Source organism: Eumetopias jubatus, unplaced genomic scaffold (genome assembly GCF_037043125.1).
Source record: "Eumetopias jubatus isolate StellerSeaLion01/CBP00866 unplaced genomic scaffold, mEumJub1_p1.0 scaffold_3, whole genome shotgun sequence".
NCBI classification, from domain to species: Eukaryota; Metazoa; Chordata; class Mammalia; order Carnivora; family Otariidae; genus Eumetopias; species Eumetopias jubatus.
Window position 1 is genome coordinate 191420110 of NW_028274809.1, and position 72089 is coordinate 191492198.

The window sequence follows — 72089 nt, forward strand, 5'->3', positions numbered from 1 at the left end:
GAGATGCCCTGTAAAAAAAAAAAAAAAAAAAAAAAAAAAACAGCCGGAGAGAGGGCACTTTCTGAAAACTTTATCTTTGCTTCTTTTAGCAGGACACGCCCATCTCCATTCCTCAGCATGGCAGTGAATACTCCTCACCCTGTGAGAACAGGTGAGATCATGGCAATGTTTTGTGCTTTGCTTTCTTTGGACAGCATGGACATTTTTAACAGATGTCACTGATGATGATAATACATAAGATCCAATAATGTGCTAATAGTAATTGCATCAGTGGATAAAGAAACTATACAGCCTGGTAATTTTTGACAACGCTGACTCATGAAATTAACCCTCTGGAACAAGGGGTGATGGACACAGCAGATCGGGACCCCACTGGCATGGGGGCCACCTCATTTCCGCTCTGGACCTCACCAGAAGCCCGCTGGGTGACCGGCCAGTGATGACGTGGCACAGTGCTGTCCAGCAGCAGAGATCAGCCCCGCTGCTCGGGCTGCAGACAGCAGCTCATCTGTATGTGCCCAGGTGTGGTGAGCGTGCTCGTCAGCCCCAGCAGCCTCAGCTCCCACACGTTGCCCTTGGCCGTGTGGGTGAGAAGGGTATCACTGCCCCCCGACGCCTCACTCCCAGCCCTTCTGGTGCTTCTGCAGGCTTAGCCCCCACTAGGAGACATACTGTTTCTGCTAATGTCCAGCCTGCCTCTGTCCTTCCCTTTCTCCTGGAATATATACTCGCCCCAAATGAACAGCCCTTCAAAGCCAAGGGAAGTTTCTGTTGTTTTCGTAAAGCCGTTCGTTTTCCTATTCCGCCCATTCTCTGTATTAAGCAGTAAAGCAAAGCTCTTAACAACCATAATAAACCTTGATAGATTATTTGCATAACTGATTCTCATTTAAACAAGAGGATTAAATAGTTCACTGACAACCTGAAATGGTAGAGCAGGAACTGAGACTTCGGCCTCCTTGTTTCTCCAGTATGTCAAGTGTGTTTCAGCCCCAGGGCCTTTGCACATGCTGGTCCCGTGGACTTTGATGCTCTTTCTCTGAGTCTCCACCCAGAGGGCCTCCTCGGGGCTCTTTTCCAGGGTCACCTTCTAGGAGAGGCTTTTTCTAGCCACCATAGAAGATAATGCTCCCACCATTTTCCCCCAGCTAGCCCTCTTTATACTATTTCTTGTCCTGTTTGTCTTCATCTCATGTTTAGTGACTTGTTTGGCACTAGTTCTGTGAGTGCTAGGATGCAGGTTTCCTCCCCACACTACCTCCAGTGGCTGGAAGAGAGCCCGACACGGAGGAGACACACAAACATTGTTGAAGAAACAAATGGTGGAGAAAGGAAAGGTTCTCAGTGACACGTTTCAAATATGCAGGCGCATATAGTGACCTGGCTTCTCAATTACTTGAAGGCAAACACCTTCACAGCTGGACGGGGACGGTCGTGCCTTTCTACATCCTCCGAGTGGGAAAAACGGAGTGAATTTTCTGGTCTAGTGATTCTCATCATGAATTAGTGTCGAATGAATTTCCCCATTGCCTCCAGGTAACTGAGTGAGGGACCAGAGCTAAGGATGTCCGACCAGAATCGAAGTTCACATGTCATCTTAGTCATTTTTAAATGTGTGCGTTTTTCCCTGAGAAAGCGGAGGTGTTCTCATGACATAAGATTACACAGTTGTTAACAGACATATCCCTGTGTATATTTTCTTTCCAGCACTGCATAGGTCACAGTAAACACATGTTAGTTAAACCATCACTCTGCTATGGGTGATGCTTTCAGCACTCATCCATGAGCACCACGAGCCTTTGGACTAAGTCCTTCATTCAGTTCAGGGTCATGCAATTTCAAAAATCCTTGAGAGAAAAGGAAACCTAATAAAAGGTATATATTTTAAAAATCAAACGACATGATCAAGTTAATACAAAGGAAGCAGGTGTTTTTGAAGTAAGATCTACATACATGATGTGTCTCCCCCTTTTCCGTAGACTGAGAGCCCTATTACATTTTGGGGTGCAATGTTCCCAGTTCAAAGTCTGTTCTTCAGCTTCTCCTGCAGCTTCTACATTTGTCTAAAGTCCAGCCTGTGAGACTCAAGCAGAAGGTCCACTTATAAAGCAGCTGACTTTTTTGTGTGTGGCCCCTTCATCATTCTTGTTGGAAAAGCACATGTTTTGGCTGGAGCTGCAGAAGCCACATTGGGCCATGAAGAAAACCTGAAGATGGAAAATATGCACTGGAGATGGCAAAGCTTAATGACAGAAGGAGCTGGGATCCTGGGAAACTTCATGAAAACACCATACCAGCCTTGAAATGTCCACATTTGGTCTCATTTTACCTGAGAGAATAAACCCTTCTTTGTTTGAACCATGTCGTCTTTGGCCTTCCTGTTCTAGGGAGCTACATGTAACTCCCACACATGCTAGGTACTGAGGGAACACTAGGGTTGAATATCAGTCACTTACTATAATTCGGAAGATGTATTTTAATTGCCCAAGTAATGTTATACATTCATAAAGCCAATAAACAAGGCAAATTTTGAGAAATAATGCAAGTACACAGTATAATCGTTCAAGACCAATGAGCTCACTTAGACTGGTACTGTTTTAGTAGTACAGAAGACAAAGGCATTCATTCAAAATATTCACCAGACACTCGTGGAGCCTACTACGTACCGTGTGCTGCATTAGCCCTGCTGAAGCACAGGGGGAAAGACCTGGCACTTGGAATGAGTGCTTTGAATTCTGACTCACTGTTTATTAGCTGTGTGACCCTGAGCAAGTTGTGCAATCCCTCTGAGCGTCAGTGCTCTGCATCCTACTTAGCCCTTGGGGGCTTGTGCATCCAGAGGAGTGAGTAACCAGCTCTGCTTAGGTGAGTTGAAAATAGGTTGTGTTGTCATTAAGACTGCTCCCCCAATATTTATGGATTTCCTCCTTCTGATACATGGTGGTGCTGCTTCCTATCCCCTTTGAAGATGTGGCCATAGCATGCGCTTTGGTCAATGAAAAATGAGCAGAAGTGACATGTCTCACTTCTGACTGTAAGTTTTCAGAAGCGGTGGACAATTTGCATTGTTTTCTACTGTGCAGTGATCCTGGGAGCAAATCCGTGTGCCTCCATCTGCCCTGGTCTCCGGTGACTACCGTAAGCTAGACCATGCTCCTCCCTCCACACGCTCACCCTGGAGATGTTATTATGAGAAATAAGCCTCTGAGATTTGGGGCTCGCTTATCACCGTAGCATCACCTAGCTTATCCTAACGGATCCAGGTGATGATATCTGTCTTGAAGCCTGAGTACCAGTTTCCAGGTAAAGAAGGAGCCCTCAACACTCTAGGGCAAAGGGAACAGAGTCTTGAAAGGGTTCATGTTGGTAATGAGTTCATTGTAACTGTTAGCAGCCCTGGGAGCGTGGGGCAGATGAGTCTAGTTGGGTGGAGGGGGGCAGAGTGTATAGTCGGAGGAACCCTTCACAAGGCCAAGTCCCCAAAAGTGATTCAAACTCAGAAACCATTCAGCCAAATCTCTGGATTCAATAAATTAAGAGCTCAAAAATGAATCTGTAAACGAAAGTCAGAATAAGATCAAAAGGGGAATGAAGTCCTCAAGCAACGTATTAGGACCAAGCAGCACCGAAGCAGCACTAATGTATTAGAAACGTAAGGAGTGGGTTAGACACGGCTGAGACAGAATCACTGACACGGAGAAAACTCTAACTAACCGTAGTGAATACAGACAGACAATAAAGGAGCCCGGCATTAAGACATTTACAGAGAAGCTAATGAGTGGAAACGAAGATGCATCGGAGATAAAACCCACCAATAATCATTGCCCCTAAAGTAGAAAACTCAATACATATTCAAAATCAGAAGCTTTCAAAGGTATAATACAGGAAGTCCAGCAATTCTTTTCAGCGTCATTCTGTCTCCATCCGTGTGTGAGCTGGGTGTAGCTCCGGGACTTTGGCAAGTCTCGGGCACGGACAAGCAGAAGGGGGGGCCTGCGATGGGGGCCATGATGGGCCCATCGAAGGCCGCGGAAGCCACACCGTGAAGCGCTGTGTCTACCAGGCTCAGGAAGTTTGACTTTTCCTGCAATATAATGGGCTGGGGGAGGGGGGCCAGAGGATCTTTAACCAAGATGGAGAGATGGTCATGCGTGGATTTTGTGAGGATCATTCTGTCACTTTGGCTGCACCTCGTGTTGTCTGGAGGTGCTCTAGCATGTAGGTGATGGTCAGGATTGGCCTAAGATCCTGATCTTCGCCTCAGGTTTTTAGATCTTTACTCCAGATTCTCAAACACTGTTTGCTACATACTTGCACTACAAAGTGAACTGGGCATAATCATTCTCTTGTTCCTGCTCAAACCCAGTGCTAAGTAGAGTCCTAGTCTTCAGAGATGCCAGGACCAGAAACAGGAGCGGGCCCCGTGGGTTTCCAGGCTGTGCTGTTGGCAGGCGCATCCAGGACAGCCGCCCCTGGCTCCCGGAGCTGAGAAAGGCAGGAAGGGCTGTGGGGTGTGTTTGGCCCACCTGCTGCCCTCCCTTCCCTTCAAAGAAAGTCCTATTTCTTCAGGTTTCTGAGATTGTCATCTAAAATTCTTCTGACGTCAATATTGGCATTGAATAATCCTCATTATTATCAAGTTATTCCTTGCGGAAAATGAACGTGTCTTTCCCACTGTCTTTCACCCTTTCTCTTGTTACATCTTCTTCCAAGAAGGTCGGTGACAAATCTCTTTTCTTATCATAGCCTCTAACATCACCGATGGGGATAAATCACCACGGCTTTCTCTCTTCCAACCTAAAAAAATCCTTGTTTTAATGTTCCTGCAAAGGTCTGATTTTCCATCCTTTGTATCTTTTTTTTTAAAGATTTTATTTATTTTTGACAGAGAGAGAGACAGACACAGCGAGAGAGGGAACACAGCAGGAGGAGTGGAAGAGGGAGAAGCAGGCTTCCCGCCGAGCAGGGAGCCCGATGCGGGGCTCGATCCCAGGACCCTGGGACCACGACCTGAGCCGAAGGCAGACGCTTAATGACTGAGCCCCCCAGGCGCCCCCGTCCTTTGTATCTTGATCTTTCATAAAATAGCTTCCGATGTTATACAGAATAATGAAAACAAACCTACAAAAGAACACTGTGCTGGAATTATGTTCAGAGTCTGGAAAACAACAATTCTGTACATGGAGGTCGGCATCATTACTATGTTTTTGATCAAGCTAAACTTATCACTTTATTCCAATTAGGAACCCCCTTTTCAAAGTCCCCGGAGATTGGGAGTGTGTGCACCGTGCACGTTAGAGGGCCCATTTGAGGTCTACTTGCACTTGAAAGGGTTCCCATCACAGGTCCATTTTCTGCTGCCGCTGCCAGCCCCGCCCTGCGAGACACGACCCCATCTCCCAGAGTGTCACCAGCATCCAGCTCCGTTCACTGCCCGGCAGCCTGGTGCGTCCCTGGATGCTGATGGCTCCCAGGCTCAGGGGGCGAGTCTCGTTCAGTGCAAACCAACCACAAGAATCTCCCTCCCCAGGGACCAGGATCACAATGGTCAGGGACCTGGTTCTGGTCCGTGGGGGTGAGGCCCAGCTGGCTGGGGGTAGGTGGCTCTGGGACCGTTTGCATCCCTTCAAAAAGTACCCAAGGGTGAGAGACTGTCTTTATTGGACATTATTATGGGAGGATATGCCTTATGGGGCCGCTACAACCATCTTATAAACATGAGGGGACAGGTCTGAGAGAGAAAAGCCAAGATGCTGAGGGTTGCTGAGTAGAAGGTGAGAAGGTCCCGGGCCCCTGATGAGGCCAGGTAGCTGCCTAAACAACGCAGCCCTGGACCCTTGTTACAGGAGATAATAAATCCCTTTACTGTTCAGTGGTTCTCAAAATGCGGTCCCAGACCGGCAGCCTCAGCATCCCCTGGGACGTTCCTAGAAACGCGAATCCTTGAGCCCCCTACCCCCCCCACACCCCCCTGCCCCCGGTGACTGAAAAGAAAGTCTGGGGATCGATCGTCCCATGATCTGGCCTCATAAGCATTTGATTTGATTCCAATCAGCCCAAGTGCTGGAGAACTGGCATCAGCCATTGCCCTGGGTTTTCTATCATCTGCGGTAAACTCTATCCTCGTGAATACTTGTACGGTATTGCACACCTTTTTCCTGGGAAATGCAATCAATTTGATATTTTTGTTTTATGTGGGGGTCACCAGGGAATCTGACATCTCAGATGCGGAGGCTGAAGAGAGGGGGCTGGGGCCGCTCAGGTAGGGTTCTTGAAGTGTAAGGAATTCTGTGACAATTTAGAGCTTTTAGCATTCTCGTCCTAGATGAAAGGAGTGGACTCTGAAAAAGAGGAAAAGAAAACCCAGGAAGCACAGCTCAGGTCAGAAGAGCCCAGAACTCTCTCTACATGTCGTGGCAAAGGCCATGAGTCACTCGAGGGATGAGGAAGATTCAAGGACACCGTTTTAGCACGTAATCAGGGAGGTACTAAGGACAAGCAGGCACGAAACTGCCCAACAGCTCAACAGCGTCCTTTGGAGAGGCGAGAGCTAGCTGAAGAGCAGAACAGAGCCGGCCGGGCTGGAGGAGGAAACCCCGGCCAGATCCTGGAGGGGTGGTCACATTGCTCAGCTGCGAGAGGCCACACAGCCCTGTCTCACGGATCACTGCCAAAGCAAAAATCGGAAACTGCAAGTTCCACAGAGTCCTATCAATCAGGCAAACGCGGGAGAGCCGCGAAGGGGGGCAGTGATGGAAGAGACACGCCGCACATTTCAAAGGAGCAATTATCCCCTTTGTCCTTCAAGCAGGGCAACACGGCGTCGCTATTAAGTCATGCTGGCTTCACTCAAATGCTAGCACACCTCATCTCTTCAGACCTCCGTGCGCCCGCGACTGAACAGCCTGCCCCGTAATGTCTGACCTGGGGCCCGGGGTCCTGCAGGTCAGCTCGGATCCTGGACTCTTTCGGAGGATGCCAGGCCAGGAGACCGTGAGCGAGGCGCCTCCTGCAAGCTCACTACTGAGACCATCCGCGGGTCGGAATCACTCTTCCCAAAATCAGTGGAGCGGGATCTCAATCCCTCACATCATTCTGTTCTATGAAGCTTAGCCTTCTCCTCAAAGTTTCTAGATCGGTTTTGAGGGAACGTTTCTGGCAATTTGTGGATCTTGGCAACGATTCCTCACTTCATTTGTAATCAGCTCTTTTGAGTAAATCCATTTGCCGATTCCTGCTCTATGCGACTCTCTGAGAATGGCAGCTATGACCCGCTCTTTCACTAAAATAGGTTTCAGAGGCATCAAACCTGGGAGACCATCTTCTCCTCTGTGGCTAACGGGAGCCCCCCACGTAAGACGTCCAGCTGTGAACGGGCTGCCCTGCCACCTCCAAGTCCCCAAACACCCCACACAGTGTCCACCAGCCTTGTGACCTAAAAGCCAACATTTTTAAAATAGTCTTCCAAACTGCGCTGGTTCTCTTTGCTCAAAAGAGGTGACACTCATCTTATTGCACTCCTGTAATGTTAGGGTAAAGTGGAGGGGCAGAAAAAATGATTTCCAACAAGGAGGTAAAGTTGTTCTCGATAAAAATCAAGTCATAATTTTTATATTTTCTGCCTCCTAAAGGGCACCTGCCGGCCGACGCAGTGACCCTGCCTGGATGCATCGGTCCACCCCTCCCACGCGTGCATCCCCGGGAGGAGGCAGGGCCAGGAGCACCTGTGCGCCGATCGGCCTTGACCCCGGCTCCTGGGCTCAGAGCTATGGTCCCTGCACTCCGATCGCGTCATCTGTACAACGAGGATGGGGACTCCTAGCACCTCGGTTATTACAGACTCTGAAGGAGTGAGTGTTGGTAGAGCACTCAGAACAGCATCGAGCCGGCCCACCGTAAGCAGTCTGTGTTTTGCGAAGTCAGTAACATCTTTGTTTGCTTAATACACTTCCTTCTCATAAATTCTGTCATTTGGGGAATATTATCGGGTTTCCAGGATTAAAACATTTAAATTAAGAGGCATCAAAGCAATTTTAAGAGCTTTGTGTTTACTTTTTTACTCTCAAACAGCAGGAGTAGAGTGGCTTTATGTGAAACTCAGAATCCACAAAGAAGAAAATATCCTCAAGGCTTTATTCGTTTCATAAATAATGTATTTTATTTTATTGCATATGGCTGTTAAGGAGAGCATCCATGATCAATACAGACTAAATACAATGCACTATTCTAGATCCATTTATTGTTGTCTCCAGCAGCGTCACATTGACCCTTATATACAGCGTGTACAGTGGAAGACAGAGCAAGATAAGGTAAGTCTTTTGTCATATCACAATAGCAAGAAATATATTTAACATCTCGATATCCAGAAACAATACGTACCCAAAAAGAAAACACTGTTTAATAACTGTTAAAGTTTATATAGCAAAAAATATTTTAAATTTAAGGTAAGTCAGGCAAAATGTACAAAGACCCAATATACATTGTGAAGTTTTAGCAAACATAACATTTATACATTTTGGTTCCATTCTGTAAACTAAATTAAAAATGTAAATATTGCATATGCCTTTTTTTTTTGAAATGTACAGGATAGAGGAAAATTTAGTATATTATCAACTTTTTATTCTGCTTGTTGTAAGCTGCAGTATGAACGGGAGCCACGCGTATGGTGCCAAGACTACTCTAAGTATAGAGCGCTACTTACATATGCCATACATACACCGTATCCAGCAAGGCCCGCACTCAGTCCTACTGAACCGGGGGGACTACGTAGCAAATACCACCCATCGATTCCGAGTCCCAAAACTAAATCTGAACTTCAAGACATTTTATACATTTTCATAAAGTATACGTATCATACACTGAAACTGACCTTCAAACTAACATCATATGGTCTATACACTGTTGCAATGTGTGATTTTAGAAAAGTAAAACTTTAAAAATGTTCTGGGGGATCACTTTACATTCAACTTTGTCTCGCAATACAATCCTCTGTTCTAAAAGTTCAGCATGGAAGCAGGAAGACTTTTGCATTGCCATTAAATATATTTTTAAGACATTGAATTTTTTGGTCTTCCTCTAAAAAAGCCTCATTTTATTAATGCATTATTCTATAGTGATATATATCTATATATTTATATATATTTTTCTCCCAAAAAAAAAAAAAAAGCTCACATCTCCAATGAATTAGTGTAACCTCTACAGGACTATCCGAGCAGACAGGCACTGCAAACGTGCCCGTGGGAGGGGGGTCTGCAGCCCTCCACCACTTGTCAAGGGGGCAGCGAGGTGACATGACATTCTGCTGGTCAAGGTTAGCAGTTCTGGGTGACACCTGCACTAATCACGACAACACTGGTATCTTCAGAACACTGGAAACGTAAAAGGAGGGTAGTTTCGCCAGGAACTGTTTCGACAAGTCAGATGTACTGTGAGGTTTTTTTTTTTTTTGTCTCCTTTTTCTTCTTCCCTTAACACAGGGGCCGGAATAGCTCTTACACCGAGTTCTTTGCTTCCCTTGTCTTTTTTGGAGTTTTTGTGTTTTTTTATTGTTGCTCAGGGCAGCCCATTGACCCACATGATAGCATCGAGAGAAGAGAATACATTTTTTTTTTAAATCTGCCAAAGCCGTGACCACCCTTGGATCGCTAGCATGCCTACATGAATTTTTGGTTAAAGAAATGCAAGCTCAAGATTAAGGATAGCAGAGACATTTGAGCTTGTAAATAGGATCAAAGGCTTTTGCAATTTGAAGTACCCACATAAACATCTACATAGAGAAGATTAAACAAGTCTGTTAAAGGTAAAAAGAGATATTCACCCCCTGCCCCAACTCCCCCTCCCACCCCCATGACCCAATGTAATTGATGATTTTTCAAAAGTAGGTTGCTTCAGTTATACATAATTATTATTATTTATTAATCCATCTTCGAAGTCCAATCCCAAATTGCATTTCCGTTGAGAAATGTCAGTCCCACACTGGGCTCTGTCTGAGTAAACACGCAGGTACCTGGACTGGAGTCCACGGAGCAGCTGTGTCCTGGGACCAGTTAATAAGGCTGAAAGGCCGCACTCGAGACGCACTCAGCAGAGATGCGCAGGAGGTCCTGCCAGCCCCCGGCCACCCAAATCCGGCTTTACCTGGAACTGAGGTAGGACTGTGGTAGTTTTGAGTGCATGCCAGTAAATGCCAGATTTTACCACTTTCATGGGTATTGGTAGAATCTCCTAGCATGCTGAGGGATAAATTTGCTTTGCTAAAATGAAAGTAAGAAGAAATTAAGACACTGGCCACGATTTAAACGGCCAATGGGAACATCCAATTTTCTTGAGAATAACTTCTTCGGTGACTTTTGTCAACAAACAAACAAAACACAGCACAAACAGCAGAATGATGAATGCCCCCCACCGCGGGAACCAGGAGAGGGGCAGGTGTCCTTGCCTTGTTGGTTCAGACTCTAATACGGTCGCAGATGTTCCAAATCCTAGTCATTGCTCAGATCCAAAAGAAAACTGTAAGCAGCTTCAGATTAAAAAATAAAATAAAAAAGCAACCACGCTGAGCATCTTCTTCTCATATCATTCTCTGATGTGTGACGTCATGTTGATAAAGCCAGACAGATCCTCACTCTGGAAAAGAAAGGGAAGAAGTCAGTGGTGACCGGGGTCGCAGGAACAGAGCGATCTCGAGGGAGAGAGGAAGTCGCTTCACGACCTGTGTCACTTCCAAGCATGAGGCGAACGCTCTGGTGAGGCCCCGGCTGGCCTGGACACAGAGGCGGGATGCGGCCCTTGCCCTCGGGGACAGAAGCCGTGGAGCTAGCAGCCGGCCTGCCGCCCGGGGCCCGGCCCTCGGTGGGGGCTGTGGGGGAGAAATCTCAAGAGGGGACAGACACCAGGGCACAGGGGTGCGTCCTGGAAACCGTGCCACCGGGGGTTGGCGGGAACACGGGACAGGCAGTGAGTCTGAATTTTGCCTCGGAAAACCCTCCCAGTGGATCGTGTATCCCCTTCCCAAAGCGACCAGGCCCACACACTGGCTCCTGCGGCGACACGCTTGTCGTCCCAGACCCTCCTCATCTGCCCTGCTGCCCCGGGGCCAGGTTAGGTCACCTACTCCCGCGAGCCTGGTGGTGACAGGCCGTTAGGACCCCAACACACTCTAATGGCTTCCTGCTTTCCAGGCCCAAGGATCAACCTTCTTCAACGTGTTCCCAATCTCCATTGTTTCCAGCATGTTTTTACTTCATTAACCGTCCGTTAAAGAACATAATGACAGACCGAGTCGGGAGACTGACATTTCATAGCAAACTGCCTTTCTTCTTAAGCTTCTTGGGCTTTTTTTTTTTTTTTTAGATTTTATTTATTTTTGGGAGAGAGAGGGAGTGATAATGCGCACTAGCAGGGGATGGGGGGTGGCAGAGGGAGAAACAAACTCCCCGCTGAGCAGGGAACCCGACGCGGGGCTCAATGCCAGGACCCTGACATCATGACCTGAGCCGAAAGGAGACGCTTAACCAACTGAACCACCTAGGTGCCCAGAGTTTCTTGGCTTTTTAATCAAAACCCCGACTGGTTCGTCTGCACCCCCCCTGGAATGGCGGTGGCTGGGCCACCCTGCTGGCCACGCCCTGCCCTACACAGGTAGGCGTTCTTCCCTGGCACTTGCGTGCACACCACCTGCACTTCCGAATACTGCTCTCCAATCATTACAATCTCTCCTCGACCCTCCCCACACTCCCTGGTTTACTTCGTTGCGAAGCCAATTCTCTTCTGTCCACCTGGAGTTCAGGGGCCTGCTCCCAGCAAGAGAGAATTTCCAGAGGACCCTGCAGCCAAGAATGAGCAGCTGGATGCCCTAGTTCCAGCTCTGAGGGCTGCATCCTGTGTGCGGCCAGAAAGACAAACTCCTGGACAGACAAGCGGCTGTCAATGGTCAACATGCAAAATAAACATCATACCTTTTCATGACTGGTTATAAGTTCCCCATAATGTGGTATTTTGAAGCAGTGCTACCAGATTTTATTATTTTTAAAAAGCCTTATGTCCTTTAAAAATTTTAATCCCTGAACAGTTCCCCAAAGCAGAAACAGGGGCCAAGTTTTGTCCTGGGGAGAGATGGGCCCCCCAGCTATTTCAGCATTGTCCCCCCGAGAGCCCATGTGAGGGCCCCAACCCAGACATTTGCATCCCTTAAATAGCAGGTGTTTGCTGGAATCCACCTCGGACTTCCACCTCTCCCCAAAATAGGAGTCTGCGTTTTGTCACTGAGGGCCTGAGTGGGAGACGAATTCCCGGCAAACCCTGAGCAGGTGGTCAAGACACCCTGGATCTGCTGACACGAAGATCTGGCGTCACAGTTTATTTTATTTTTACTCTAATGATTAGCTAAACGCGGGAGAATTGTCTCCTGTTAACCCTAAACCCATGATCTTGAAAACAGCTAAGCAAGTCAATTCCTCAATCTCCCAAGTGTACACAGTCATAGAAATGCGGGTTAGCTGTTCCTGAGAATGCACCCCCCCACTCACCCTGGGCACTTGCAGGGCGCGGCGGCCGTGCGCACTCCACATGGAGGGCATGCTCCATGCCAAGACCCAACTCCCACCATTAGATCTTCAGGAGCTCTCATCAAGGTAAACATGGAATTTTAGCTTTTTGAAGGTATAAGTATACATACGACAAGTATCAAAACCTTCGTTTCTGCGCTTTGTCGTGGTGGGAGGAGCACAGAGAAAGGCGGGGTCACCTTTCATTCACGCACTTGTGCATGCGCTGATTTCACAGGGCCAGGGCACCTGAGGGTGCTGATGGGTGAGGGGGGGCCCCTAGGCCTGGAGCTGAAGCAGCCTTCCAGAGCTCGGCTCCCACAACACGCTAGCCAGGGCCCTGAACGTGGGCACGGGAGGGGCGCGGCCAAAGGAAAGTGGCAGGGGCTCAGAAGATCCAGAGGCAGTGGGCTCCCAGACTCGGAACCCAGGGCAGCCCCCCGGAACCCCCGTCACTGCACCCTGCTCTGCTCTGCCCCACTCCCCCATCCCCAGAGCTGGTGGATGCTGGTTCCTTTGTTTACTGACTTTTAAAGACGTTAAATGACCTCTCCTCCCGAAAATTAATCTGCTTCATCCAGACTAGGAGAAAAAAAGAAGTCCTCTCACACTACTAACCCGACCATCCTCGCCTTTAAATATTTATGCCTTCTAACGGTGATTCTGGCAAAATTCTGTGTGCTTTATTATCTACGTTAATTCTAGTAGAAGCAAAGTACAAATTATTAATTTTATGATCACTCCACACCAAATATTCATTAGGATGGGAGACACTCCTTGAACTCATTAGGTGTAGCAGCAAAACAAAAAAGAAACATCAAGAATCACACGTTGTTCATGAATGCAATTACCAAGGTGTCTGGATTCTGTCCTAGAGGTAATGCGTCTCAAAATAATTTAAACTTATTGGCATCCATTGAATTTGTCATATAATCACACGCAGTACTGGTCTGTAGCTTAGACACTGCTTTGTAAAGAAACCCATTCACAGAAGCACTGATCTAAGGCAGCTGATTAAAAAAAAAAAATTTGCATTAATAAGATTTAAGTCGTTCCACTGGCCGCGTCACCCTGGCCAGCTATGCCCCATCTTGCTCTGTCACGTGTGACAAATGATGGCCACACGAAGGACCATTTCCATGTGCCAGGTATCCTCACTTCTGGGGGGGGGGGGGGATAACTCCATGCCTTTTCTCTTCCACTTAAAAGAGCAATCAGAATGCAAAGGAGTGAGCACCCTCATTAAAGACCCCACCTTCAATCTGCTCTACTTTACAAAAAAAAAAGAAGAAGAAGAAGAAAGAAATAGAAAACAAGTCACTGAAAACCTTGTCATGGAAACAAGTGGGAAGCCTTCTTTGTCATGAGCAGCACGAATATCGAAACACCGACATGCCTGCCGCTGGTTCGCCGGGCTCCGTGATTCCAAACATGTGCCTGGAAACGACAGTGGGCATCGGGTCTAGAACGTTCCAGGGATAAATCGGGGAAATCTGCACTGGCAAATAAATTCAGGCGGCATTTGCGATGCACATTCTGACTCATGACGTTTTCATTTTGATTTCTCACGAGTATGTGGGTTTGGATGTGTCTGGCTTCGTGGCCAATATTTCAGTGTCCAGAATTCCACACACAACCCTGAGGGGTAGCAAGTCTGCCCAGGAAGGCCCTGGTTCTCTCTGCAGAGAGCCTGTGGGTCCCACCCCGAGTTCCACAGGGAGCCCCGGGGAGGGCTGGGTGGAGATGTGCGTGGAGCCCGTGCAGGCCCCCCGTGGGGCTCCACGCAGACAGAGCCCCACACCTGACTCCCCAGTGGTGGGGGGGGATCCCAGCACCGCGGCACGGACCCCACCCGAGAGAGCTACAGCTGCACTTAGTAGGTGAAAATGACTTAACCCCTGCAGGCACAACAGGAGTGGCCGCAGATAATCACTTACGTGACAAACGAAACATACTTCTCAAAATTAAAACCTATATTTCCAGCGGCAACTATGATTAGGAAGAAAGAAACCTGCAATGAGCCCAGACATGTCCTTTGGCCCATTTAAACCTTTGATGTTAAACACAGACTTACAAGAGAAAATAAACTTTTCAGTTACATGAGAAATTCCTAGAAAAAGAACCCTGATAATACAGTATCTCCTTACTTGACTAAAAGCAAAACACTGTCCAATATACCAGAAGGAAAAAAAAAAAAAAAAAGTAAGGCAAAGCGTGATAACAAACAAGCCAGAGATTCTAAGAAAAACGGTTACTTGAACTTTTCATTTAAACAGGAGAAAAAAAATAACTTAAAAGGAAACTAGGGAAGAAGTTGCCCAGGACAAATGGGGGCAGTAAATTACTTCACCAACCCTACTCATGAAAGACTTCGAACTGTCTGTTACATGAGATCACCTTTTCCACTGACAGGTAAAATCATTTCATCCTGAGAGCTCGCTGCTGAAATGTCCCAGCACCAAGTTGTAACCTGATGGAAAGGACAGAGCACGGACTCTGGGACAAGAAGATCTAGCCCTGGGAGGGGGCTGGGGACCACAAAAGGCGGCTTCTCCTTCAGCTCCCGTTTAATCGTTCCCGTAAGACCCTGTGTTAATCACCGCACACTGGAGCCCGCAGGGGCTCCCGGCCCGGGGGGCCCGGCACTGCACCTCTCCCCGCTTCCCGAGCCACAGCCGCCCACAGGGGCTGCACTCACTGCTTAGTGCGTGGTCTCAGCACATCACACCTCCAGTGTGCGTTTCCTCCCTGTGCTCGTTGTGAGAAAGCCCGACGCGCACACCCTACAAGCTAGTCCTCTATGGCAAGAGCGCCCCACCATACGTGGGGCAGCAGCTTAGGAGAAATAAGACAGATTATTCTTCAGCACAGACGCCCAAGGGGCAACATACCCCCTCAACTCCTGGCGGACCCCCTCTTAAATCATGAACGGTCAGACCTTCCTAGCTACCAACCAGACGAGGGAGCATCAGTGACTGGTCACCAGTGGAGGGCGGACCTTCGCTGCCCTCAGGGCTCCCCTTACAAATGGGGCGGTCACCGTCCACTGTTACAAATAAGGACAGAGGGGTGGGGCCGGTGGAGGGGGAGGGGAGGTCTGCGACTGTCACTTGGGCCCCGGAGTTTACACTCTTACACAGCACATTCCAAAACTCTCCCCAGTGACACAAAATACTGCCGGCCCTGCTGCTGCCGCATGCACCTGTCTCCCCGGCGAGTGGAGCCCTTGAGCCCTGCCTGTCCCCAGCACCTGGCCCGATGCTTGGTAGGCCCTTCCTAAAGCTTCCACGAATTACGTTGAAATAAAGACCCACATGGTTTATGCCATTTCTCACAGGCAGAAAAGCTAAAAAGAAAAAAAGAAATTCTTCTAAAGGAGAACGAAACTTTAGAACTGTCTGAGGCCCAAGAGAATAGAAACCCCTCTTCACCTGAGAGAGAGAAAGAGAGAGAGAGGCATTCTTAGGCAGAGGTCAACAAAGTACAGCCAAATCTGACCTGTTGCCTGTTTCTGTAAATAAAGTTTTATTGGAACACAGCCATGCTCACTCATTTGCATATGGCCGCTTCTGCCCTTCAACTGCAGAGAGGAGTGGTCCTGCAGAGACAGTCTGCCCCAGGACAGGACAGGAGGAAGGCAGCGGGGAGAAAGAAGGGTAAAGTATTCAAAATAACACCACATATTTCCATCTGTGTGTTACACCTGGAGACTACTGATTCCCCCTCTGGATATTATCTGCAAGCTTACGTCCTTTAGAAACGCCAGACCAGCGACTAAAAACCATGCTATCTTGTTACAGGCCCTACTGAAAATGAGGGAGCAAGTCACACAATCATTTAGGAAGCCAGCACACTTTTGGGATTAATTTCCCTTACCTACGGCCCTTCTATTTGGTTATTCATACACAACACGGAAGTACTGAGAACATATGATTATTATGAAATACATCCTACAGCACTAACTACTCTTTGAACGTCAACAGAGGTGAAGTTGTAATATGTCAGTCCAAATCTTTTCTCTTTCTGGGGTCATTTATGAACATGATATAAGCGTTATATTTCTGCCCTATGAAACGGTAAGAATACTTGTGAACCAAATGATACCATGTGCACTAAAACTGCAAATATCCGATGAACACTGTAATTTCCTCAGATTTAACACATTATCATGCTTATGAGCTTACACTGATGTAAAGAATATGTATTTTATGTAGACTACAAAAATGTTCATATTGTTTATATCTGAAGTTCTCAAACTAAATATAATGTTTTTCCTATAAAATTAAGGAATGTACAATAACAATTTATTCAAAATATATCTACCCCAAATATCCTGTTGTTATGTTTCAAACGCACCTTTCTTTCCTTCAAATATTAAATATTTAAGAGTTGCTATGGGGTTATTTTAGTTTTATGATTTCATTCCTTTTTTATTTTTATTATTGAAATCAAAATAAGCATTTTCTGGAAGTCTGAAATTATGCCAAACACAACTCAAATCCCCTCTATAGTATCACTGAGTAAGAAACAGACTTAGAAGCATAGTTAAAAAGGAATGGCCTCAGGTTTCTAAAATATATTCTGGTTTTCACATTTAACAATAACTGTAATTTGGAAATGTATTAAAGATAGAGTGTAATAAGCAAAAAAGCGCTTGTCTTTAAGGAAAGAAATATTTAATGGAAACAGGAAGATTCTGGAATCCACCATCCCCCACCCAGCCATCTCCCTTCTAGGTAGAAGCTTCCATAGCGCACAAACGGGCACAAACACGCACAAACGCACCCAGTGGCCTGAGCGTCCCCGGCTTCTAACCTGCAGGCCCACTCCCTCCCCGTCCATAACATCCACATAATACAGGATGTCGGCTGTCTCCCGGGGGCCTCAGAAGAGATCTCACTTAAGGCTCTAGTGTGAATGGGCAGCCAGCCTTCAGGTGCAGGATGCCCTAGGGAAGTCAAGGCTGAGGGTCCAACCCTGCTGTGCCCTGGCTCATTCCCACCATCACTCATCTCAAAAGCATCCTGGGAGCTTAGGAATGACTCAGGTCAAGCCATCCCCACCCCTCTGAACCGAATGCCATTCCAATGGCTCAGTGCGACGTGGGTGTGGACGGCCACCGGTTCCACCAGAGTCAGGGTCTTGGGGCCCAGGATCCAGCACTGACCGATCTGTTCCTTCTTCTGCACACAGGGACCTTATTCTCCTGCCCTGAGTTCCTCCCTGGGCCACGGTGAAACTACCAAATGAGATTTTATGTATGCAAGTTATAAACAAAGAAGTCAAACACAATATAGAGAGAGACATGGTTTTCCTTGTGCAGAGGGGCACGCACCACTCGCATTACTTGACCTTGCAGCTGGGTCCCTTTGCTTTCTTCAAACCCCTTTAAACGGTGTATACGCATAACCACATGTTCCTGTGAACTACAAAGACTTCTTAATAAGACAAGCCTGACTCCTCCCACCCTGCTCTCAGGCTAATCTGTGTGGCCACGGTCGTGGTATCTCTGGGCACGTTTGCCATCACAGCATTTTCCTTCATTCAAAATTCTACCCGTGAATGACATCACGAACAACTGGGACTTCAAGCAGCAAATAAACAACTGATGAATGCACAAAAACAATGGCAAACAGCTCCCGGAATGAAATGAATAAACTTGTTTTAATTGGATAGAAGCAGAACAGAAGTAGAATTGTTTTTCTGGGGGTAACTCCAGGCCATTTAAAGCTCATCGTTCTCAACTCTGCACAGAACGCCTTGCCTGGCTGCTCGCTCCACGCCCCATGCACAGGACAAAACGCGCGGACAGGGGTCACATGCGCCCCCATGCAGGCAGCTGCGCCATCAGAGGATGCACAAATGCCCGTCCGCGTCGAATGTGCCCCGGCAGGCACGGCACACCGGCAGCTAGCTGGGCTCTGGCTGGTGGGGCCATGGGCACAAGTCTCTGTCTCTCTGGTTTTTGCACAAAAGTGCAGCAAACTGTGGATCAACATTCAGACTCTGTTGCACATGAGAAAGATTTACATCCAAACGAAGTACTATTTATTAAAATTTCAGTAGTGAAAAATGTAAAGTGCTAAGTTACAAACCATCTTTATCAAGTTCATTTACTGAAAAATAAAATGAAGTAGGACAGCAGTTGCTGATGGCCAGGCCCTCCCAGGGCAGAGGCCGGGGCGGTGGTTCCGCCTACCCCGCCCCACCCCCAGCCTGCAGGTGGCCCACCCCACGCCCCACCCCCAGCCTGCAGGTGGCCCACCCCACGCCCCACCCCCAACCCCGCCCCACCCCCAGCCTGCAGGTGGCCCACCCCCACGCCCCACCCCCACTTCACAGCCAGACAGCACCTAGGGCAGGTTAGGGTACCCCACATGCTCTTCCGGCCAGAATGCCAGACTGTCTCGATGTCACTCACAACCGGAGTCTCCCCAGAGCACACTTGCTGGAGACTCACTTCTCCAGCCTTGGCAGAACTTAGTGGCCAGACCTGGTGGGCATTTTACATGCTCATTTGCTGGGAGGGACCTCCCACAGGAGGGGCTCTGGACCCCGGGACGCCTGGGTCAGGGGCCCAGCCTGGGATTTCTCAAGGCCTCTTGGGAGATTCAAGAGGGCAGGCAGGCTGGACACCTTGGCCCCCGACCTTCCTGGAGGCCAGGGCCACAACTGTTATGCCCAGAGCCAGGAAGAGCACCTGTTGCTGCTGCGCCCAGCATGGGAAGTATTCACGCACAGGGATGGAGGGGCCCAGCTCCGGGCCACACCACGGCACACTGGGGACACAAGCACACACGTCTCTCACCCTTCCCTCTTCTCTGGCGAGAAGAAAGCCACGTGAAGGAACAAAACAGCCAACCACAGAAAGACATAGCTTCCCAAACAGCTCTAGGCTTGGGGAGGGGGACACAGTCAATCCACTATGAAGACACCACTGCTTCCACCACAAGAAGGCTGGATGTTCCGCACTGACCAGCCCGCTCGCATCCCCAGTCCCTCCAAGCTGGGCAGAACCCTCTAGGACTTTTAAGAATGGATTAAAAACACAGGTGCCTTCCTAACCACCTCTTCAGGGACCAAAATGACAAAATACAACAGAGCGGACGGAAGCTTCATACCCGGCAGTTACATGACGCGCGGAGCGCTCCCCCATCCAGAGGGCAGCCCGCCAGCCCCAATATTCCACCCATGGAAAGCATTCCCCCACTTCACAGTGGCAGGATTGTGACACGCAGTCATAGGGGTTAACAGAAAAATAACGCTTATTTTCTCGATTTTTCTAAGACAGAGAGCAACAGGCCATTTTGTAATTTCTACCTGTTGTATTAAACTGAACACGAACGGGCTTCCAAGTGGCCTAAACCAAGAGGAACAGGAAAAAAATGAGTAAACTCGCTCTCATTTTGAACCACTGTGCATGGCGACAGTGAGACCCCCGGGAGTCAGGGCGTGGGAATCGGCCGGCCGTGCGCTGCGGGCCGCGGGGTGGGCACCTCAGCCGCGCGTCCCTCAAAGGCCCTGGATGCGGGTCCCAGACCAGCCCACTTGGGGACACGCCGCCTCCCACTCCCACCTCTCACCGTCGCAGGGCCTTCTGCATCAAGTTCTCCAGATTCAGGCAGCAGAGAAATCAAGGCGACCCATGAGCATAGACGTATTTCCTAGCACACGCACTTGAGCGTGAAAACTGAACTTTCACATTTCTGGCCTGACAGAGGCAAGAGCATCCCCGAGCAGAGGAGTAACTGCCAATACAGGGAAGCAGCCCATCAGGAGGAGGCCGTCCATCTCATTGAAACAGAGGAGTTTAATAGTTTACGTATGCTACCGTATTCTGTACATAGTTCACCAAAATTAAGTAAAACTAAACCTAAATCCTGAAGACAGACCTCCATGCTCCGTCAAGTCTGAAAACCACACAAGCGACAAATAACTGCACACAAATCCATTTGCAAAACGTCCATGTCCCTCACACACAGGCTGAGGCTGGTGGGTCCTTCTGGCGTCCGCGGCCTCTGGCTCACTCCTAACATCAGCACTGTCCTGTCGGGGGTTCTCGCTACAAAATATACGGCACACTCAGCTCTCCATCAGCTGGAGGATGAAGCCAATCCACAGCACAGCCTGATTCTGGCACTCCCTAGGAAAAGCAGAGCCTGCCGAACTCCCCGGGTCGGGGCTCAGCTGTAAGCGGCTCCAGGAGGCACTAACCCAGCTCCAGACTCACCCTCGGTTTGTCTTGTCCAGGGTGACAGCCTTCCCCCCAGCCCCCCAAAAGAAGCCACTGCGTCAGCTGGAAGACCCAGAACCAGGCAGCAGCAAACCTACCAGGACAACACCTCCTTCCAGGCCCAGAGTCTCTCCAGCCTCAGGTTTTTCTCTTAAAACCTAAGAATAACAAGAACCTCCCTCCAAGGAGGTCCTGAGGACTTGACAACATTCAGAAATGTTTTATAAATTATAAGGTGCTTTACAGATGTTTGTGTAATCAGGTATGTGATTCCTCAAGTAGGCAGGTGCCTGGCTGTTTATCTCATTTATCATCTCCCAGCGGGCCCCCCACCGCCCACCACATCGCTTCTCAGGGCCTCAACCCACTTTCAGGGCTTCTCCCATTTTCTCTGCTAGTTTGGAGAAGCAAAGTCAAGAGCTGCCATATCCCTCACCAGGCAAAAAAAACACAAGATGGCAGAATTAGATGACGCCAGTAAAAGTCTTTAAATGCTCTATGTATTGTTCCAAAGACTAGATTTTCCTTTTATACTGTTAAATATGTACTGATGTCTCTACAATGGCTGATCGGGCTCTACAGGTTACTGTCCCTTGTCACCTCCTTCACTTCACCTAATAAGCTCTGCCTTTCTCCCCTTGGTCAGTCACACGGAACCACTTCTCATTCAGGAACATAGCAGCAATCTTCTGCCCCAGGGCGTTTGCACGGCTACTCATTCCCTTTGCCTATAGGAATTCTCCCCCTAAATATCTACAAGATCTGCTTCCTCATCACCTTCAAGTTGTCACCTTTGCCCTCTCTCCCTTCCCCACTTAATTTTCTGGAGCATCTATTATTACCTACAATGCTTAATCGTCTGAACACATTTCAAAATTAAATTTATTTCCTAGGTCTCAAATACAGACTTCAAGATTGAGTACCTTTTGTTTTTCTTTTTAGCATGGAAACCAAACCTATTTCTTTCTAGCCCACACTTTAGTATTTTTCAAGGAGTGAAACATTTTAAAAGTGTTTAACAAGTAACAACTGGCATCGTTGTAATGAAAAAAATATTCAACAATTTGATTAAATCTGAAAGTTGAAGGGAGATCTAACCTTTCTGCCCCTGTCCCTCCCACCCACAGCCCTTCTTTCTGCTAAGCAGCCAGAGTGGCGTTCCCATCACTTTGTTTGGGGGCTGCAGAATAAAGGATAGGTTCACAGGAAGAACTCGCACCACCCGAACTAAAGAGAAGACATCTTTGCAAAACAGCAGTGGATGGTGAGCCGAGAAGAATCAGAAGGCGCAGGAAAGGGAGGCCGGTAACCTAGCGTGGGGAAGTTTCTGGAATACTCCCTCTGACAGCAAAGATTGGGCACAAAGAGAAATCCTGGGACCAGTTACAGGGCACAGGGTAGAGTGAGCTACACCCAGCAGCTAAGACCCCAGCAAAATCAAACCTATTGTTTCTGAGAAGAAAAGCAATCCAGAATCATCAGAGGTAACCCAAGAGTGTGGCGGAAGGGACTCTGCGCTGGAGTGGCTCCATCAGAACCTTCCAGCAAGCCAGCCCACTGTGAAGGGTGGACATCTTCTGGAGCGCTCCAAGCAGCTGCCCAGGGGACAGCCTGCGTGGGGAGCACTGAGGGGCCAGAGGCTGGTTTCATGTCGCCCCTGTGATGACTCCGGTGTTGGGACACACCGAACCTCAATCGAGTGACTGGCTGAACCGTCTTCGACTCTAGGAAATAGCTTAAGACCCGAAGAATTCTGAACATTCCAGCTGAACAGGACAGACTCCAGAGTCATGGAGATGAATGCTTATCACCCAGAGTTATTCTAGGAACTTAATTAAATGCTCCATGCCAGAGAAATTTGGGTATTTTACTGCTGTGGTTATTTCATTTGGAATGAAGACTACTAATAAACCAGCCCTACTGATAAGCTAAACTGCAAATAATGATAAGAAGTAAAATGGAATTAAGGTGAGTCAGTTCTACTGCATCTTTAAAATTCTGATATGACCCTAAATACCAAAATGTCACTATATTTGGAAGCTACATAAACTTTAAACTTGGAAAAAAAAATTGCTCATTTAGAAAATTGTCAAAATAAGTAAAAGCTAAAGAATGTTTTGAAAATTCATTGTTTAGAAGTTTGTCAGGCTTTCATATCTATTATTTCCACACCATGCATTATTCAAGTTTTCATTTTTTTACTGAACCAATTGAAGTTAGTTTTCTGATGCTGACTGTAACATAGTTGTACGCTCCTGGATTTATAATATCCTAAAGGAGGAAGAAATACAGATTTCACAGCGTCGCAATTTATTTTCCTAAATCCCACCTAAATATTTTCAGTTGAACTGTATATTTATTAGAAGTCTACTCAGCAAACGAATGAAAGAAAGATCTTTGAATAAGTGTCATCGAACTTACTTGCTAAATGTAACTGGAGGCAGGTATGAGTAGCTAATGGTGTTTTCTGTTTCATCTGTATACACAAAGTGCTATTTTAGGTCACGTTTATGCCAGAAAACAATTTTTGGAAAACTCTACTATTACATAAGAATAAAACAGAAGCATACATTGCCACAAGTCACTTGAGTAATTTATCTTCTAAAAAATGCATCCAGGCTGCAGCGTAAGAAAATGACCACTTTCTAGCAATTTCTGCCACCTTAGGAGTTCAGGAGCTCCACTATGTTGACAGTGTCCCAGAGTCCTAGTACCGCCATTTCTTATCTTCAAACAAAATCAAGCTGCTCTATGCACACTAATCCATGCCTTGTTTAATCCTGCTTATTGCTCAGAGTTTCTAAAGCACAATTTGCATAGTTCTTAAACTTAGTAAGAACATCTTGGCCTATTTCCAAAACTTCTCCCCCACCTCACAATTCCCCCCCCCACCCCGGACTCATCCACCCGCCAGGTGCCTGAGACCCTGCTGGGGGACAGGAGGGGGAAGTACTGGCCTGGCCACTCTGCGGGGACAATCCCCCAAGTGGGTGTGGGCGTGGCTTCTCCAAAGGCCTGGGAATTCCAAGCTTCACAGCCCCCCCCACCCCGCCCCCAACTGCAGTCCCTGCTTTCCGCTGGCTTCCCAAGCCCCCCTGCTGGGCAGGGCAGCCATGCCAATTCCAGGGGTGCTCTAGGGAAGGGATCCAAACCTCACCCTGGGAAAGCCTGCTGGGCTTCTTTATGAAGACTCCCTACAGAGCAAGCACATCAGAATCTTCATTCGTCAGCTTTTCCATTTATCCTGGTACGTGCTCCACAGCCAGAACTGAAGAGACAGGGCACTCTGAACTCTGCTCTCCCCTCAACCCGAAAAGCTGCACTGATGGGGAGGGAAGGGAAGGGCAGGGTCTCCCTGTTTTGCTGAGCCCCTGCAGCAGGCACCCTGGGATGCCAAGCGGCTGGGTAGATTACTGGTGCACGCTGCTTACCAGGCAGGCACGTGGCCCTGAGGCTGCCATCTGCTAGGAAGGAAGTAGTCTCTCCGAAGATGCTGGAGACACCGGCAGCTAATGTAAACAAAACTGACTCACCCACCAGAGCACAAGCCCATGGAGCCCCATGACATTTTTAAAAACTATGGACAGCTTAAGAATTTTGGTTTGTTTACATCTTCCCCTATGCCTTGGAAAGTGGGGTTACAGTCACATCATTAGGAAGGTAGAAAAACCATTTCTCTTCATATAAAAATTCAGTTAAATGATTTTTTTTTCCTCAGGAAAAAGAAATCTCGAAAACAAGACAGGCACTCGTGAAATAAGCCAGTCCCCAGATTACCACCTAGCAACAACTGATAAGTTAACTTATCGGTCCTTGGGCAAATTCTAAATTGGTTAGTTTTCAAATACACTCATCATTAAAGAGGTTAATGACTCATTTCTTAGGAAACTGCTAATGGACTTATTCATAATGAGGAAAACATGATATTTCACTTATAGAATAAATACATCATAAAGACACCTCAAGCCGTGACCGGATCGACCATCCAGGTTGAACCCATCACAAAGATCAAGGACGTACGTTTTATAATACAGGCTTTTCCATCTGAATTATGCCAGGAATTTTCTTCTTCTTTCTTTTCTTTCTTTCTTTTTTTTTTTTTTTTAACAAGTAAGCACATGATCTGGAATGTGTTTGCCAAAGCTTCTCTCCTCTGCCTCACCAGTAAACACTGCCCACATGGTCGTGAGCAGGCTCGTTCCGGGATTTACAGCCCACTTCCTTACTTCGGTGCCTCTGTATCCCCTACTTCTGGCGACCAGCAGACCTTTTAGTCTATGCATGAAGCAAAATGTCCCAAAGTAAAAAAGACAGATACCACTTGTACAAACGCTGAGCTGTTCTGCAGCGAACCGGACAGCCCTGGGAGAAAGTTACTCATAGTACACAAAGGACCCACAGAGACAGAGCATACTCTATTCTTTCTTGATAATATTTACAAACATTTCTACCAACTAATTAAATGGTGACCTTGGAGAAGAAGTCTGACCTCCCTGGGCCTCTGTGTTCACAATCTTAAATGAGTTACATTATACCAACAGCTCCCAGCTCTTCTCCCTTCAAACGAACTTGCATTCCCCTCTGATTCTCACCATGCTGCGTGGAAGGAGTTTTAATGCATTTGGTGCTGGGAGGGCGGGGAGGTGTCTTCCCAAGTATAATGTACAGCCGGCTTTGCTGAAGCCGAAACAGCTGGGGGAACAGGAGCCTTCCTCATCGCAGACCCCTAGAACTCCAGGAAGCGAGCCTGGAAACCCCCCGAGCAGACCACCAACCAACAACCTCAAACACGTGAAGTCAGCAACACACTGACAGCCTTCAAAGTCCTATCAGATCCTAAGCTCTCCACACCGCCGGGCGTAGGACGGCGGTTTAAAGAAATCGGGGGGGGGGGTTTCCTTCCGTGTCCTACTTCCTGCTCACCTGCCCACATTTTACTGGGAATGAATAAATACGTGGAAGAAAAAAAGGAGAGAGAAATGAAGTAACTATCACCCCAGCGATGTAAAAAAAAAAACAACACAGTAACCTTGAGAGCTGCTTGAGGCAGGTCCAGTAAAATCCTAATGTAACTACTGGCTGTGAGCTCAGGAAGCAGAGTTTAGGAGGCGGACACATAAAGAGCACTTGGAGACAGAACCGCAGGGCACCCCCGGACAGCGCTGGTCAGTAGCACCCCTCTGTGATTCACCCAACAGTACTCTTTTCAGCGCAGGGGACCTGGACAAGTCGCGGGGCATCTCCCTCAGCGGCAGATTCCTCATTCCCAAGGAGTGGCCCTGCCTATGTCACTGGGTTTTGCAGTACTACGTGATACTACAGGTAGGAAAATGTCTCAGCACTATGAAGTGAGAAAAAACACTTTCTGGATTTTAAACAGTACTATTGACCTAAAGGGGATAGGGGAGCACAATAATCTTTCAATATTGATCAAAATAATGGTTACAATGTCACAAGCTCCAGCGCCAGCTGCTTTCTTTCACTGCCCATCAAGTTTTGGGATTGTTAGTTACACATAATTTGGAGGCAAAAGATGGACTGACTTAAGTAACTACTTATAAATTTGCATGGAGAAAGCACTATGTCACATTCATAAATACTAAAGATTATGCATTAATACTATGGAAAAGCATAAATCCTTCTTAAGATAAACATACGGATTTTAAGGTAATTATTAAAGTCACATAATATAAGGAAATTTATCATAATCCCATTCTTACACATTGAAAAAACTGAAATTTAATACTAGACTATACTAACTCACACAGTGATTTATACCAATACCATGTGGATAGATTAAAGCACCAGTAAGACTAAAATTATACTTGAGGTTATAAAGTTTTAACATGATTAGAGAATATGTCATTATTCAGTATTCAAGTTTCAATTAAACAAAAATTCACATCAAGCCTCTTGGAGCACGACTAGATGAGAAACGGAAGCCCCCCCCCCATAAACACACACACAAAATATTTGTTTCTGGAAAATCTGATACTCTTGAAAATCAATACTAAAGTGGCCCCTGGGTGGTTCAGTCAGTTGAGCATCAGACTCTTGATTTTGACTCAGGTCACAATCTCAGGGTCGTGTGATCGGGCCCTGAGTGGGGCTCCGCACTCAGCACAGAGTCTGCTTGCCCCTCTCCCTCTGCCCCTCCCCCATCTATAAAATAAATAAAACCTTAAAAATAAATAAATAAATACATATATACACATAAAATCAATACTAAAAAAAACCCCAGTATTTACAAGGTGCTATGCATAGATCATTTATCTTTGAAGTATATTATATACCACAATATTTGACCAAATATTCCAAATTTAAGTAAAAGCACAGTAGGCAAAGAGTATTTTATAAATCTTTTCTGTGGGCATCAATATCATGTATGGCATAAAGAAACGGCCAAATTTGAAGACACATTTACCTGATTGAGTTTTACAATGTCTCTGGACATGTAAAGGCAACTTTATGCAAATTCAGTATTTTTCTAGTCCAATCACCAAGAAATCAGAACCCCTAACTTGCCTATTTTATCACTTGTAAACATGCAGCCTTTAAATTTTAACCCAATTCTCTTTCAGCGTTCCCATGCAGTGAATTCAGTGAAGCAGCAAGAGCACCATGCCCAGAAGGATCCACCGAGCAAGATGGTACCGTACAACCGTACAACGTGTATTCCCAGTCCCTCTCTTTAAACTTCCTTCTGGGCCTTTTATTCCTGTGCCCAGTTCACACAAGTCTCTATAGCTTTCTAGAAAGAAATCAAATCATCACCAGCAACACCCCGCCTCAGCATTCCCCCTATGTTGAAGGATGACTCCACGAGTTCCCCTCAGAAAAAAACCTACCACTGAACTCAGTCTACAATACAAATAAAATTAACACAGAGTCTCCCCCATTTAAATGTGGATAGTATGTTTTCACAAAACAACCACCTGATCAAGGACATGCTTATAACTGATCATTTTAGAGGGTCAGAACACTTTGTTTTCATTTGTTTTTTTAAAATGCCCCCATTAAGATGCCTTGTCCATCTTGTACAGAAATACACATTCTCCTCATGTCTGTAGAAGACAAAATCGGCAGCGGATTCCCCCATTATTAGTGGACTCCGGTGAAGAACGGGCTTTGGGCGGCGCTTTACTTCCCTCTGAGTTTTTCCCCACTCTACTTGGCAATGCAGATAAAAGAGTAAAGTTACATTTTCCCTTAAGTTTCTAAGGTGAAACGGGAACACTTGATTCTGCGCTACCCAAAAAAACAAAACAAAAAGAACCCTCTCCACTTGCCAAATCTGATACCAAAAGTTAACCAGCTCTTGGAACTATGCTTCTCCAGAAAATGCATTAGTGGGAATTTTAAAAGAAAACCCATTATGCCCATGCTGTTCGTTAAACTGCTGCAAGTTCTCCTCTCCAGAAAAAGAGAAAGATTCGTTTAATCCATGGAGCTCCAAGGAAAATAAAACATATATATCTATGAGAATTCCTTTTGTGGGGGGGGGGAGGCCTGTGGAAAAGCAAATGACTCAAGCCAACTCTGGAGGTTCCCTACCCTGTCTGACAACCACACAAATCAAAACTCTGGAGTGGCTCCCCTAAGTAAATCCACCCAGGCCCAACACTGGATTCAGCAGCTGAACGTTCAAGGGTTCTGGTTTCCTTTCAATACACCCCACATTGAGAGCCAACGCTATCAGTTAAAAAAAAAAAAAGCATATTCTAATTAAAAAATCTTCATCTTGACAGTATGTCTTGACATACAAACAAATCATAAAAGGTAATCAAAAGGACAGTCTTAATGTAGTTTCAGCATTAGGATGCTGTTTTCCCCATTGTTATTCTCCTATGTAATCTAAACCACTACACTTCACTGCAACTGATAATTATCTATGAACAACATCTCACCTTAAGTAAAGAGGGAAAACATGGTTCCTGGCGACTGGGGTGTTAACTAGCAAAGAAGCAAAAAAGACACGCGTTTCTTAAAAGGGTATTAGCTCCGTTTTCAGACTCTGAGTTTTTCCAGTTTTTTGTTTTTTGTTTTAAGAACGCCACGGACAAAAGTGACTTTCCTGTAAATACTCATGGTTTCAAGGTAGTAAGTGTCAATAGCATCAGTGGGTTTATGAGCAGGATCCTTGAGAAGAGTGTTTTAACTGTTCTTGATTTTTATGATCTGCTGGACCGCCCAGTGGCCAGAGCCACGGAAGGGAGAGGGTTATAATTACCCCATTTTACAGACAGAGAAAGTGAGAAAGTGGAGTTAAATGGTTTTCCTCTGTCACACAATGACTCATTAAGATCAGCAACCAGAAACCTGGTTTCCTGATTCCTGGTTTAATGTTCCACATACTATGCTTCCTTCTACGAAGTACTATTTTTGTAAAGGTTTCTCTTTCAATAAAGGAAGTAGAACGAGTCACGTGACTTTCATTCACGAAAGCCTGTGTTTTCATTAGCACCTTGGTTGTCTGTTCCTGGGAACAGGGCAGGAGCAGTGTTCATCATTATCTTATTACAACAAGCGCTGGACAGCACGCACAACGGAAAAATAAAGGGCATGTGGCTTGTCAAGCAACTGAAAAATATTCCGGTTTCCTTGCTTTCAGACTTCCAGTAGGCAACCCTTTTAAACGTAAATTGTGATGATATCGTTCCTTTGGAGACATTCCTCTTATCCCCAAATCCTCTGACCATAGGATATGAATAAATAGTCCTTTTATCAAACAGATTTTAAACACAGATGCCTTCAATGGTAACTCTTATCTAATCTGCCTTATACATACATGAAAACCAATTTTAGAATAAAAATCCCACTAAAGAGGAACAGAACACTAAGATAGCACCTTTTACGATATACACCAACCTCCAATCATAGCACAAAAATGTACACAGTTAGTTTTTAAATGCTGCTTTAAAGCACAGTAAATCCTGTACTATATTTCCAGTTCTGAAACAACAACGCTCTGACAGATTGGTTGGATTTTCCTACATACACACACGCAAAACACACATTAAGGACCTTCCCTTGCTCCCAAGTAAGATGCATAATTTAGAGTTCAATCTTTATTTGCTCTGGATTAATATACATAACTATTCTATCACATATATTATTATTACATATTAATCCAGAGCATGCGCGCACACACGCACGCGCACACGCGCGCACACACACACACACACACACACACATCCCTAAGGTATACTAATTGTTTCTTTGGTTCCGGCACCAAAATCCCACCATCCCCAATTCTATTGTAAACAACTATCAAGCACTGCAGGAACCTTACGTCTTTGTTACCACTTATGCAAATGCCAAACCCTACCCAAACAACCCCGAATTATTCTGCTTCAGCATAATTAATGACGTGTCCCCATGTGGAGCCTGAGGAGCTCAGTGTGGACACATAAGCCACTTCTGAGCACCAGGCCAGTGCACGCAATGACCCAGGAAGTTCTCCTATTTCATCTTCAAAGAAATGCTTTCCAAGTCTTCCTCCCTATAAATCATTCTCTCAAAGGACGCTTATCTCCTGTGAACTTTTCATTTATGAGCACCACAAACAAATTTCTACATGCACACGTGAGTTAAATAAAAGTGGACGTTCACTTTGAATTCCCTTCTGGCTCCGCAGACCACAACTCAGGTTCACGTTAATTAAGATGACCTCCTTGTCTTTCCTGTTCTACTGTTCTCTGTGTCACATTAGTTTACTAGAAATCCATTTAGCATGCAGTCCTTTTAAAAAAACTGTGGTTTTGGCACAATGGATCAACTGCAGCTCTCTATTTTGCTTAAAAATAGTCCTTTTCCTTCTTAAATGGGTGTTTACCATAATGCCCCCAGAGACTCTGGAAAAACAGCATGCAAATCCAATCTCATCTTTGTTCAGCCACCACAGAGCATATGAACTGCTGTTTTAGTTTCAGAGTCCTGAATCCTATACGTTGGAAGGGATTTTCTACTGGTGGGAAAACAAAACCAAGCTAAATCAGGTCTCGAACTAAACTTATCTCTTGCAGTTTAAAATTTTCCCTAGTCTGAAAAGGGCACTATATCATACATGAATCACGCTTCTGAATGTATCTCCTTTATCAGAAAGGCCTTGAATCCTTTCAGGCTTGGCGACGCAACCCCCAGTTCACTCCTCCTGCTGCAGCAAGAACCCACTCCTGAGGCCTGGCACAGTCCAGTCCAGGTTTTTGCTGCCTACTTCACCAAAAGGTGTAAAAGGTGTTATGTTCTCAGGCTGCTTTTTGGATGAGAATCAGATTTCAGCAAAATGTACTTTCATGTTCACTATGGCATATACACCATATATCCATTTGGGCATAGGAAAAAAATTTTTGCGTGCATGCATTTTTTCCCGCAACTCAGTTCCGGTCATGCTGGGGTGTTACTATGGGCTGTGTCCTGGACGGCAGCTCACCCTCCAACTCCCTGACACACACGAGCCTTTTTCCAGAAGTACCTGTAGTGCTTCACTCCAAGCAAAGTGACCTTCAGTGGAGAGTTATCGTTTATGGGAGACATTCTGACAAGTTCCAACTGATGTAATTAGATGCCATAGCACCATATTCCTGATAATTCTCTCTGACTCTTTTCATCTTTTGCTCTATGGTTTTAATAAAAGAAGTAAAAAGCTCTTCCTCTACTGTATTAGAACAAAAGGGTACTTACCCCGTAGCTATATTTTTACACCCCAGGGACTAACAGTTTGGCATACGCCAAACCCTATGTTGGACTTAGATGGCATCCAGCTACTCTGTTTATTTTAAGAACAAAAGGCGCACGAATCCCCAAGCCACCGAGATCATCGCTTCAGTCCCTCTGCAGCCTGCTGACCTTAGGCCAGCATCCGCAGAACACTATCTGCTGCTTCCTGTTTTGTGGTGGCCCCAGAGCCTCTACCTTACTAGCAACACCCACCCCCACCAAAGAAAAATGAGGAATTGAATACTCACTCCCTCTTGTTCCCCAACCCCCAACCCCCAGCCACTCAAAGTTTGAGATCCTCAGAATGCACCACCAGCTGCAAGCAAGCACACCCCTCTCTCCTCATGGATATTTGATGAGACTGTGAACAATACGGGGCACCCTCCTGTCCAATTGTTCTGGAAAAGACCTGGGAGGTTGTCTTCCACTTATTCTCTCTAAAGCACTGATTCTAAATCCCGGCCACACGTGCCCATCACCTGGGCAAACTCTGGACGACACTGGTGCCTGTGCTCTGCCCACTGGAGGCTTTGCTTGAATGTGTCTGGGCGAGGCCCAGTAGGTCAATTCTCAAACCTCCTCAGGTGAGCCTAGCACAGGATAGGGTGCTCAGAGGATGCTCCCCAACCAGCAGCATCAACACAACCTGGGAACTTCTTAGAAAGGCACGCTCCGGGCCACACCCTACACCTACTGCATCAGAATCTCTGGGGCTTTCTACAGCCTGGCCATCCAGGTTTAACTCTGACCAGGTGACTCCCAGGTACACTCAAAACCACTGCTTTTACACTGTGTGTAGGCACTGTCGCCATTTCAGACCCTCAGGAGAAAAACGGTGTCTCCTCGGGCAAAGCCCCTCCAGTTTACGTGTAAAACTGAAATGGTTAACTGTTCCCTGTTACTGCCACCAAAATGGACGCTCATTTTCTAAACGACTTACAGGCCTGTTTTTATAAACTTTGAGGCTCAGCAAAAATCAGGTGGGACCCTGGTTCCAGGAAAACAAAGGGAAAGGTGAGGGAGCTGTCAAACTTCAGGTCAAGAACCTACACCTGGCTGGCACTCTGGGGTGGCTGACCTGGGGAGACATCTGCCCTGGGAACCGATGGGAAGGGGGGGGGGGCCTGTGGGGAAAAAAGACCTGGCGCTTGGGGAGAAGAACAAATCCAAGTCTCCCGAGTGGGAAGATTCCCGTTCAACTCAAAGACCCCTGGACTGCTCTTGGTGTTTGGAACAGAAGGAAGCCAGGGGAGCCCAAAGGAAAACAAAACAAGAAGGCTGGTCCAAAATTTTGGTGCTGGGGTCAAGGTACTAAAGAAGAGAATGGCAGTGAACCCAGAGCAGTTCACCGGCTTCCGCACCCTTCCCCCCACCCTTCGCCCACCCGTCCGCCCACGATCCACAAGGTCCAAGGGCCTCACCTTTCACAATGGTGGCCTCCTTCAGGTGATGGGACAAGAAGTCAATGCTGGCATAGGTGTTGGCGGAGGGGAGGGCGCCAGGGCCCGGCCCCCCACACACCCCACCGCTGCTGCTGCCCCCCACAGCGCTGATGAGACCCCCGAGGCTGCGGGTCCGGCCCCAGGCGCTCTTGTCTCCGGGCTGTGGATGCGGATGCTGCTGCGGGGTGGGTGACAGCCCAGGCTCGTCCCTTACGTCGATGGCGATGTAATTGAGGCCGTTCTGGAAGCCGGCAGAGGTCTCCCTGCGCATTGGAGAGCCACTGCCCCCTGGGCAGCCAACCAAGCCCCCAGGCTGACTCGATACCCTTGGGCGCGCCTGCTGGGGGGGCGGTGGCTGCAACTGGCGGGGGGAGGTGGGGCGCTCCTCGGCCCCACCCAGGACGCCGCCACCGCCCCCTTCGCTGCTTTTCCTGAGACAGACGTTTTCCACAGAGGCCGAGTTGTGGCGCTTAGGGTTATGGGCGAAGGACGGGGACACGGGGGTCACAGTGGTGGTCGAGGAGAAGGTCTCGGAGCTGTGGCGGCGGCGGCCCCCCTGTGGGTCTGCGCGGATGACCTTGGCTCCCCGGTGCGGGTCTGGGGGCTGGCTCGCCTGCAGGAAGGCCTCCACTCCCGACACCTGATCCATGAGACTCAGCCTCTTCAGGCCGGACGTGGGGCTGGTCACGCGGGCACCTTCCGGCTTCGGGGGGGCCGCGATGGGTTGTGGCGGGGTGGCAGCTACGCCAAAGGCCATCTCGGTGTAGTCCCCATTGTCCCCAGTCTCCGGGGACGAAGAGCAGGCAGCGCTGGGGCCCTGGGAAGTGGACGCCTGGGGCAGGCGGTACAGCTCCCCTGGGGGGGGCGGCGGGGGCGGCTGCGGCTGCAGGGAGGAGGTGGGGGCGGGAGGGCGTGGGGGCAGCGGCGGGTAGGGGGACGAGGCCTCGGGGGACAGGAAGGCATCCAGGGAGCCCACGGGGTCCCCGCTCTGGGGGCCCGGCTTGGGTGACTTGGGCGAGCTGAAGTCGAGGTTCATGTAGTCGGAGAGTGGGGAGCGCTGCCTGCTGTCGCTGCTGGTGCCCGGGGTGCCTGAGCCCAGGGATGAGGCCGGGCTGCTGGCCGACAGCAGCGAGGACGAGGAGGCCGCCGAAGCCAGCAGCGGGGGCGCGGGCGGAGACAGGCGCGCTGCGGCCTCGCCGAAGTCAATGTTGATGTACTCGCCGGGGCTCTTGGGCTCGGGCGGCAGAGGGTACTCGTGCATGCTGGGCAGGGTCTGAAGCCCCTCCAGGGACAGGCGTGTGGGCCGCACTAACCGGCAGCGCTGGTTCAGGAAGCTGTCGGGGCGGCCACCGAGGCTGCCACTCGGCCTGCTGGGCGAAGGCACTACTGGGTGAGGAGGCTGGGTGTGGCCGCCTGCTGCCGCGAGAGCGCTAGTGGACGGCGCGGTCCCCGGGCCGGCCGGCGGTTCCAGCCTCTCTTCTTCCAGGATGCGCCCCACGGGGGAGCTCATGAGCACATACTGGTCGTTGTCCCCGTTGCACGTGTAGGGAGCCTTGTAGGAGCGGGGCAGGGAGCTGTAGCAATAGCCAGGGACTCCCCTGAGCATCTCCCCGCTGCCATGCAAGGCGGCCGAGAAGAAGTCGGGAGGGGTCCCCGAGGTACCCGCGTCGCTGGGGGACATGTTGAGGTAGTCCCCGTTGGGTAGCAGCTTGGTGTCCGCGTTCTCCATGGACAGCTTGGAGCCACACCACATGCGCATGTACCCACTGTCCTCGGGGGAGCTCTCGGCTGGGGAGCTCGTCTTGTAGCTGCCGGCGTTGGCTGGAAAGGCCCTGCCGGCCGTGGGGGTGGGCGCCGGCACTACGGCTCCCGTGGGGGGCAGGGCTGCGGCGGCGGCGGCTCGAGGCTGCAGGATCTGCTTCGGGGCCGACACGCTAGTGGGGCTCATGGGCATGTAGTCATCACTCTTACAGCTACCGCTGCCACCACCCAGGAGGGCCACGCCAGGGGTCATGGGCATGTAGCCATCGTCGGCACCCAGGTTACTGCTGGAGCTCCTATGGGACCCGATCTCGATGTCGCCGTAGTCCTCGGGATAGGGGTGGTAGGCCACTTTGGGAGACGACGCGGGACAAGACGGGCAGAGGCGGCCGGAGCTGCCAGAGAAGGTGGCCCGCATCAGGGTGTATTCATCCAGGGACGCAGAGGAGGGCTGGGGTACCGGCCGCTGCCGGGCAGGTGTGGTCAGGGAGTAAGTCCTCTTCCTCAGCCCTCGGTCCAAGTCCTGGGCCCCGTCCCCCGAGACTCTGCGGTAGGGGCGGCCACAGTGGCTCAGGGGCCTGTCCATAGTCATGTACCCGTAGAGCTCGCCCCCGCTGCCGTCCCTGGCCGGGGGTGTCTCAGCGATAGACTCGGGCGTGTTGCTCCGGTGGCTGCAGAAGGCTCTGAGGTCCCCAGGGCTGGAGCCGTACTCATCCAGAGACATGAAGCCAGGATCGCTGGGGGAGCCCGAGGCCGAGGCGCTGCCGCTGGAGGGCCGCTGGCTCGCGGGGTGGTGCAGGGGGTGCTGCAGGTGCGGATGCGGGCCTGGAGGCGGCGGGTAGGAGCCGGAGCCGTGCCCGCTGCTGGACGACAGGCTGCTGGGGCTGGTGGCGGCTGGGGGCGAGTGCGCCACCGGCATGGACATGGAGCGGCTGTGTTGCAGGGCGCCCCCTGCCGGCGCCAGCGCCACCTTGCTCGCGCGGGCGCCGCAGCCGCCGCTCAGGGTGTGTGAGCGGCTCAGGGGCGCGCGCACCGGCCCGGGGCTCAGGGGACTCCCGGCCACCGACACTGGCCTGCCGCCCGCCGCCCCCGCCGCCGCGCCGCCGTCGCCCTCGCTGGCCGTGCGCACCCGACACGAGCTGCACTTCGCGGCCGGCGGAGTGGCGGCCAGGCTGTCGGTGCGCGAGCGACGCACCAGGCCCGTCTGGCTGGGGGGGAGGTTGACCAGGTGGTGGTGGCGGCGCGCGCCGGGGACGCTGATGGGGTGTGTGGAGGACGAGCCCGACGACTGGCTCTTACTGCGCGGCCGGAACTCGAAGAGCTCCTTGAGTGCCTTCATGGCCTCCAGGATGGTCTCGTGGATGTTCTGCGCCACCACCGAGTCGTCGGCCTGCATCCACAGCTCACCTGGGCCCGTGACGGCCGACCGGCCCACCTCAATGAAGAAAAAGCTGTCCGAGTGGCCGCAGCGGCGGATGTTCATGAGCTGCAGCGTCACCGACGGCTGCTCACAGTTGAGCTTCACGAAGCCGATGGTGCGCGCCGACAGGCACAGGCGGTACACGCCCGTCAGATTCTTGCTCTGGCCCAGGCCCTTGGGCTTCAGGTTCACCTGCCACACCTCGCGGTAGGCGGCCGTGGCGGGCGCCACCAGCCCGTAGCTGTCATCGGCCGCGGCGGCGCCGGCCGAGCCGCCCAGGGCGCCGGGCAGGGAGGCGCTGCAGGACGCAGCGGTGGCGGCGGCGGGGGGCGCGTCGCCGGCGCGGCCCTCGCTGACCAGGTCGGTGAGCGCGCGGTACCAGCCCTCCTGCTCCTGCTCGTTCTCGGCCGCCACCGCGAAGTACTCGTCCTTGGTGTAGAGCGCGATCAGGTACTTGTGCTTGGCGTCGGCGCGCTTGTTGATGTTCAGGCAGCAGTCGAGCGCGATGACCCGCTTCGGGGCGCCCGCCTTGCTCCGCCACTTCTTCTCGCTCTCGTAGTACTCGAGCCGCGGCGGCTGCGGCGCCGGCCCCCCGCCCGCTGTCGCCGTCGCCTCGTCGCCGGGCCCGCGCAGCACGAAGAAGCGCTTGTGGCCGTGCTTCTGCTTGCGCAGGTAGCCGCACTTGCGCACGCTGTGGTTGTTGTTGTTGTTGTTGTTGTTGAGGTTGGGGCCGTCGCCGCCCGCCGGCCCGGGGGGCCCATGCAGCGGCGGGCTCGCCATCGCCGGCGTTTCGGGCCGCGCCGCCCGGCCCGGCGTGGAGAAGCTGGGGGAGAGCGGAGGGGGACGCGGGCGGGGGCGGCTCCCTCCCCCCCCCTGCTCGCCCGCCGGAGCCCGCGTCCCTCGGGCCCAGGAGGTGGGGAAGGTTAGGGGAGGCCCGCGGGGGCCGGCACCGGGCGGTGGCGCAGCGCCCTCCGCGCTCCCGCGCCCCGGAGGATGCCCGGCGCGGGCGGTGGCCGCCCCCTGGCCCGGCTGCCCGCGGCCGCTGTCTCCCGGGCTCTCGGGCGGCGCCTGGGGACTCGTTGGCTGGGCCGAGAGTCGGGGTCCCCGAGCCGCGGAGCCGAGCCTAAGGCGCGCGCGGCCGCACCGGTCCCGCCGCTGCGCCGCGCTCCGGGGTGCCGGGGTGCGCCCGGGCACTCGGGGTCCGCGCCGCCACCGGGGCTGCTGCTGCTGCTGCCAACGGCGACCCGGGCTCGTCGCGGTCCCCGCCGCACAGTGAGTAACACATCGCGCACCGAGTGACTGAACTAAGAAGAGCAAAACAACATGTGACTCGGCGTTACGCAGGCACACACGGCGCGGCCGCCCCGCCCCGCCGCCCGCATTGGCGCCGCGCCCCCCGACGGACGGCCCTCGCAGCCAATGGGAGCAGGCCGCGGGGGGGCGGGCCGCGCACCCCCGCCCCGCCCCCCTTTCTCCCCGGGCTGCGTTTCCCGCCGTCCCCTCCCCCTCCCGCGGAGGCCCGGGCCCGGGCGGGGTGAGGGCCGGCCCGAGCCTCATTAATCAGAGGCTCGTTGTGGATGCCGGCGGAGGAGATGCCACCCAGGGCGGGAAAAGGGGCGCGCAGGAGGGGCGGGGGCCGGCCTCCGCGCGGAGGGCCCTTCCCTCCCGCCTTTGACTCAATTAATTGGGCTCGGAGCTTCCGCCGGGGAGGGGACCGGGGGAGGGGACACTGCAGGGGGCGGGGGCCGGCGGAGATCAAGGGCCGAGACCGCCAGCCGGGGCTGCGCGCCGGTGGGGGGGTGCGGGGGGCCGCAGCACCCTTCCTCGGGCCCCGCAGCGCCCAGCTGCCGCCCCACTCGCGGGGGCCAGAAGGGGCAATGAACTTGGCTGCCCTCTCCTAACCCCCTCCCACCATCATACACACTTGGGCGAGCGGATCTGGCGCCCAAACTCGGGGTGGGCGCGCGCCCGCCCGCCGCGGCGGGTTTGCGCCTGGGTGGTTCCCGGGTGCCCGGCCCGCGCCTTGTTTACGAGCATCACATTAGTCACCGGTGAGCGCTGGGTCGATAGCAGCTCGGTGCCCTTTTCCTGGAAGGAGGGGAGGGGCGCGGGCGCGGCGCCCCCGATCCCGGACTGTGCTCGCCTCGGGTGGCTCCCAGGGTCCCACCCGCTCGGGGGCGCCCTTCCCCCGCAGCCAGGTCGTGGGCTCTTCCGGGGCGTCCTCAGCGCCATTCACTTGTCAGGTTCTCGGGAAGTTGAAATCTTCTGTTTGGGATGTAATAAGAGAAAGAGAAGGGGGACGAGCAGGCGTAGAAAATTGCAGTTTCCATAGTGCCGGAAAGAGGGCGGGCTCCGGCGAGAACGAAGCTCCGAGCCCGGGTCCCCGCGGCGGGGTGCCCTCCTCCCCACCAGACCCTCCCGGCCCCGCTCCGGGTGGCGCGGAGGTGGGCGGCTCCAGACCTGCGCGCCCTTCGCGGGCGGCGACTGCCTCGTCGAAAATGCCCTTGAAGAAGTGCTTCCAGTGTTTACATCTACAGGGCTTTTGTGATGGCTTTTGTGACTTTCCAAGTCGATTACAAATTAGTGCCCCTGCAGTCGCATCTCCTAACCGTGGGGGCAACCGGTGAGGATTGGGTGTCCCTGAGTTGAGACCGGAGCAGCCTCCGGGTCTTGCAGAAACTAAGAAGGCTAACAAAACAAGCCCTTGTCTATTTTCTGCCTTTAATTGGTGTATCTTCGTGAAATAATTTGAAACAATAATGTTGGTTATTTCCTATTAAGTCCTGGAAGTTTGCCTTTGAATGTCCTCTGTAGTTTACAAAGGTCTTTATTTTAAATATAATGAAATCTTAAGTCTAAGGATAACAAGATTGTAATTTTTGAAAGGGTAATAAATATTTTCACATATTTGTAAGCATGTAACTTAAAGATTCTGCCAGTTGCTCTTATGTGCCAAAAGAACCCTATATACACAAAGAAAACAGCGTTTTAGCCCGTAGAGTTATGATTATTGTGGAGCAGCATGAATTTGGGAAGAAGAATCAGTGAGGCATGTATCATAGTAGAGTTTGCCTCAAAGAGGTATATTTAAAGTCGATCTTCCATTTTAAGTCATACTTTAACAAAAAATAATACCTCTTGGAATGTCGTTTTAAGTGTGTGTGCCTGTATGCATGTGTGCGTGTGTGTGTGTGTGTGTGTGTGTGTGTGTGTGTGTGTGTGTTGGGGGCACCTTCGTAGACATGCTGCTCTGGTTTTCTATTCCTTTTACATCTTGTTGTCCTTTCTGTGTTAACAAATGTTGCCTAGCAATATGTCTACTCAGAAAGGAGAGATGAAGGGATTCTTGGAATTTGAAGAAAATGTGGCCCAATTTTGTGGGCTGTGTGATGATTTCCATCTTACTTTGTGAGGGATCTAAATGGGCCTGCCTATGTGTTCAGCAACCCTAACTAGCCAACAATGACCCTGGGATAACCTCCTTTCAGCCTCATGGGATAATGATCTCCTCCGAGAAAGTACCTTTTGCAATTGTTTCATTCTTTTCTTTTTGACTCATTCTTTTCTTTTTGACTCCCGCTTTTTCTACAAAATTAGATTTTCACATATTCACTGAATCCTTATTAGCCGTGCCCCTCGGATGTTAACGAGTGTCGTTTTGGGGGTGTTTGTTTTTTTCCTTAGGGCTATTCTAGTGTTAAATGCCATGTTCAAGTTAAGGTGTGAGAAGCTCCAAGTTGGCACTTGGCACTTTCCCCACGTGCTGCCTCAATCACCGAGGGAGGAGGACGAAGAACTCTCACCTACATCGGTGGCATTCCCACACCAGAAAGATCACAAATCTGGAGCAAAACTGCAACCTAATTGTCATTCTGAAGTCCTAGAACCTCTCAACACACGTGTGGGAGGTACAATTCCCATTCTCATTAAGAAGTCAGCCCATGAAACCAACAGTAAGGAACTCTGTAATGAGAAGTATCCCTGTCTTCTTCCTCAACGAAGGAGCTCGTTGTCTTTCTCTCTTTCTACTGCCAAATAAGCTATTTATTTATTTAGAGCTTGTCCAACACCTTGTGATTTTCCAACTGTTCTCCCATACTTTTTCAGCAAAAGTCAGCTAATAACATCTGCCAACCTGCTCTCCACACAGGGCTGGGTGCTGCTTTGCGTGGCCTGTTGCCAGCCAGCAGCCTGGACGAAATGTTTTCTCATGGTCCCAAGATCTTTCGTTGGAAGTTCTCTTTGGTTTTACGGATAACTAAATGGCCATACCTTTTAGCATGGAGTGTTTTTTGTTTGTTTGTTTGTTTTGTTTTGTTTACATAGAATCATACACAATGATTTTTTGATTAAAACAAAAAGTCCTTTCTGGAATCATTTAATTACCTTTCATAAAGTAGTCAATTTCATAAAAATGTAGACATTAAAAATGCATCACAAATCCATAATACAAATAATAATAATGCAAATAATAGTAAGGATCATTAATTCTCTGTTTCATGGAAGAAAGGCACATAGAGGAGGACAAAAGTAGATAACATTTTAGTGCTTGTCAGGTTTTTTTGTTTTGTTTTATTTAACCCCATAGTTGTTGGACAGTATTTCCTATCTGGATGAACTGTATCTAAAAATGGACTAAGCAGATAGTTAAGTGGAACACTATACAATCAGTTATAATAGGTGCAATTTAAAGTGTGCTTTAGGAGGAAAAAATAACATAACATAACATAACATAAAATATGCTTTAGGAGGAGGTATAGATTTGAACCTCAGAGCCTTATGTCAGAGGACTTCATCTTTAAAAAAAGTGACAGGATTTCATCACATTTTGCTTTATTAAATAATGTATTTCAGTAGCTCGTTTAATACATTTCTCTTTCTCTGATGAATGAGCCATGCAAAGACAGCATTTTTCCTCATCTAGAATTCATAAGAGGACTTCCTGGACTTTCATAGCTGGTTTTTTTTTTTTTTTTCACCAATATATTTGCTAATATGTTTCAACTGAAATTTCACAAGAATTTTGTAACATGCTAATTGTGTGCAACAGAGTGATTGACATGAGAGAATGTAATTACTGTTTGGAGAGCTTACTATCTATGCATGGCATTCCAAATGTCTGAAGAATCAGGATTTGTTAATAAATCATACTGGTTCCTTGGAAATTGTAAAGTCTTTTCACTTTTGTATTTATTTTGTTTATTATAAATACTTGAATGTTTTAAGTGGTTTCTTAAATATTCATTAGGGAGGAGGGATTTTTCTAAAATAAGTGACTATCTCGTGCATATGGGGTGGAGCAAACCACTATAACTTTGAATATAACTTAAAAATAAGAATTATTCTGAAAAATATGTGCACTGAATTAATACTCTTTAGAAAAGTACTCATTTATGTTGCAGGAACAAGTACAGTTCACCCAATACTCAGAACATTTTCATTTTAAATATAATTATGTTGAAGAAATTTAAACATATAAACGACCAATTACAAAGTGACTATAGTTAGTAACTTAAAATTTTTATTAATTCACCTCTGGATTTTGTTGTGTTTGAATTTTGAAAATGTATTTCTAAATTAGAAAAAAAAAAACACCTTTTTCTCCCCATAGACTTTCCATGATAGAAATAAAAATTATACATTAATGACTGTATAACATTACTGAACCGTAAAAAAACAAAAAAGGTTCCTTCTTAGAATATCCCTCTTGGAATGTTTGGCCCTGTAACATAATACACTCAGGTTTTGTACGACCAGATTGGTGCTCTGGGTAGTGCTGGCTGTCAGTGTCCTAGCTCCTGGGTGAAAATGTTGTTTGTTTGTTGTTACTGTGGCTTTCTGTCAGAGCAGAACAAAATTGTCTGCTTCTCAATCTGTAGATCATGAGCAGATGACATAAAAAAAAAAAGTCTCTAAAATGACACAGCTATATTTTCTAGGAGGGAGGGGTATGAGCGGTGAGGAGAGTTGCGTGTCCTTGAACAGAGCAAATGTTAGGAAGGAAAGATCAGCCCGTGTTCATTGATCCCACTGTTTGCTCTAGGAGGGAGCTTTCGCCCTGTTTGTAAACTGCTCAGGATGTAAGCAGGACAGGAGGCACTCTGCTTTTTGCCAGATGCTCTGGTGTTTTGTGGAACTGGATTGTAGTCAGAAACCTTCTACTTTTCTGCAGTTCACGTGCTGTTTCTAGGCTTGCCTTTGAGTCTGTTTTCTAGAGTTGTTTTGAAATCCAACCTAAAGATAACAGCAAAATGTGACCCGTTCTTGTGAATGGTGCCACCAACTGGTAATGCTGCTTCCTAAGGCAAAACAGGCTTTTTTGCAAGACCTTGAAGCCAGAGTGGAGACAGAAAGTTGGTTACAACCTAACATACATTTGCTTTGCACAAAACTTTAAATAAGCTGGTAGAAACAATTTGAGAGAAAAGAAAGAAATACTGACAGTGAGTAACTCAGGGCATTTTCAGGTGACTAACAAATGGATACATTCAGTTTAAAAACTTATTTTTTTTATGCTTGGAGAAGTCTCAAGCTAATACATTCACGTTTTAAAATATATTTTATATCTCAATTTGCATATTTATTTACCAAGAACAGTGTATAAAAAATGAATATCAATGTTCGTTTGAGAGTTTAGAAAGCTACCTAACCAACAAAATTAAAACAAACAAGGATCTAAACTCAGGATTATTTTGGAGTAAACATGAGTTTACAATCAAGATTTGCTTGTCTTGCAAGCAAACTTTTTATCATATTTCTTCACTAAATTGACCTACCAGTCTCAAATATTTTTAGAATAAGCTGGTCATCTTCAGGGATATTGAAAAGCAAAATTTGAAAAAGTATTGGTGGGAAAGAAAATATACCTTAAAAGCTAAGAATAACAAAAACACTTTTAAACTATAAATAATAAATGGCAGTTAATAAATGTCCAATGTAGCTATTTTTTATTGAAATAATTTGAACTGACACGCTCATGACTTATCAACTCTAAATGCATAAACTGCATCTTCTTTTTAATTGTTTTAGTCTGTCCTCAGGCAAGGCAAATAATAGAGATACTCAAGTCAGTAATGGCACCTAGAGGTAAATTATCTAAATAGAGTGAAGAGATCAGAAGACTTGATTTCTTTGCTACCAAGCATGTCCTTCAGGTACCTTTACCTGTGGATGAAAAAAAAATTACTGATGTAGGAAAAAGCAATAATAATAACTGGTAAGGGTAGTTTAGCAGTACATGCATGTATGTTAATGGCATTTGATTCTTACCAGCCCATGGGACAAGTAAACTATATACATAATTCGATACTGTAAGTACATGATTCCAATGCAAGTGGGAGTAGAACCTCGATCCATCTTTCAATCCCACTCACCTGTGCTATGCACCCACATGCAACGTTTAAGAAGAGCGATTAAGTACTCACATAGTAGCTATACTTTTTACCTTGTCTAGGACGCTTACAGCAAATGATATCGACTAAACTGGCTAGAGGAAATACGAGTTAGTGAGGTTCACAAGAAAATAATAAAGATGCTCTTAGTGCCATTTCCTGCTGACTGTTGAATGTTGGGTAGGGATGACAGTTCAGATAAGCTTGTTCTAAGAATGACCACTTCGAGTGTAAACACCAGCCTGTATTTCACCTTTGCTAGTTCTTTATTAAGATGTGAGCCTCCCATTTTGCCAAAAGAGAGAAAAAAAGAAGAATTCTACATAAAAGTTTTCTTAGAATTACATTTTATACTGCAAGAATGCCTTTTTAGGTATAACAGTAAGAATTAAAAAGCCGTATTTACCACTGCTACTGAAAAGCAAACAGAAAATGAAATATACTGCCATTTTGAGAGCTGATGATTTTCTGTTTTTATTTTGGGAAACTTGTACCTGATTTTAAAATTTCTACACACAAACAGTGTATTACAATTTCAACATGACACCCATACCCCTTATAGTATGAATTAAAAAGGAAATCAATATGCATATAGCCATTTGGTTCCATTGGTTAAAGTCACACTATTTTTTAATTATAGAATAATAGAAAAAGAGTAATATCCTTTACTACTCAGGTGAATTTGTATCTTCCTCAATCCAAAATATCAAAATCACTGAACATATGTTCAGTATTTGTTAAGCATCAAATGTATTTTAGGAATTATCTAGAATGTAAGTCTTTGCCCTTTTGGTTTTCTATCTAAATAATAAGGCACTGTTTCCTAAAATGATTAATGTTTAAGGAGTTTCTTTTTTTCTTGTACCTTTTGTTCAATATCATCTCAAAATTTGGAAACAAAAATTATTGCATGTTATTATGATCATCATCTGGCATGTTCTTAATTTTCTTAACGGTTGAGGTTAATTCCCAATGCTGCTATTTTAGCCTCTTCTTGCCAATAATATATGGAAGAGAAAGTGATTTTCATCTCTGAGCACAAAAGTTTTACAAACCCTCTCCCACCACATCAAATTACATGTTCGGAAACATTCCAGGACAAGGTGGTATGAAAATAAAAAAATTAAATAAAAAAATTAAAAACAAGAACTGAACTCCACTTTGATAAGCAGAACTATCATCCGATTGTAATTTTGTTTGCACTTACAAGAAGGAAAGGGGAGACATGAGAATAAGTACAAGGTACATCGAGGCAGCTTTAAAATGAATCTTTCTTAAGGTGTCTTTTGGTTTGATGTGAAGGATGTTAGGTGTTGAGCAGTTAACATGGGAATTGCTTTGCGCGCGACCCTGAGAGCTTTGGTCGGGACCAGAGTCCCCGGGGCCTCTGATACATGCACCTGTGTGGCCAGGGGTCCCCCTCACTCCCACAGAAGCGTCTCTGCGGCTCCCCCGTTCTGATTCAGCACTCAGGTAGACAGCCACAAGTCCATAGGCACTCACGGTCTGGAAGTCCCCGTCACCCGCTTCAAACCCCTCCTTAAATACAACAAAGGGACGTGCTGTTGCGGCTCACTGCTCTTCCCCTTGGTTCTTCTCTTCCCTTTACATTCTTAACCCAGTCCCCTTTTCTGCCTTCTGAATGCTGTTTGCCATCTAGCTAATTCCGTAGGGGGGCAATTCTGTTTGTCTCCCAGCTTTGTTTGCCGGACAGTGTTTCTAGTCATGACTGGATTACAATTTCAAACGTGAAAATGCATAATTAAAACATTTGAGTGATAATAACCAAGTGCCCAATTTATAAATAAGGCACATCCATTTAAAATAGTTGGAGGGCTCTTAAACCCAGTGCGTGCTTCCCAAGTTATCGGCTGAACGCTTCCCAGGGAATGAAACTAGGAAATGCAGTCTCCAAATTTTGTTCCATGGAAATTAGTTTTAATTAGGCAAACATTACTAATTTTTTTTAGTCCAGTGTTAGATTAATTTTTAAAAAGCCAATGTTCTGATCCTGCTCCAGTCTACAGGCTAAGGAACTGTTTGCATAGTGTGGAATAATACAGAATACCTGATTTCTGGTTATGTTATCTGGTGATAAATTCATACTAACCCAAGGAAATATTTGATTCTAGCAAATCTGTCAATATATTTCAAGGATTCACTTTGTGCTAGACACCGTGTGTCGTCCTGTGGGCACAAAGATGCAAACCTACAACAGCCATCCGGTGGGCCTGCTGGGAAGGAAGTTCTTCCCCGGCTCTCTCCTGCTCCCACACCTCTTCCTGGGTAAGTGAATTATGCAAGTGTCCACCCTTCACTTAAGCCTTTCTAGGGATGGGTTTGCAGACAACCACCTTAATAGAGAAAGCAGTGGTTCCTTCCAGGACAAACAACAGGCTTGCTTACTTCCCGCTACAAAAGAGCTGGACTCTCCAAGCCCCCGTGAGTCAACTGTGACAACCCCCTGCAGAGGTAGCATGGCCTGGGCCTCTCCGGGCCACCCCCATGGTGCTTGGAGTGGAGCAGAAGCAAGGCATGCTGTTCTCTGACCCGAGAAGTTCACATCCTCGCCTAGCATGCATGTCACGAGGCAGGCTAGCCAATTAGCTGGTAAGGAAGATGGAACAAAATTTCCGCCCCTGACAGCGCCCTCAGGAAACTCACAGTCTAGAGGGAAGACGAGAACCTATATGCAAATAGCTAAAGGTCAGTTGTGCTAAGTACAGAAGTGGATCAACCACACAGGGGAAAATAGTGCCTTACCAAGTGGGCATTATACTTCACTGGGGGAGAAGACAGGTTATCAGTAAATGGGGTTGCCATACCGGGAAAATATATCTGAAGACACGAATTTGAATGCCTGTCTGTTTTCACTGAAATGTCAGTTGAATCAAAGATTCAATATTAAAACATGAAACCATAAAATTTAGGAGAAAATGAAAGAAATATGGATGAATTTGACTTTCTAAAACAGAATTCTGTGGGGGGAAGTAATCATAGCCAATACCGCAGATAACGTGCTATGCCTGTCTTTATTTAATACCTTAGGGACTCCTGTAAGACAATAATAAGGAATCCAAAAATGGGTGAAGGATCTGAACACAAATGTCACAAGAATATAAATAAGTGCCAGAAAGTCTTGAACATATCAAAGTCTGTTTAACCTTTCCCATAATAAGATAAATGCAAATTAAAACCACAAAGTGGTACGATCATTCACCTATCAGATTGGCTCAGATTAAGAAGTTTGGTAACACAGCGTGTTTGCCAGAATGTCGGGAAAGGTTCCCACACAGGGCTGCAGGGGTACCAACCGAAGCAAGTACGCCAAGCCGTTTCGCTGTATCTGTCAGAATGGCAAATGCCCACGGTCCTTGACCCACAATTTAACTTCTAGGAATTACTCATGCATATATGAAGCAATTTCTTTAGAAGGGTATTTATCGCATTAATGATTGGACTAGAAACAAATGTGCCCGTGGGAAATCATATGTATTGAAATGTCTTCATTTTGGGCTTGCCTAGGATAGCAAAAATTTGGAAACAAGTTGAATGCCAACAATTTGGGACTGATCAAACTTTGTCTATTCATCTATCTATCTATCTTAACTCATAAGGAAATATACAGATGGTGTTCCTAATCAAGACTGGATTATAATTTTAAACATAGTCATAATTAAAACATTTTAATGATAATAACCAAGTGGCCATTTCACAAACAGGGCACATCCATGTAAAACCTAGCAGGTGTAAGGGTCGTATTAATGCATGCCGGAATATGCTCTGTGACGGGAAGCAGAACGGGGCAGCGCTTTCTGTACTGGCCCGCAACCACGTCTGAGGATACAGCTTAAGGTGGGGATATAAGTCAGAGAACAGGGTGTTTAATAGAATGCTGTTATTTTTATAAAAAGGAAATGTGTGCATACATGCACAGGCATTCTGGAAGCATGCTCACAAAGCTGGCAACAGTGCAGACCTGTGTTGGGGGGGATGGGAAATGGGGAGAGGACCCCCACTTTACCAAGTTACTTTTTGGGTTTTCTGGATTTTGTAACACAAGAATCTATTAAATAGTCAAAGGTATGAAAATAATTCATTTTAGCTTTAACTAATGGCTCAGTCAGTCACCCTTGGTGATGGTTTGGGTGCTCGGAAAGAGGGGGGAGTCAGAAATGGCTCCTGGCACGGTGACTGCGACCCGCAGTGCCCTCTCCTGAGAGAAGGTCGGGGAGGGAGAATGGAGCGAGTGGTTCTAGACGCCAGGGGTGTGACCGAGCCGTCAGCCACCCCAGGGAAGCTGTCAGCAAACGGTCAGACAGGTTTGGACAGCAGATGAGTTTGGGGGGCCGGGGCACAGAGCTGCAGAAGTGGGTGCCGGGCCGGGAGGCTGAGCGGGAGGAGGTCACGGCCACGCAGAGCACGCTAGCGCTCACGAGCCGCTGAGCGGGGCCCAGGGAGCCCTGGGAAGGAGCAGTCTTCGGAGCAGGAGAGAACCGGCCAGGTGAGACGTCACCGGAGTGAGCAGAGGGCAGTGTGAAAGCAGGCACCGCCATGGACAGTGGTGGGGAGTCATCCAGTGAGGTGGGACTTGACCTCCACGGCGGGAGCACTTTCCTCCTGGGCATCTGTGGAGATGAGGAGGTTGGAATGCAGCCCAGGCACAGGTTGAAGATGGGCCAGGGTCCCTGTGGAGGAGATGCCATGGGTGGAGCACTTCCCTTCCCTGTGCCGGCAAAGCCCCGGGGTCCCCAGGGACGCCAGGTGCCAGAGAGTGGAGAGGGAGAACTCACCCGTCCTGGCAAAGGGCAGCAGCATCCTCAGGATGGAACAGGGGTTCCCAGGACACAGACTCAGGTTTACAGTGGCTGACATGTGGAAGAATGGACTAGAAGGGTTTGGGAAACAAAGGAGGGAAATGGGGCTGCTTGAAAGGCACGGACCACTTAGCACAAGCATGTGGGAGCAGGTGGATGGCAGGAGGGGCTTTGCTGCGGGCAGGCGCCTGAAACATGTGGCAGGCTGGGTTTAACAGCGACTGTGAAGGTGCTCACTGAGCTGTGGCCGTCATAGATGCGAGGGCACTCGAGACCCCTTCTCTTGGTTTTGCTTGTGTTGGCATCCACGGTGGGTGACCAGAGAGGCTACAGCCAGGGAATCCCGAGTGTGCGACAGGGACAGGGACAAGGAGAGATCTGCGTGTGCCCCTGATTGTTCTGGGGGAGTCCCTGGCACACAGCCGTCGGGAGCCTCTGACATGCCCGGACAGTGGGTCTCCATCATTCCTCTCAATCTCATGGTTCTGCTTCGTTGTAAATCATAGAACCCCCGTTACCAGCTTTCCCCCAAAATAAGTATCGTCTTGCTATCTCTCTTTAGCTTTTGCGTGTTTGGAACATGGGCCGGAATCCCTTTCCTTGACTCTCAAGCTGACAGCTTGTTAGAACTTGTTTGCATAATACCTGGGGCGGATGCAACTTGTTTATACCAGCAGCTCCCTGTGATGCTCAGGTCAAGAATTTCCAGACATCGTGCCATTAGGCGACTGTCAGGTGCTACAACCACGCGGGACCGAGTGCTGACGTCATTATGGAACAGAGAAACCATGCCCGACCTTTCCTCCTACCTACCCTCAGCGCTGCGGGTCGGCGGGCTTTCCGCACGGCACATCCTCAGAGAGCCACCTCATGGCCCCTCGAACCCTCCCGGGGCATTTGCTGATTCACGCTTTACTCTTGACCCACTTTCTTAAGGCACCTACCCCATAGTAGATGCTCAATACGTTCTTGTCGGGATTGTTCTTCTACCTTTTTGGATTATATTTGTGTACTTTGTCCTCTAATTGGACATTTTTGTAATTATAGAAAAACTCAAATAAAGTGATATATTAGGCCCTTTCAATGATAAAGGGCCGGCACGTTATAAATAGTTAATAAATATCTGTTATTATTATTTTGTGTTCTGCGTCATACCATCTGCAGGCTGCAAACATGGAGACCTTATGGACTCTGTTCAGGGAGTGGAGGGCTGACGCCTGAGGACATCCAGAGGCTTGTTTCTTGAGGTCAAGGTGTGGGCATTTCAGAGGGTACAACGAAAGCCCGGGAAGGAAGGGCCGCAGTGGGTGCTGGGTGCAGGGAGAAGGAGGGGCATGGAGAGCAAAGAGACGACCCAGGAAACCCACACTGTGAATGTGACCACGAGGTACAGAGCTCTGAGCCCTGGAGGACATCACTGGCCTCAAGGTTTCTAGAAGAATCCATCCTGGCGCCGCCTGGTGAAGGCACAGGGTGACGTAGGGAAACTGGAGTCCTCTGCGGGGCAGGGAGTCAGACAAGGCTGACACCTAAAAAATGACTATTTCTTGTGCCATGTTGTGCATTCTAGAGGAATATATATGAAGTGGGTAGATAGAAAGTTAGTAGATATTTAATAACTATTTCTATATTTAGTTCTAGAAAAGTGATGGTTTGTTTTCTAACCATTGCCAGAGGGAAAAGTTGAGTAAAGCCAATCGGAAAAAGTTGAAGGTTTCTAGGGGGGAAGAAAACTTAATTTTGGCAGGAAAGAGGATTAATATATAAAATCTTAGTCTATTTCTCATGCGCTATTACAGTAATCTAGGATTTGTTTATTCTAATTTTGAATTCCAGATGAAGCCTGTATGTATTTTTTAAGTTTTTACTTACATTCCAGTCAGCGAATGCAGGTATATTTTTTAGAGCTCTGGAGCAATCTGTGATCTGGGGGTGAATTGAAGAGAGGCTCGCTCGCCCTACCTGTCACTCTACTGAGGTAGACTGATCTCCCATGTCTCTGCAGCAGGTAGCTCTTATTTCAGTGCAAACATAGTTTTCATATTTGAAATCTACTTTCCAAGATGCATCCTTCTAAAAATTGTACCATCCTGGGGAGTGATGATAACAGTCGGGGAGGCTGCGTGCACAGGCATCGGGGTCAAGGGTGGGGGCTGGGGGTGTGGGTGGGGGGTGGGAGGGATCGCCACACCTTCCTCTCAGTGTTGCTGTGACCTTCAAACTGCTCTAAAACAACAAAGCCTCAAAATGTTTTCCAAAAATACCTACCATGAGATACAGTATGTGAAATGTCACCAAATTGCCTATTTTAACATCGCTATTTTGTATTGTGTGAATTTCACTTAATAAAATCTGCCATGATTAAAGCATTTCACCTCTGCAGGGATGCCTCAGGTAGCCCCACGGTTAACCTACTGCAGGACACACCCCAATATGTAGCATTTATTCCAAAAGATGTTCTTATTTCCAAAAGCAGAAAAGTAGGAGAGCAGGAGAGAAGGGTAGGGAACATGAAGGGAAAAGGGCAAAGGCAAGGAAGAACGTGCCCAACTCTGACATTCCACAATTAAGGAGGAGAGAAAATCCGCATAGTGCCTGTAATCCCACCCAGTGAAAAGAAACCGTCTCTGAAAACGGAGAGAGACGCCTTCTGTCTGAAGGTGGTGCTGGGCACGCAGGTGCTGTGCTGAGCACTCACCTGGCGTCACCCTGGGATGCGCTTTCAAAGGTGTTATGCTCATGCGTTAAAAGTGTCTGAGTGAAAGCTGGAATTTGATTGCCCAGAGAGGCTTTGAACCCCCCACCCACCACACAATTATTTCATAACAAACATAACATTTGTCTCCACCGCCGGTCTCCCGCGGTGGCTCGCAGCACGCGCGCGCCTTCCCCTGCGGCTCCGCCGCGCGTGTCCCGCCACTGTCTTGAAGGCATTGGCAACAATTCCAGTTGCGATGTTAAATGCCACACGCATGTTCCGATCATTGAAGTCATCATCGACTATTGTAGAAAATTTTTAGACTCCAGGAAAGTGAATAGAAGAAAAAAAATTTTTTTCAAAGATTTTATTTATTTGACAGAGAGAGAGCACAAGCAGGGGGAGAGGCAGAGGGAGAGGGAGAAGCAGACTCCCCGCCAAGCAGGGAGCCCAAGGTGGGGCTCCATCCCAGGACCCTGGGATCATGAGCTGAGCGGAAGGCAGACGCTTAACCGGCTGAGCCACCCAGGCGCCCAGAAGAAAATTTAAATTAGTTATAATTGTACCAACTGGGGGACCACTATTGCTAACGCTGTTGGACATTTGGCCTTCGCTCAGGGTATCTATATAAAAATATACGTGTTGTATACATATACAGAACTACACAAGTAATCTATATGTTACTATGCAATGTGGAAACCATAGTGCCTACGCAGACATTAATCTGCTTTTAAAATTTGAAATGTCATCAGTTTCCTGAACTATGACTTTTTATGCATGCCATTCCTCTGTGCAAATGCACCATGATTCATTCGACTGCTGTCTTACACTTGCCCGTTTTTGTTGTTTCTAATCTCTTACTGTTAAACATTGAGCTGCGGTGACTAAACATAATTTTGTGGTGTTCTTTATCTTGGCAAGTGGGTCGCGACACATCCAGTTACGCAGGCTGGAGACCTATGAGCAGTTCTTGCCATGCTTGCTCCCAGCCGCAGTCCAGGACCAGGGCCTGTCGCCTTGCATCCAAAATATCCTGCAGACCTGTCACTTTTTTCTGCCTCCACCCACTGCCATGTGGATACCTTGGTCTTGATTTTCTGAGTTCCTTACGGGTCGAGTAATACGCCAGGCACTTGTCATCTCTTATTTGTCACACTTATTCTTTTTTTTTTTTTAAGATTTTCTTTATTTGAGAGAGAGAGAATGAGAGAGAGCACGAGAGGGGAGAGGGTCAGAGGGAGAAGCAGACTCCCCGCTGAGCAGGGAGCCCGACGCGGGACTCGATCCCGGGACTCCAGGATCATGAGCTGAGCCGAAGGCAGTCGCTCAACCGACTGAGCCCCCCAGGCGCCCCGTCACACTTATTCTAGGAAGTAGATCCTGTTTGTCGTCTTCCAACTTTTCTCACCTGTTTTTGATGGGGTTTTGTTTGTTTACCTTAAGAAACAGTTTTTTTTCTACGTTATGCAACAAAGTACACACATACAAAAGGATATTTAACATATATGTCAGTTATAAATAATTGGCCATCAGTATACTCAGTTCCAAACTTAATTAAGAGAACAATATTTTCAATATTTTGAAGTCCATCGACTGGCCTTACCACCATCCTAAATTGTGTTTTATTCTTTTATTGTTGTTATGATTTTACCACATATGTATGTAAGCCTAAATAATAAATTTCTGCATTATGCTTATATTTAAGCATTATAGAAACACCATCACACTATTTCTATTCTTCTGCGACTTACTTTTTTTACACAACATTCTATATCTTAATTGAGATATAATTCATATTCCATAAAAATGTACAATTCAGTGGTTTTTAGCATAATCACGAAGCTGTGAAACCATCACCACTATCTAAACCTGGGACATTTTCATGAACTTGAAGAGAAACCTTGCACCCACAGAGAATCACCCCTGGCTCCCCCTCCTCATCCCCAGCCAGCCACTAATCCTTCTGTCTCTAGTCAACAAGATGTCCTTGAGAGTCTACTAAGTTCATTCATAGTTCATTCATTTTAATGGTAATACATGTACAATAATGTTTCGCTTCTGCCAGTGGACACTTGGACTATTTGCAATTTTTTTGAATTTTTGTTTTAAAATGACTTGCTTTAAAAAATGTAAGTTTAACAACTAAGTGACTCTTAGCCATTAAAGCACTGTTTAGAAATCACTCGCACACGCGTGCGTATTCTCACACACACCGATCTGGACACAGGAATGGAATTTCTATTCTTAATTCTGCCCATCCTTAATTGTAATGCATATTTAAAAATTATTTTTCCAAGTAAGTATACAGATTAAAAATTTCACTAGCAAGGTATCGTTGACTCTAAAAATTTTCCTGCACGCAGGGGTGCAAAATAGCATCTCATGACTTTACCTTGTATTTCCTCAGATGCTCCCGAGGAGGAGCGGCTCTTTGGAGGAGGGTTGACCATTTGCGGTTCCTTCTCTGTGAGGTGCGAATCAAGTTCATGCTCATTTCAGCCCCCGGGTTGCCGGTCCTTCCTCCCTGGTTTGTAGGAGTTGTTTACCTACTCTGTTCACTGATCCTTTACAAAAGATGGATTTTCCTGATTTGTTATTGTCTCCGCATTTTCTTTATTTGTCTTTTGAATAAGCAGAAATTCTAAATTTTCATGGAGTCAAATCTATCAAACTTCCTTTTGAGTTTTGTGCTTTGTTTTGTTTTTTAAAAAAAGCTCCCTAGCCTAAAAGTCACAAGCGTTCATTCCTTCCTTCTTTCTTTTCCTTTTTCATTCTGACATTTATTCACCTACTTATGTATGGCGCGTGATAGGGGCTCAGTTCCGTTTTTTCTTATTCTTTGGGAAGCATGTTTTGAATATTTGGCTTTTCCCCACCGCTTGAATGAGCTGAGCAAATCTCCTTGTTTGCATGGATAAACGTGCTCTCCTCTCTTTCACTGTTCTATTTACCATGTCAGCGTCACGCCGTTGGAGTACTCTATTCTATTAACACATCTCACTGTCTGGTGAAACATTTACTTCACCTTCCTCAACAGGAACATGTGAATACTCGTAACCCTATTCCTTACGCATTTTAGAATCAGCTTGACAAGCTTAATGAAACACCTTGTTAAAATTTAGGTAAGTTTGGGAAGACTGGACATCTTTAAAATACTGAGTTCTTCCATCCATGAATATGGCATATCTCCCAATCTATTCAGGGGATTTGAAAATGTCTTTTAATAAAGTTCTGTTATTTCCCCTATAGATATCTTAAACATACTTGGTTACATCTATTTCTAGCACCTTGTATATTTTGTTGCTGTTGTAAATAACACCTGTCTATAAAAATTCCATTTTTCTCTTCATTTTTGGGCATAGAAAGCAAATTGATTTTTAATCAGTTATTTTATATCCAGCAATTGTGTTAAACCTTGTTATTAATCTGAATAACTCAGAGAGGTTTAGAGGGAGATTCTTTGTAGGTAGTGTTCAAGTCGTGGGATTTTTGTGTTTTCCTTTCAAATTCTTATTCCCTCTTTTTTTTCCTTGTACTGAATTCTCTGGAACCAACAGTACGCGGTATAAGGACAACGTTGTCTTAATGATTTTTGAAAGGGAACATTTTAAATTCTACCATTTGTTATCGTGCCTTCTCAAAGAATTCAGTAGATCCGATTTAAATCCCACTATGCTCATGGCTCTAAGCTGACAGGATGTGACCATTTATCAAATATTTTTCAGCATCTACTGCCATGATCTTTGGATTTTCTGGTTTAATTTACTCATATGGCAAGTTACACTAATTGATTTTCAAATGTTGAGCCAAATTTGTGTTTCTGGAATAAATTTAACCTTGTCATTCTTTTACTTTGGGTTCCCGTAAGCACAGACATAAGGTCTCTGTGTCTGATAGTCCCAGCATCTGATTTTGTGCCTGTGTGTGTCTGAATCATCACCTGTTCGTTTGCTGTCAATCTCTGTGTCTGACCTTCTGTCCCTTTGAAGGACAAATAGTTTCTTGCGTTCATCCTCTTGCTGAGCGTGGCTCTTGGAGTTTCTGGCTACAGGAGAAGGCCCAGCCAGACTCCAGCCTTCCAAGAGCCCTAGCTATTTTCTTCTGCTCCTTTGTGGATTTTAGAACCAAAGCACAAGGTTTGGGGACACGGGCATTTGCCTCCAGTGAGCCGTTATTCGTATCTGGCTCACCACTAGATTCCTGTGCCATTTTGTTTTATCCCTTGAGGATTTCTCTTACTTTCTTGCAAACTTGTTATGAACTTAAAAAGATGTGGTTTTTACTTGATAACTTATGGGTATTTTACAGCAGAAAAATTTCAGATATCAAATCTGTAAGTTTGCCCAAAAGGGAAAACCGGAGGCTCCCAAATGTTTTAATTCAATCTAGAGAACTTTCTTGTGATTTGTCTTTTTGTTTTTATACCTAAAAGAACTTATAACTATTTTTATACATATTCTTTTGGCAGCATTTGATGTGACTACTCTATCACACCAATAGATAGCAATACCAAATAAAATATATTTGGACGATATTACTTAACATTTTAAAGATATTGAACCCTAAAAGGATGACTTATTTCTTGAGTACATTGTATATGACTGGAAACTTACTTGCAACATAAATTATGTTTTGTAAGACAGGAAGACAAAGGGTAGAACAGAAATCTTCCTTCCCTTACAGATGTAAGTAAGGTGATACCCTCAAATGAGCTGACCAAGAACCTAGTTTTGAGCACTGGTTTTACCAGTTACTTCTGGTTGATGGGGGCTATCACAGAGAGCCACCTGCAACTTCAGGGCCACTGTGCATTCTGAACAGTGGTCCCTGGATTTGGGCAGAGTGGTGGCTCTGGTCTTGTGGTGGATGACTTTCCCGAGCATCAGTTACTCTCCAGTGAAATGAGAATCAGGAGGGTTGGGGTCGTGCACTGGATAAAGAGGGTAAGCCACATGAAATGACTACAAATGGTATTCCTACCTCTGCGCACATCTTTGAAGAAGCTACAAAACTGCTACAAAGTCTGGCAGATTTTTGTCACTGACTCAACTCCATGAAGAACTTCAAGTGACGTAATCAAGTGGCGCCGAGAGCCTGGTTCAAGCCAAGGGCACCAGCCGAGGAGCAGGGTCTCCCCGGTTTCCTGCCGTTCCCTTTCAATCTCAGCGTGAGTTACGAAGCAGCGTTCTTTCCATTCTCTCTCTCCTGGGTACCAAGAACATTTTCTTAGCTCAGTGCGACATGAAATTAAAGACAGGGTAGCAGGAACAGAACCTACCTAATACTTTGCTTCCGATTCTCCCACCTGCCAAAGAATCACGTCTAGCCCTTTGTTGTGTTTGCTCCGACACTTTTTTTGTGTGTCTTGTAAGGACTTTAATTGACCTGTTGATTTTGACTGTATCTTTGCCCAGCCCTTCCTGACCCCCAGCAGGTGTGACCCGCAAACACTACACACCTAGCTCAACGTGGTGAATCCACAGCAAGCTTCACGGCCTGGGAAGCAGTGAGAGGCTTCCCTGTGTCAGGTGCAGGGGGCACGACCACCTCCCACTGTTTCCTAGGCCATCCCCACCCTCAGCACCACCCCGGGATCATCCAGGGTTCTGCAGACACCATCCGCGTGGGCCAGACCATTGCTCCTGCTTTGGGGAGCGTGATGGACGGACGGTGGGGTCCCGCGGAGCACCTGCTGTCCCCAGTCTGTCCTGCGCAGTGAGGCCGCTCATGCCAGTCCCAGGGGTGCAGTGGACATGCCGCTGGGCGGGTTGCCCTTGCTCTGCATGACCGCATCCTCCATGAGGTCACCTTATAAGATCACATGGTCCTTTTTCTCTTTTTTTCTGATTGACAAGTATCACTTTTCTCCTTATATTTTGCAATGATAATCTTTTGATAAATGTGTTAGACACACATTTTTGTTTCTATTTTGCATTATTCCCAAAGGATGGAGTCGTTCCCGATAGCTTAGCAGAAGGGCTCTCTCCGCTTCCTCTCCAGCTCTCAGTGTAAAGATGGCTAAATGTTTGTGCCTTGTGATGTAAGAAAAGTGATGTCCCATGTTTCCATTTGCTCTTTTTTGATGACCAGTAAGGTTGGAATCTTTTCATGTTCATTAAACACATGTATTTTATTTTTTATAAATCCATTTCTACAGTTTTGTGAACTCTTTTCTTGGGTCACTAATGTTTTTCTCACCAAATTTTATGTGAACTCTATTTATAGTAAGGTTATTAACCCAACATGATGTACTTGGTATAAATATTATTCTGAAATATTATGTCAGTTGTAATTTAGTTCATCATGTGTCTGGATCTTTAGAGGTTTAAAATTGCCATGTGCCCAAACATTTTCTTTATTTTCCATTGTGGTTTGTTTAATAAATGTCCACTCTTAGGAATTCTTTCCTTGCCCGGATAGAAGTATTGCTTATGTTTCTTAAACTCTATTGTGGTTTTATTTATTTATTTGATGATTTCATTTTGGTAAATGGTGTGAATAAAAATTAAAACTGGCATTTATCCATACATAAGTACTAGATCCCAAGACTACATATTTACTGTTGGTTTCTGTTGTTTCTTTCTTTTTCTAGTGCAAATAACATTTTGATGAACCCTGTTATATACAAACTTTTAATTATTTAAATTCTACAGGCATGGGTAAATACCCAATATAAGTGGGCACTTAATTCCACCAAAACACAGGTACAAGAACATTCCCGGCAGCTCTTTTAACAGCAAAGACCAGACAAATAGTAGCGAAGACTAGAAACAAACTAGATATCCATCGATATCTGTATCTATCTTATAATGGATCACAAATTAGGTTATATTCCTACAATGGAACAGTAGACAGCAATGAGACAGAAGGAACCACTGCACAAGGTTACGGCAAAAATGAATCTCATAAACAAAATGTTGAGTGAAAAAAAAAGTTCATACTGTGTGATCCCATGTGTATAAAAACCACGACTGGTCTCCAGTAATAAAGTGGATTAACTGGAAGGGGCATCCGAGATCCTTCTGGGAGATTTGATTGATCTGGGCGGTGTTTGCTTGGCAGTCTATAAAAGCAAAGATTCATCAAGCCATATGCTTAAAATGTTTGTACTTTCTACCTCAATAGAAAGTGAAAAATGTTCCTATATGGAATCATTTAGAATTAAGTTTTTTTTTTTTTTCTGTGTGTCAGGTATTGAGGTGAACTTTTAAAATCACACGGGAAGTATTGACAACTCCTTAGCTCGTCAAACCTCTCTCATACGGGGTATAGAACTTCAGAAAAGCTCTGGGACTGAGGATAGAAATGTGAATTCCGGGCTCATCTCAGCTGCTACTGGCCTTGAGAATTAACCTCCAGGACAGCACTCCCGCACCGGAGAGGTTGGCGTGAAAGTGATCAGGGTCCCTGTATGCCAGACATTATGCTAGAATTCTATGCATCTTATTTCACTTAATGCTCATGTAGCTCAGATATGAGCATGTTGCACAGGAGAGCGAGTCCAGGGACTTGCAAACTTTCTGACAACAGCCCAAAGTCAGAAAAAAATATTTTACATTATGACCCCGTACATATGTACACACCCTCGGCAGAAATAAATTTCTTGAAGCAATACTTCCTATGGGCTATTGTCTATGCTTTGCCAATCTGTCCTATCTATTAGAAATAGCACTTAATTTCTTTCTACACGTATGAATGGGCAGCAGTCCACAGCTTGAAAAACACTGGAGAAGGCTTCAAAGAACACAGTACATTAGCCAAAGGAGATTGACAGTGATTGTTAAATTTTCTTGCATTTCTCGGAGAACATTAGAAGCAGTTTCCCACCCCCCCCCAGGAGTGAGGGGTAATGCCGGCCCCCCAGTGCCTCTGCCACCCCCGCGGCTCCCCGTGTCCCTGCCACCCCCAGCCCCTCCGCCACATGAGCCTGCTTCTTCCTCCTTCCCCCCTTCCATTCCCATTCCTTCTCCACCAACGTCTCTCATTCTCTCAAGATCCAGGTCTGCACCTTTTCTGTGCACACCTGCTCTGTCTGCACTTCACAGACTTTCTCCATGTTTCGCAAGAAAGAAGTGTTCACCTGCATTCGTGGAAGAGCACAGATGGAGCCTCAAACACCGTATTGATCAACCAAGCCCCCAAATGGTCAAATACAATCACTTTTATCCCCCTGCTCTTAGCAAAGGGACCTTTATAAGGGGCTACATGTCCAGGGTCAAATTCCCAGACTCCTCAGTGTGCGTGTCGGCCCCGCTGGCGATGTGGCTCCCGTGCCTGGCCGGCAGCCTGCCTCCTGTCCTCTCCCACCGGGGCTCTGTCCTGCACCTGGATGGCCTCGCACACACGCGTGCAGCACTAGCAGCCCTGTGCACACACACCGCGGCCCCCGCCCCTTGCCCCACCTCAGCTTCCAAGTCCAGGGTCCTTGGACCACATTTTAAAAAGGAGGTGGTGCAGGTCTCGGGGGAGACCTCTCAGCCCCAAGGAGCCCTCACTTGGTAGGGATGCCCTCCTGGGGTGCTGGGCCAGGCCCCGCGGACTCCCCTGCAGGTTTGGGTGGCGGGGGAAGAATCTGAGTGGGGCACCAAAGGACCACTCCCTTCAGAGGGTCTGCACTCATTGCCTCCAGGCTTCAGGGTATGTGGGGTGCAGGTAACGAGGAGGTGAAGGATGAGGCCCCAGCCCGGGACCTTTGAGTAGGGTGCAGACACCTGCTGTGGGACGTCAGCACCATGCTCACCTCATGGGGACAGTGGGCTCTGCTTTGAGGGAACGACTCTGGACTTTTCGGTTTGTGGCCAATAAGCTCTCCTTTTCCGGTTTGGGCCACTTTGAACTGGACGCTCTGCCTCCTGGACAAGGAAGGGTCTTACCCGAGAAGCCTCCTGGAAAATGACGGCGTGGCTTATGAGGCCGTACGCCTTCCCGCGGCGTCCCAAGCCAGTCTTTCCTTCAGGAGGGCGGCTGGAACTCTCTAGATGGTTTTTAAAGCCATGCTTAGTTTTCATATTCTCTGATTATCTGTGTAGTAAAGCAGATTAATTTGTCTTTTAGGACAGCGGAAGGGCTCACATTGTAAGGGCTCAATAAATTCCGGTTATGGGTAAACAGAAGGTGTCTGCATAAGGAGTGAGTAATTCCGTCCCGTGGAGCCTGGCACTGTCCCCTGCTGCCCTCGACTGCAGGCCCTCGGGCTCCCACACCTGCCCCCTCACGCAGGAGGACTGCTTGGACCACTCTGTTCCTCATGGACTTTGTGGCCACTTGGGTCCTTGTCACCCGACTTAACACTGAGTTATACAACATTTTGATTACAGATGTTTGATTCACCTGTGTTTTAGCATAGCCGTTAGGAGCCCAGCCTGTGCAGGCCGCCTGCCTGGGTTCAAATCCTAGCCCCACCACAGACCGCTGTGTGACCCTAGGCAAGTGACTAGCACTCTCTGTGCTTCAGTTTCTCCATTTCTAAAATGGAGGTAAAGGTCATTCCTACCTCAGAAGTAAGGTTAAATAAGTTACATTCTTGACATGTGAGTTGTGAAGAGTGTGAAAACAAGGTCGGGCATGTATCGGCACATCCGTGTAAGCAATCACTTTTAATTCGGGGTAATGATAGTAAAAAGGCTCAGGGGTTTTAGATTCAGATACACTCCAGTTAGAATCCTGCCTCCAACCCACCTGCCCAAGGTTATGGCAGAACCCATAGGGTCCACAAAGCCCCGAGTATTTACTGTCCAGCCCTTTACGGCCGTGCAGGCCCGTGAGAATGTGTGTGGAGCCCCTAACCATGGCTGGAGCCGGGCGTGAAGAGTCCCCTGTCTCCAGCCTCCAAGCGCGCCAGCCACCGCGCCGCGGGCTACTGGGCCACTGCCTCCCGGCAGACCACAGCCCAGGAGCTGATGGCCGGCCGCAGGGGCGGCAGAAGTGTCCGATCCTGGGAAGGAGCCCTTGGGTGCTTAGCATTACACAAATATGTGTTGGATAGAACACGTGACAGTCTGAATCTTGGGAATCCTGTTTCCAACCTCAGAAGGTCATTCAGAAGCCCCACGGCAGATACGCGGGGTGCCCTCCGGGTGACAGCATGTTGCTGAGGGCAGCACCCCAGGGGGCCCCCACGGGCAGGAGTGGCCAGCACATCCCGCCCTGGTGGGCACAGGTGATGGCCTCAGGCTCAGGCGTCCCGACATCACCCTGACCCACGGTTGCCCCAGAGGGAGAGCTCATGGGCCGCCCATGAGCTCTCCCAAATGCCAACGAGCCCAAGCACATCGGCTCTTTTCCGGTGTAGACCTTCTTTCTCTTCCAGGATCCCTTCCTCGATCAGGAGATAACCGACGGCAAAACCATGAGTCATGAAAGGTAAATGATGAATACTGACAAAGAGAGGCCAGTGTGCTTTGTGACGGGCCAGAAAGACTTCACGGACAAATAGGATTTGAGCCGTGCCTTCTTCAAATCCCTGTCCAGGCTTCGGGAACGTCAGCTGGACGGCAGGCTGTCCGGGCCGCCTCCTGGAGCCACGTCTACACCAGCTCCGTGCGCGCTCCACTCTGCCGCCGGTAGCTGGTGGCGTGAGACCAAGGCCCTTGTCCAGTCACCACCATTTCTTGATTGGGGGACTTTAGGTAAATCTTTACTCTCTCTAGGATTAAAGAAGTTTTTAAATTTTAAATCTTAAATCTTTGATCTTAAATCGCTCTAGGCTTGAAGAGTTCTCCTGATCTTTAAATATGACAAATATCTACTTCACATGTTCATGTGAAGAGGCAGGCACAGCAGTTGGCACTTGATAAGCACTTACTAAATGGTGCCTATAATATTTCATATATTCATTCTGCAAACATCCATGGGACATCCACCGTGGACAGGTGCAGGGTCCAGGCCAGGGGATGCCACAGTGACCTAAGGCAGGTGTGGCCTCTGCCTAGTTTGAGACTATAGAGAAGTTAATGCGTAAATACACATCAGTGTGGACTTTTCTATGTTGGGGGGGCTATGGATAGCTGAGGGGGAGCTTCGGGGGAGCCCCTCACCAGCATTTAGGGGGCTAAATGTGCTTCTCAGAGAAGTTCTGTGGATGCTGAGAAGAGAAGGACAAATATGTCAGAGCCTGAACTGACATAAGCAAGGGGAGCGAGGACCTGCACTCTGGGCAGAAGGAGAATCGTGCAAAGCTCAGACAGGTGGAGTGCCACACACCGAGGGGAGGGACATGAAGGGGCCCCCCGATTGGGGCAGCCCCAGGGAAGGGAAGGGAGGCAGAGAGCTCCCCGGCGTGGGATGGAGAGAATCTGGGTCCTGTCACGAGATCAATCACTCAGCTTGAGTAGGTCAGAATCTCTTGTTTCTCAACTGTAATTTCCTGGGCTATAAATTGTGTGTGCGTGTGTGTATGTGTGTGTGTGTGCGCGCGCACGCACGCGCATGTTTCTGTGTGTGCACAGGTGTGTGTGCATATGTGTGTAGGTGTGTGTGTCTGTGCACGTGTACGTGTGTACATGCATATAAGTGTGCGTGTGTGTGCGCACGTGCGTGTATATGTGTGTGCACTATGTGCACACGCATACACACGTGTGCGCATGCACTCACATAGAGGTGCGTGCTCGCATGTACTTATGTCCGTGTGTGCACGTGTGCATGCGCGTGTATGTGTATGTACATTGTGTGCGCACGCACATACACATGTGCACATGCACTCACATAGAGGTGCGTGCTCGCATGTATTTATGTACGTGTATGTATATGTGCATTGTGTGCGCACGCACATACACATGTGCGCATGCATTCACATAGAGGTGTGTGCTCGCATGTACTTACATATGTGTGCATGTGTATGTGCTTTGTGTGCGCATGCACATACACATGTGCGCATGTACTCACATAGAGGTGTGTGCTCGCATGTACTTATGTGCATGTGTGTGCACGTGTGCATGTGCGTGTATGTATATGTGCACTGTGTGCGCATGCACATACACATGTGTGCATGCACTCACATAGAGGTGTGTGTTCGCATGTATTTACGTGCGTGTGTGTGTGCACATGCACATACAGGCATGTTCCTTTCCAGGTGTAGCAGTCACACTGGGCCAGTTCACACTATGGTCCTTACTAAGTCATGATGACTGAACACAGCAAGACTGTGTTTCCTGGTACATGCGGTTGGTGTGGGCTCACCTCTGGAGAATCCTGCGGGGAAAAGCTGATGGGGTCCCTACAGCCCGAAACACGTGGCCTTCTGCTCCCTGCCAGCAGGAAGGAGTGGAGGGCCTGACACCTGCAAGTACTCGGTGGCTTCCCACCGCCCTCCCACTCACTGCCCACGGCCTGGAACTCATCACATGGCCCCGCCAAGCTCCATGTGTCTGGAAGTACAGCCTTCTGTGCACAGAAGGAAAGAAGAGCCAGACACCAGTGAGCACCACCGTCTACCATAGTCCCGATAGCTAGTGTCTCTAAGATGCTGCACATGCAGCAAGTGCAGAGACGTTCGTGGATGACAGCTGACGGAGGAGTTCTGCTCTGTTCAGGGCCCTGGGCATTGGTTCAACTGCTCCCAAGAACCCAGAGAGAAATGAGACCCTGCGCTTCCCTCAAGGACACAAAACTGAGTAAGGAAAATAGAAGGTATCCGGGGATTATCCAAAATACTTCATATGTATCATAATTCAGCCTTTATAGACGACGGAACTGAGCCACAGAGAGGTAACTTTCCCCAAAGTCACAGGCACATGCGTGAGCACACAGGTACACGTGCACCCTCCCGATGCTGTGATGCGTGCAGCCAGCTGACTAGCAATGTTGCCAGTAATGTGCTTCCCACATTCCCGCCATTAGCTAAGCAAAAAGTACTTTGTGGGACCCACTGTGTGCAATGTACTGTGCCGGGAGGGGGTACAACGAAGCATGCCACGTGGGCTCTGCCCTGGGGAGTCTTAGAGTAAAACTGGATAGGAAACAGACAAAACAGGAATGGCCACATTTACTAAGCCTTTATTATGTACCAGGAACTCAGGTTAGCCTCCTGAGTTTGCACCTGTGACCCCTCCCACTGGGGAAGCTCTGAATGAGGAAGACTCACTGGGAAACACAAGGGAAGGCGCGCTTACTGGCCGGCCTGAGGCCACCTTGAACCCTAAAGTTCTTGAAGGAACTGGTTTGGTTAGAGGAGGGCTCCGAGTTTCAGAGAATGACCTATCTACTTTTCTGCCAGCAGAACCCCCGGGGGACCCCAGACCTTAACCGGCCTCTCCCATCCACACGTGCTTGCTTATTGCTTGGTTGCTTCCATTCGGCTCCCGGTGAGAGGTCACTGGGAAAGCCTGTCTTGTGTCTCCAATATGCTTGCAACCATGGACTTGAACGACCCTCAGTCTATCATCGAATGTGCCCTGGAGCCAAGCGCTGGGCTCGGGGTGGTGGCTGCCAGTGTGACGGAGCTAAGTGGCTTCCTGGAAGTACCTGGTTACAAACTTATTTGAAAAACTGGCCCAGGTAGAACTGTCTGTAAGCTCTTGTTCTTTGTAAAGCTTGGGAACAGTGGCTATCTACTTGGCCTCAGGCCATTTGGTGAAATGGGAGCCAGGAGTACTGGCAAGAGGGGAAGGGGCCTCATCCAGGCGGGAGATTGGCCTGAATATTGAGAAAAAAGAGTCCCAACTCCTCTGCGTCGAAACCCCATTAGCGAACGAGAAGAGGGGTTCCATCAGCATCGAAGCCCCGCACTCCCTCGGACCGGCAGCAGCTCACCTCTGCCATCACTGCTATTGGCAGCCATTGCTCCTCCCCGCCTTGCTTCCAACGCAGGTCCTGACACCCCATGCTCCAGTCTTCCTCCCTTCATGGTGGCTGGGGGAAGCTCAGGACCGGCCGACTGAGCACCCCAAGGACGTTCCAATGTGCCGGTGAGTCACTGAGTTCCAGCTCATGCAATGGGACAGGCATCACTTTCCAGACACGCCCCTCCAAGGCATGGGCATGCACCCACCGACTTTTGCACCCAGTGAAACCCCTTTGGACGTGGTGGTGACAGATTTGTGTTGAAGGTGGCAGAGCTGCCTTCCCGGTTCCGTACCACCAACTTCTGGATTGATAATGGAGCACATCTCAGACCCCTGTTTTGGGTGCACTTGTGCACCTCCCAGCCTCATCACAAGCCCCGGCAGCTGACAACTCCTCAACTCAAACGCATGCCACCCCTCTCTCGCCCTCTCCCTGGGCTTTCCACAAGGAAGTGCCTTCTCAGCGCTCATGTTTGTGCTCCCTGGACGTTCGAGGGAGTTAGCACACCATGCGGCATGTGGCAATTCCCAAACGGGGGAGGGTGAGAGCAGATGGATGGAGACGTGTGTCTCCCTTTTATGCCACAAGTAGTAGAATATCAGGTGGGCCAACGCAATGAGACGTGTGTCCTTACAGAAGAGAAGAGGCACAGAGACAGACATTCCCAGAAGGCAGATGATGTGAAGACACAGGGAGACATTGCAGGACACTGAGGCAGAGGTTGGGGTGCCTGTCAGCCATGCCAGAAGCTAAAAAATGGGCACGCCACAGATTGTCCCCTAGAGTCTTCAGAGAGAGCATGGCCCTGCCAACCCCTGGCTTGAGACTTCTGGACTCCAGAACTCAGAGTAAAATGTCTGTTGCTCTGAACCATCAGTTCACGGCACTTTGCTTTCAAAGCCCTAGGAAACTAGTACAATTAGCCTAAAACATGTTGTCATGCCAGAAAATTAAGAAGCAGTAAAAGACAACTTAGGCTTATTGCAAAAGAACTAAGGAAGCCGGCTCAACAAATTTCCCACCACCCAGAAGGGTGAGGATTGAGTTTCAGTGGGAAGAAATGGCAAAGACTGACATATATCACATAGACTTACCTCTTTGTGATTATAATGGTACTTTAAACAACCAAACTGGTCACTCTTGAGGAGGATGATTAATGAGCTCATTATCTCGAAACCTCAGTGAGTAAAAGGAAAGAATCGAGTACTTCTCATGCTTAACCTAATCAACTACACACACCTAACTAAAGGTCAGATGAGGGGAAAGGTCTTCTTAGAGATTTATTTCAGCTGATAAATGAAAACGAAATGATGGGGGAAGATAACTACCTTCCAATACCCAAAGATTCTATGGATCAAATGAGAGAGCGCGCTGCTACCTGTGGTCTTTCCAAAGGAATCAGACCCGAATCTGATCAAACCTTCGAATCTAGCTGCACATGGAGGACACAGGGTAACCGCCGCATGCGGTTAGCAATCGCCAGGACCTAGTCTGTGGGAAACGCGGCGGGACAGAAGGCCCACATTCTTCAACAGACACCCTGGAAGGAAAAGGGTGGGATGGGGTGACAAGGAGTACACAGATTTTAAGACATATCAGGTTCAAGTATAATAATATAAAAAAGCAATATAAGCGATTAGTATAAAAGTCAGGCTAGTGATGACTTTGGAGTGTGCAAGAGTCTGGGACTGGGATAAGGGCATACCCTGGGCTCCTGGGGAAGCTGGTACAGCTCCGTGCACTGACCTGGGCTTCGGGCACCGTAGTGTCTGTTTTAGGGGCTTGTCCCAAAGGATTTTCTTCTTAATTTCAAGCTGCTGGAAACTCATCGCCCTTTCTTGGAGAGCCCTCATTGTCTCGTTGACCGCGTGTAGAGTTTACCTTTCTGAGTCTGCATGTCTTCATAAAGACAGATGCACACTCTGCTCTGTGGGTGGGAAAATGGTCTCACCACTGGTAGGAATGAAGAGTGGTCATGAACTTTCAGGTGGAAATTTACTGGCCTGCGTACCTCAGGATGATGGCAGTGCACGGATTTCTGTGCTGACTTGCCTCTTTATGCGCTCATCGAGCACTTGTTGCCAAGGAGTGGGAAAGAGAATATTCGGGAGCTCTGTGTAAGCAGAGGGGAATTCCTAGGGGATGCCAAGTGGTTGGGAGGGAATTGAAACACAGCGGTAATAAACCTGGCATTTATAGGGGCCTTCCGGGGCAGAAGCGAGTTTCTATAAACAGGAGATCCCAAGGCCTCGGGAATAAACGAGAAACAGGAGATGTACATGTCAGGACTCCTTTGCCTGCAACCGACCCAGCTCGAGCTGAAGTCAGGGTAATGGAATATTACACGGAACTTCCCCAGGGCCTCAGAGCCTCAGGACAACAGGGCAGCCTTGCCCTCATCACTCGTGGGGAAAGCCACAGGACTTGCAGAAGGTCCTTTCTGAGACCCTCTGCCCATTGCCCACTGCCGGCCAGTGTAGAAGGGAATTCAAGGGCTGACTCTTGGGCTCACACAAGCCCAAGCAGAGAGTTGTTGGTCCAGTTTGGGTTTTATGGCATCTGTTCTCCCCAGTCAAGTGATGGATGCCCAGGAGAATCTGTGAGCAACAAGATGTGCTTTCAAGAAAAGGAGTCTTTCTGGGAAATCTCGTGAGACGGGCACTGGATTGAGAAGTGCACATCCAGGAGCTCCGAGGCGGGGGGGGGGGGGGGGGGGCGGGGGGCTGACAGTCAACCTCCGGCATTGGTGGGCATATTTGAGCAAAGAAACCATCAAGTCTTACCTCAAGAGGCGGGAAGGCAGAACGGCTGGAGCAGCCCATGATGGCAGGAGCAAAAGACAGGGTGAAAGTGGGAGACCCTTGTTCTTCCCGAACTTGGTGTTGGGCGGGGGAGGGTGTGGAGGTTCCTCATTATCCAGATGGATACCAGGGCAGGTCACCGAGCTGGAGCACAGCTCAAAGACTTCTCCCAGGAGGGCTGCAGGCAAAAGGACATGCCAGGAGACAGTCTTCAGCAGAGGGTGGGACCCCTGCATCCAGAATCCAGAGGAACACCCGCCGTCCAGACATTTGCAAACAGAAGGAATAAGCAACCAGATTATGAACTGTGTTTAAGTGGGACTTTCTCCCTTCTCTTCTGAAGCAGCCAACTAGCAAGGGGAAAGACAGATGCCCAGGAGTGGAGGGACATATGCCGACCCCAGGATTTCAGGGGTCCCTGAGCTGGGAAGCCGAGATGCTTGAACAGGAAGGAAGAGGAAGGTTTTGATTTAGATTGGGGTGGGGTTTTTCACGTCTGAGAATGTGAGTCCTCCAATCAGCGAGCGTGACCAGAAAAGGCATGGGACCGGTTTGAGGCATGTTTCGGAGGCAGAGATGGGAAAAGATGTAGAAGGCATTTCAAAGTCCAGCATCAGAATGGACAGACTGAGTACACATTGGATCTGGAGCTTACATGGCATCATGTGTTCCAGCCTCTCTCTCCCCGCCCCCCATCTCTTTGCAGACAGTAAATGAGACACCTGGATTGCCAGTCTCAGTCAGTGGGACCAGTGGTCCCAGTGTTAACCATCGAGTAGAAAGAGACATTTGGGGACAATAAAATAGCAACTGTCCCCTGTTGAGAGACCCCATGGATGAACCACAATTAGGCATAAGCAGAGCCCCACGGGAACAGTCCCGGGAGGCCAACCACAAAAGGCCCCCGGTTCCATGTTGCTGCCATCTTCAGTGGGACAGAAATGAGGGCCCCTCTCTCCAGTCTGGTGGCCACTGTGTCTGGAGCTGAATTATTCGGACTGGGGGAAAATAAAAGTAGCAAGGCTACATTAACATTTTCAAAATAGGTACATTGCCCAAGAGAACAGCGTACTGAAGGCCAACAATAAACGTGCTCAACCATGCTGGAAATCCCAGCCCACTCTGAAGCAGCTTACTGAAACACAAAATCCTGGGTTCGCGGTGGCCAATGGTGCAGACCTTCCCACATAGGACTAATATTTTCCTGTCAGTGTGTGACAACCAAGGGAATGAATGCAGGGGAATGCATTGTCCGTAGATTGTCACCAAGCATCTGGCATACATTCCCATGCAAATGACTGCCTGAGCCACAGCCCTTCCCCCCACACCCACCCCCTCCCGAAACCACCTGGTAACTCCGCGTTCGGGTACGTTACTAGAAGCCACAACCGTCATGGTTGCTTTCCCGCTTTTTTATGGTGTAATTCAGTGGGGAAGGCAAACAGGTTAAGATAGAACACAGATATAATAATATGGTTCCTTTTTATTCTAATATTATTTGGTTCTTAAAGTGTGTTCTGTGGAGCAAACCATCCTAACCACCATTGAAGGAACCACGTGTCCAGCACGTTGAGGTGAAGCAAGTTAGAGATGTGGCGGGAGAAGCTCACGACAAGCAGCCCCCGCTTCTGCTTCTAGGATCTAGCAGCCGTGTGACCGCGGGCAGCGCACTGACCCTAAGTGTCGCCCCATTTAAACACATGTGCGTGTCTGGCTAGATGCTGGCTAAGGCTTTTTTCTGGTCTAAAAAAATTACCTTTTTCCATAGCATGTAAACACAGAGCTTTAATTTTGTGAGAAATACAGCTTTGGGGCTATTATTGCCATTTCAGATTTATTGGACAAAAATTATACATGAGGTACTATGCCAGGAGCCAGAACAATGAAAGCTTAGGGGGCTCAGAGTTCACTGCTTCTCCTGGGCCCACGCCTTCTCTCAGGCCCTGGCTTCCGTGCCCAGTTGTACCCCTGGGGTCACCATAGCACAGTCACTCCTTGCAGATCCCTGCCCCTGCCTTGCGCATGCCCCTCACTCGCCTGGAACACCCCCACTGGTGCCTACATGCAATTCTCCACCGTTGAGCAGCTCCACCCGACAGCGGGAGGCCAGAGGAAGCAAAGACCGCCCAGCCTGGCCTTCCGTGAACTTTACAGACACAGACAGCCAGGGAGCCCAGGCGGCTCGCTGTCCAGCGTCCCCGCGAACCAGGGCCCCTGAATCTCTCCCCGCCCCTCCGCCCACCCCCATCGGCCCTCCCCACCCGTGCTCCCAGATCACGTGTGGGTTTCCCACAGCCGCCGTGACAATACGCCACAGTCCGGGGGACTTACAAGAAGTGTGCTCTCTTGGAGTCTAGAGGCCAGACCTCCAAGTCCCGGTGCTGGAAGGGCCAGTCCCCATGGGATGTTCTTCCTGAGTGTCTCTTCTTGCAAGGTCGTTGGTCACATTGGATGAGGGTTCTCTAATGACTTCATCTTATTCTGATCACATCTCCAAAGATCCTATTTCCAAATAAGGTCCTATTTATAGGTCCTGGGGGGGTGGGACTTCCTCTATCTTTTTGAGGGACACAATTCAACCCACTACAGGCAGGCTTGTGCCTTTTTGCTCCTTCTGCATAGAATCCTTTCAGATCTCCACTTGGCTCTCTCCTTCACTCTGGGGAGAAAAGCCAAGGGCTGTTCAGTGGCCTGCAAGGACCTCTACTTACTCTCTTCTGGCTCTGCCCTTCTCTGCTCCTGCTACGTCAGCACACTTGGTGTCTTGGCATCCTTGGGGCCATGACTTGGCCTTGCCAATCCTACCCTGACATCCTCCTGTCTTCTTTAGGCTTTGCTGGAATGCAGCCTTAACTGCTTCTGTTTACCATCTACTTTATTTTTCATAACATAGGTCACTTTGTAACTTGCAATATGATATGCTCGTTGATTATCTCTACTGTTTGTAGTGCATTCCTACGGTTAATAGAAACTCCGTGTCTGTTGTGTTCACAGATTCACTGATTGTCTGGAGCCTACTAGGTCTTCAGTAACTGATCAATGCACGGGACAAATCCTTCCAGCCCTTCTTAGCATCTGTCAAATATGTCAGAGGACAGAACGCCTGGAAAAAAATTACTCGTTTCTGTTTTTGTTCAGACTGATATAATGAATCACAAATTAAATGCAGCAACTAAACAAGTATATATATATAGACATATATATATAAACATAGCAACTAAACAAATATATATAGAGACAAATGTATATATATTTGTGTGTGTGTGTGTGTGTGTGTGTATATATATATATATATATATATAGACAAATGTCAAGAAGCCAAGCTGGATTATTTTGGTCAAATTGAAAGAGTTGATAGATTTTACTAATAAAATTTGCAAGTAAAATATGGAGCTATTCAAAAGTTTTAAAAGTACATTTTACTCTTTTTTTGTCACTGGAAACAACACACAGGGTTGAGGGTTTTTTGTTGTTGTAATTTCAATTAGTGAGGTCAATATGGCATGTTATTCTCTTGGTACTTACTAAGTATGCACCAAATATTCATGCATCTCGAGACACTTTCTTGAAGATTTACGTATTTTTCAATCTAAATACCATCGAAACAATATTCCTGTTTATTAAAAACATAGTTAAGAAAATTTCTGTAGCTCGTTAAAGTATATGAAGTGTCAGTAAATTTTTGTTGGTCAAATTTCAAAGAAGCAATATTACTTGGAAAAAGGAGAACCCTTGGCAACTGCAGAATTATATCACATAAAAGTATTTCCAGAGTAAGTGGGTTCCTGTACGGAAAATCTGTCTCTTGTGAACCATTGGAAGTAAATATTCAATTTAATAAATAAAGAATGTGGTTGCAAAAATAATTAGGAATGACAATTCCTTTTAAACAACATTCCATAAGCAAATAACTTTCATAACAGGGTTTATACAAATCCCTTAAAATATTCCAATTTGAAATGATTTAACATTATTCATAGTGATGATAATGTGTGGATGGATGTACTTTTCAGTCTAGAAAACCACACTTACGCATAGGTATAGACTGCAACGTTAGAAAGGCATTGTTTGATCAGACAAAATGTCAACCTTGAATACCAGCGAGATCGAATACATGTATTTGGTTCTTTGTGGTTGTGGGGGATCCCCCCCAACACAACACTTGGTCCTGTAGTTAAAACAGTCTTGTTGAATCACAGGTGGGATTAATCAAGTACAAACCTGCTTCCGGGGTTTGATCGGCATGTAGGGACTAGAGATCCACTGATGATACAAACATTATCAGAGCTAGGTTGTTTCTGCTTGGGGTAAGTTTAAAAGCAGCATCTTCTATCTGTTTAATGCTGACAGTGTTTTGAAAATAAGGCTCTGTCCAACAGAGACATTTAAAATCCTATCAGAAGTGCCAAGTTATATAACAGTGAGTAACTTCACATAGTTGTTGGAAGACAATGTAGCCATACCTTAAAATCCACAGGAA

The 72089-nt window shown here is 47.8% G+C and overlaps 1 protein-coding gene across 1 annotated transcript; it reads right to left on the bottom strand.

The window, feature by feature from the left end:
- Positions 1–9840: 9840 nt before the first annotated feature.
- IRS2 (insulin receptor substrate 2) lies at positions 9841–36921 on the bottom strand. Its single transcript, XM_028087371.2, has 2 exons — positions 32919–36921; positions 9841–10626 (listed from the first exon to the last, which is right to left on the bottom strand). Exons 1-2 carry the CDS (start codon positions 36898–36900, stop codon positions 10622–10624), a joined length of 3987 nt encoding a protein of 1328 aa, XP_027943172.1. The 5' UTR covers positions 36901–36921; the 3' UTR covers positions 9841–10621.
- Positions 36922–72089: the final 35168 nt, after the last annotated feature.

What these genes read in the sequence shown, in the direction of transcription:
- IRS2 (XM_028087371.2), bottom strand. Translation starts at nt 36,900, where the DNA reads ATGGCGAGCCCGCCGCTGCATGGGCCCCCCGGGCCGGCGGGCGGCGAC.